The sequence below is a fragment of the Triticum aestivum genome, chromosome 2A (genome assembly GCF_018294505.1).
Source record: "Triticum aestivum cultivar Chinese Spring chromosome 2A, IWGSC CS RefSeq v2.1, whole genome shotgun sequence".
NCBI lineage: Eukaryota > Viridiplantae > Streptophyta > Magnoliopsida > Poales > Poaceae > Triticum > Triticum aestivum.
The window spans coordinates 243,541,720-243,613,808 of record NC_057797.1 but is presented as its reverse complement, the minus strand read 5'-3'; positions in this window follow the sequence as shown (position 1 = coordinate 243,613,808).

Below are 72,089 nucleotides of genomic sequence, written 5' to 3'. Positions count from 1 at the left end.
GGCAGGTAGACACCGTATATAGGTATGTATAGTGGACTCATTTGGAATAACTTTGGGGTTTATGGAGTTGGATGCACAAGCAGTATTCCCTCTTAGTACAGGTGAAGGCTAGCAAAAGACTGGGAAGCGACCAGCTAGAAAGCGACAACAGTCATTAACATGCATTAAAATTAATCAACACTGAATGCAAGCATGAGTAGGATATAATCCACCATGAACATCAATATCGTGAAGGCTATGTTGATTTTGTTTCAACTACATGCGTAAACATGTGCCAAGTCGAGTCACTTAAATCATTCAGAGGAGGATACCACCCTATCATACCATAGCATAACCATTTTAATAGCATGTTGGCACGCAAGGTAAACCATTATAACTCATAGCTAATCAAGCATGGCATAAGTACTATGATCTCTAGTTGTCATTGCAAACATGTTTATTCATGATAGGTTGAATCAGGAACGATGAACTAATCATATTTACAAAAACAAAATAGGTCGAGTTCATACCAACCTTTATCATCTCAGTCAGTCCATCATATATCATCATAATTGCCTTTCACTTGCATGACCGAACGATGTGAATAATAATAATAGTGCGTGTGCATTGGACTAAGCTGGAATCTGCAAGCATTCAATAAACAGGAGAAGACAAGGCAATATGGGCTCTTTTGTCAGATCAACAATAATGCATATAAGAGCCACTTCGACAATTTAATTATGGTCTTCTCCTATCGACCCCCGAAGAAAAGAAAATCAATAAAACTATTTACACGGGAAAGCTCCCAACAAGCAAAAGAAGAACAGGAAATCTTTTTGGGTTTTCTTTTTAATTACTACTACAAGCATGGAAAGTAAACTAATTAAAAGCCACAACTAATTTGTTTTTGGTTTTTCTTAAGGTTTATTAAACACACAAGAAGAAAGCATAAAAAGGAAAATAAACTAGCATGGATGATACAATGAAAAAGTATGAGCACCGACATCTAGCAATGAGTGTGTGAACATGAATATAATGTCGGTGAGAAATACGTACTCCCCCAAGCTTAGGCTTTTGGCCTAAGTTGGTCTATGGCCACGGCTGGCCTGGCGGATATCCATAATAATAGTTGGGGTCGTACTGCGATGCAGCGGCTATCGCCTCCTGAGCTGTAGTGTGCAGACGAGTGGCGTCTGCTCTCCTCTCATACTCATCTGCCTTCTCTCTGGTAATAACTTATCTTCCTTTTGCCTGATAATCAAAGAAGGTAGGAGCAGGGAGAGTAATATGGACAACACCGCGTCTGTCAAAGATTAAATGATACTGGAGAGGGGATTCATTCCTCTCGACAAACTGGTGGTGAACCATAGCATTAAAGTCTAGGTAAGCAGGGGGTAATTCAATATCATCTTCACGTATGCATACACCTAGAAAATTAGCTATGCGGGTTGCATAAATTCCACCAAAGAAATCTCCATTAAATCTACTAAGATGCAACCTACGTGCAACAATGGCTCCCAAATTATAAGATTTGTCTTCCAACACAGCACTCCAAAGAATACTGAGGTCAGGGACACACATGTGGCATGCCTCATCTTTACCATTAATGCATCTACCTATGAAGAGAGCAAAATAATGTATAGCAGGAAAGTGAATGCTCCCTATGGTAGCTTGTGTTATATCTCTAGATTCTCCCACAATTATACTAGCAAGAAAATCTCTAAATTCAGATTTGCGAGGATCCCTTATACTACCTCATTGTGGAAGTTTGCAAGCAGTGGTAAAGTCCTCTAAGTCCATAGTGTAAGAATTATCATAAAGATCAAACAGGACAGTTGGAGAATTACGTGAAGATGAAAATTCAAACCTCCTCACAAAGGAACTAGTGAGATTGTGATATTGGCTGCACTTCTCTTCCTCGAAGCTCACAAGATCAGCATTACGCAAATATGCGTTAAATTCTTCTTTAATTCCCACTCGGTCCATAAAGTTCTCAGAAGGCCATTCACAAGGACGCACTGGAGCGTCTCTTGGTGGCTCATCATCAGCATCACGCATTGCAAACCTGGGTCCTTGCTTCCTTGAGGAACCACCTTGGAACATTTTCCTAAGCATATTTCTTCCTCTGAAAAATTTCTGAAATTTTTAGTAACTTCAAAATAAAAGTAAACCAAACTCAATAATATTGATAGCAACTACTCCTACAAGTGCCTAGAGCCTATATCATGCATCAAAACTACTTTTGACCATATAAATTTGACATGCAAGCTCAAGAACAGGGTCACCTAAGCAGCAAAATTTTGCAATGAATAAAGCACTAGAACAAAAACTAATTGGACCAATGGAGGAGTCACATACGAAGGAACAATCTCCCCAAGCAGTTTTGTGAGAGGTGCTTTGAGCAAGGAGATCAAAAATGGCAGAAAAATGAGCTTGGACTCGTGTTTGAGCTGGTTATTCGTGTTTGGGGGGGGGGGGAAGAAGAAGTGTATGAGTGAAAGGATAAATGGAGGAGGGCCACCATGGGCCCACGAGGCAGGGGGCGCGCCCTCCACCCTCGTGGGTAGGTGGTTGGCCCCCCTGATGTGTTTTTAGTGCCAAATATTCTGTAAAAAATCATATTTAAATTTCAGGGCATTTGGAGAACTTTTATTTTTGGGGTATTTTTATATTGCACGGATAATCAGATAACATACAGAAAAATATTTGTTTTTATTTTATTTAATATAAATAACAGAAAGTAAAAGTGGGGTACAGAAGGTTGTGCCTTCTAGTTTCATCCCTCTCATGATCATCAAAAGGAATCCACTAACAAGGTTGATCAAGTCTTGTTAACGAACTCATTCCGAATAACATGGAATCGGAGAAATTTCGAATAACACTATGTTACCTCAACGGGGATATGCACATCCCCAATAATAAGAATATCATATTTCTTCTTGACAGTAGGAAGAGGAAATTCAAATCCTCCAAATATAATCGATGGAATTTTTCCAATAGAGTTGATACTATGAACTTGAGGTTGTTTCCTCAAAAAGTGTACTGTATGCTCATTACCATTAACATGAAAAGTGGCATTGCCTTTAGCGCAATCAATAACAGCCCCCGCAGTATTCAAAAAGGGTCTTCCAAGAATAATAGACATACTATCGTCCTCGGGAATATCAAGAATAACAAAGTCCGTTAAAATAGTAACATTTGCAACTACAACAGGCACATCCTCACAAATACCGACAGGTATAGCAGTTGATTTATCAGCCATTTGCAAAGATATTTCAGTAGGTGTCAACTTATTCAAATCAAGTCTATGATATAAAGAGAGAGGCATAACACTAACACCAGCTCCAAGATCACATAAATCATTTTTAACATAGTTTCTTTTAATGGAGCATGGTATAGTGGGTACTCCTGGATCTCCAAGTTTCTTTGGTATTCCACCCTTAAAAGTATAATTAGCAAGCATGGTGGAAATTTCAGCTTCTGGTATCTTTCTTTTATTTGTAACATTATCTTTCATGTACTTAGCATAAGGATTGGTTTTGAGCATATCAGTTAATCGCATACGCAAAAAGATAGGTCTAATCATTTCAGCAAAGCGCCCAAAATTCTCATCATCCTTTTTCTTGGATGGTTTGGGAGGAAAAGGCATGGGTTTCTGAACCCAAGGCTCTCTTTCTTTATGTCACACCCTAGTTAGTTCAAGCATTAGAGTGTGCATCATGTTTAAATTCCTTTTAAATTTGAAATGGGGAAGACAGAACCCCCAGCACCCCCCTGGAACAACTAGGGTTTACTAAGAACTTTTCCAATGAACCTGAAATGCCCTTCTAAAAAGCCTACCCTTTTTATTTTAGGTTAAAACCTTTGACAAAAATGGTGCACATTTTTCTAGGACATCAAAGGTCATTGGATTAATCCTTATGGTATTTGAATTTGGGCATTTAAATGCTATAAAATATTTTAAATGCTCAAATAATTAGAAATTAAAATGTTTGCTGTTGGATATATTCTAAGCAGTGGCCATAATTAATTTTATGATTTATGGTAATGCCCTGGCATTATTAATAAATCCCAACAGTTGCAGAAAAATAGAAAAAGAAAACAAATAAGAAAAAGAGAGAGGGAGAAACCCACCTGGGCCTCACCTATGCTGGCCTAGCCCACCTGGCCTGTGCCAGTCGTCACCCACCTCTGCCAGTAGGCAGAGGCGTGTCGCCGGCGCGTGCACCCGCGGCCACCTCCTGCTTCCACCTCCTGCTGCCTCCTCGTCCCCATCCGAGCGCCACGGAGACGCCCAGCACCTCCCTGCACTCCTCCCCTCTCTCCCCCTCGTCTCCCTCACCCTCTCCCGCGATGGCCGAGCGGGATCCTCACCGCCGTTCGCCGTAGTTTTCACCAGAGCCACCCCCTCGCCTCTCCGACAAGCCCATTAGCTCCGCGCTACCGTCCTCGACCTCCTCGTCGACTCACGCGACGTCGGACGCCTCCAAGCAGCTCCCCGACGCCTTCTTCTTCCTCGGTCCGCCGAGATTGCCGGCAACGCCCCGACGACGTCCGACCTCCCCCGAGCCCACTGAGACGCGTTCTGCAACCGCCGTGAGCTCCTCTACGAACCCCTCTCTTCTCTGCTTCGTTTGCTCGCTGTAGACGCCGCCCCCTTGCTCACCGTAGCACGCTGCCGCACGAGCTCGACGCCGGCGTCACTCCGATGACCATTTGGTCAGGCGTGGGTGCTTAACACACTCACCGCACCTAGCAGCGCCTCACTAGCGCGTCCGTTTCCCCGCTAGCTTGCTGCAGCAGCAAAACCACCAACGGCCGAGCTCTGGCCACCGCCCGGCTCGACGCCGTCGTCGTTCCCGGCCACCCCAGCACCAACCAATGCCACCATTGGATGCGCCACACCGCTAGCTACCCGTAGCACCCACCCGCACATCGAACTGTGGCCGGAGCAGCGTTTCTGACACTCTCCGGTGACTCGACACCGGCGGGATTAACCCCACTGACCAGGGGTTTGACCCCAGTTTGACCCCGCCCGAGTCATTGATAGGTGGGGCTGGCTCCTAACTTAATTAGATTAGTTTTAATTAGAGCTAATCACTCTATTAGAGGTTAATGACCTCGTTAACTAACTCTCTCTCACTGACATGTGGGCCCAGGGCCTAACTAACCTAGTTTAGTGCTAACTAATCACTAACTAACTCTGTTAGTTATCTGAGAGACTTACAGATGGGGCCCACTAGTCAGGCTTGACCTGGGCTGGCGCCTTTGACCCGCTGACGTCACAGTGACGCAGTGCTGATGCATTAATTCAATTACTGGATTTATTCTTTAACAGGAAATTCCAGAAAATAGTCAAAACTTCTAAAAATCATAGAAAATCAACCATAGCTCCAAATGCAAAGATTTATATATGAAAAATGATCAGTAAAATTCAATATATCCATCTGTAATGGTTTCATGCATGACAAAACAAGTTAACCTTGCTGTTTAAGCAGAATAAGGTAATGCACTAATAAGGCCATGTTTAATGAGCTAATATTTGAATCTTGATTCAAATGAGTTCATCCCCTTCTGTTTTAACTTGCATTAGGACAAGACACTTTCATCTTGCCATGTCATAGCATGCATCATATTTTTGCATATTGCCATGTGTTGATTATGTTCGGTGTGTCTTTCGTGGTAGGTTCTGCCTCCGAGGATAACCCCGAGTATCCGTCTGAAGGGCAGTACCCTACTACCTCTACAACACGCAAGCAACCCATTGATCATTCCGATACAACCCATGTTCTCGCTTCTGCTCTTGTTTACTGCATTAAAACAACGCGATTCAAACTGCTGTGTGCTACGGTAGTTGAACCCTTATCCTCTGCATGACCTGTCATTGCCACAGTAACTAGATGAAACCCACTAGCATGTGTAGGAGTTGATTGAGCCATGTATGTGATTCCTACCTTGCTTTGCCTGCTATGCTTAGAGTTGTGTCAGGTCTGGTTCATCTGGGTGATGGGCTAGAGTGAAATGCTTATGTCGGTAATGTGAGGGATGTGTTGAACATGTTTTGGTAAAGGTATCAATGAGAGGCCATGTAGGAGTACATGGTGGGTTGTTTCATTGAGGCCGTCCATAAGAACTGAGATCTGTATGTGTGATTTAAGACGCAGCTACTACCGTACATTGGGCCCGAAACCAATGGACCCTCTAGGCTTCTTAAATACCCTAGTACTCTGTCCAGGAGTTGCAAATAGTTTCTGGTGTTTGTAGGTTATGTGTTGGCGGCCGTGTGTAGCGGTGACCCTAGGGGCGGGCTATGTTGCGGTAGATACACCGTGGCCGGGTATGCCGGACGCCCGTTTGGCGTCTCGGGACCCTGTTCACATCGTTCGGGGCCGTATGTGGAAACCTCGGCCGGACTCCCTGCGGATGGAACCTGGATAGGCGATAAACCTGGACTAGAGACTTAAGTGTTTAGGTAGGCCGTGGCCGACACCCTCGTTGGGCTTCCGCTTGAAGGTTGCCGAGTACATGTCGTGTAATGGCGGTAAGTGGTGAAAGCATGTATGAAGAAGTATACCCCTGCAGGGTTAACATCATCTATTTGAATAGCCGCGTCCGTGGTAAAGGACTACTTGGTTGCCTATACAGTTCATAGACAAGTTAATGGATACTACTAAAAGACTCAAGATAAGTGTGAGTGCCGAGGATGGCCCTCTCGTAGTATGACGAGAGAGAATCCTCGGTGGAGTATTGTGTTGGTGAGTAGTGGACTCGTGTGCGAAAACTATTTTACTAGTGGAGTTCCGTAGGATAGCTTAGCCAAGAGTCAAAGCTGGCTTGCTGCAATAACCCCACCACCTTCCTGAGAATGAGCATGTATAGTAGGTTCTGATGTAAGACTTGTTGAGTACCTTTGTACTCATGTTTGCTTAATTACTGTTTTCAGACGACAACACCGCCACCTCCGATGGGTTCTACGTAGACCTTGACGTCGACGAGTGACTAGCCACCCAGGTGGTGATCCTGGCCATGGAGGGCCCTATGTAGATAGACAGGCTTCGAGAAGCCTTCTTTCTTTCTAGTGTCTGTACTCAGACTAGTTGCTTCCGCATGTGCTTGTATGGTTGTATGACTTGAGTGTCGGGTCATGTGACCCCTATCTGTATGAACATGTTATGTATGGCTCTCTGGAGCCTTTAAATAAAGTGTTGAGTTGTAGAGTTTTGTTGTGATGCCATGTTGTATGTACCCATATCGGGCATATTGCATGTATGATTGAAATGCTTGGTATGAGTGGGATCCGACAATCTAGTTGTTTATCCTTGGCAGCCTTTATTATGGGGAAATGTAGTCTAGTGTTCCTCAAGCCATAGTAGTCCGCTATAGCCCGGTTCACCGGAGTCCTGCTAGCCCAGCACTACTGCTCAGGACACCTGACTGGCCGGCATGTGTTTCACGTCGTTCCTATGTCTGTCCCTTCGGGGAAATGTCATACGGTGACATCCGGAGTCCTGCCTAGCCTGCTATAGCCCGGGTTCCCCGGAGTCCTGTTAGCCCAGTGCTACAGCCCGGAATCACTCGCTGATGACCGACATGCTCGATGTGATTCATGTATGCCTGTCTCCATAGGTCTGTGCCGCTTTGGGTTCACGACTAGCCATGTCGGCCCGGGTTCTTTGTCATATGGATGCTAGCGACACTATCATATACGTGAGCCAAAAGGCGCAAACGGCCCCGGGCCATGGTAAGGCGACACCCGTGGGATACCGTGCGTGAGGCCGCAAAGTGATATGAGGTGTTACCGGCTAAATCGATGTGACCTGGAATCGGGGTCCTGACAGCGTTGGCATCAAAGTCGGACTGCCTGTAGGTTCGTTGAGCCAAACTGGTCGATGTCGAGTCTAGAAATGCTTTAGTTATATGTAGGGGAATTGATTGTGGGAGGGAACGTAAGGCTCTTTTACTCCTTTATCTTATGCCATCTGATCTGAGTCATTCTCTTCTCATTCAACGTGGGTTAAGGACTAGGCTCTCTTCTTCTATCAGGTTCACGTGTTACTAATCTGTAGTAGCTTATAGGATTGTTGTTACAAGCCTCAGTACAGTTTCTACTATTTTTAGTATGTTGCCAGTTGAATCAGAACCTTGATATGATGTTGTTGAGTGGTATTGCAAACTATTGTGGATGTCTCAAATCTTTTTCTGAGCATTTACTGCTATTATGTTGTCCAATTTTCCCTAGAAATTCTAATGTCTTTGCATTGTGGTTGTGCTTTCAGATGGCCAACCGTGCTCAAAACCAAGTGGTTCGCCTGACCCGGTGCCTCGACCTGCCCGGTCATACTGCTATGTTAGTCCGGGTAATGATCGAGACGGGTTACTGTTGGTATCCCGAATACACTGTCGAAGAGCAGTTCCGATACTTTGATCAAGGTCAATATTTCTGCACCGTCAGGATATTTCCTTCTTATCCTGGATCTACCGAGCCCCTTCACTATTCCTATGGACTCAGGGTTACTATTGAGATGGCTGTGCAGGATGCTGCCTATTCCATGATGACCATCATGCGAGTCCGGACTGGCCTGCTTCGGAACACTGATTTCCGTTACATGCCAGCTTCACTTCCGGGAGCGCAAGGGTATCTTCAGGCTATCTATGCTGACTCCACTCAAGAGAACTCATTAACTCGTACCACTGCCGAGATGCTCGAAGATAAGGACCGAGAGAATCGGGCCTTGAGGTTGGAGCTTTTCAATACCCGTGCTGATCATTGGGCCACATTGACTCGGTTTGCACCTGCGGTGCAAGCTGGATGTATGGATACAAGGGATCTGTATCCTGTGAGATCTGCTCTGCCAGACATGGTGGATTGGCGTGATGTGGGAGGCATCACCCCACCCCGTGGTCCCCGCAGGCCACCGTTTGTTGGTCCAAGACCTCATCCTAGCCCCTATGGTCCACAGGCTCCTCAGGATCGTCTGTTCCTGGATGATCACGTTGAACTTCCAGGCTATGGAGGTGACTTCTATGAGGACTACTACGGAGCTGTCTGAGTTAGTAGTAGTATCACTAGTATTGTAATAGTTGTATCTCCACTGTCCTGCGTGACTTGAGGAATATGACTTGGTGTGTAATCAATTCCGGAGGTGTAGACAAATAATGTATAGGAGCTTGGAATGCCTCCAATGAGATGTAATGTCTTTAATCATAGTTGTACTGTAGCCTGGGCTTGTACTAAACTATGTATGATGTGTATGACCGTTGGTATACATATGGCAGTTTTATATTACCATGACATACGGATGAACATCTCTGCATTCCGTGTTATCCATTACATTCTGCACTTTGTCGGATTTCGGGTTCCGGCAGACCCTTGAGGTTCGAACACTGGGATGTGCGCGGAGATTTCGCCCCCTACCTACCTACACCCCTCCACCATGCTAGGATCTAAACTAAGGAAAGAACAACACAAGAGACACAGGGTTTATACTGGTTCGGGCCACCGTTGTGGTGTAATACCCTACTCTAGTGTGTGGTGTGGTGGATTGCCTCTTGGGCTGATGATGATGAACAATACAAGGAAGAACAGCCTCGCGAGGGTCTGTTCTTGGCTGGGGCGATGAACTGCTCGGAGGAGTTCAGTCACCTTTTTTTCTCTCTCTCTCTTCTTTCCTCCAACTGAACGACCCTGATTTCGACCCCAGCTTGTTTCTGGGTTGGCTGATTCTCGATCCTCCCTACCCTGAGGGTGGCTAGTCCTATTTATAGAGGCCCTGGTCCTCTCCCCAAATATTGAGCGGGAAGGGAGCTAACAATGGCGGGCTAATTTGAAGGGGGACAGCAAGTATCAGCTATCCTGACAAAAGTAGTCTTCGCCTGTGCAAAGCTCTAGTGATGACGCCGTCTTGGGCTCCACGGTGACCTCCATCTCGTAGTCCTCCTGGTCTTGGTCTCGTTGCACCGAAATGTCAACCTTTGCCTGATGCCTTAGTACTCTGTGGCTGCACTTGCCCCCTTTGCACCAAAGAGGGAAGGAGGACGCTGCGCGGGCTGGCACCCGCCTGGCGCCCTGAATCGTCATGGCTTGCGTCACAGGCACCTCGTGAGGTACCCCGCCTTGATCTCTCCGCCCCCTCGTGAGCCAGCCTGATGAGGTCGTGCCTGAGGAAGCTCCGTGTCGTCCGCCCCGCGAGGCTTGGTCCCTCGCGAGGGTCTTGGGTTTGTGTTGGTGAAGACGGGCCGTGCTAGGCCCCCCTTTGAGCCACGCCGCAGGCCGCAGGTAGGCAAGTCTGGGGACCCCCGTTCCCAGAACGCCGACAGTAGCCCCCGGGCCCAAGGCACGCCCGGACTTGGCCGTGCAGGGAGGCGGAAGGGCAAGAGCGAAGCGCCGCGGGCCCTAACAGCCTGCGGCCTTGGGCGCCGCGTGGCGGTTGACTGGACATGGGCGCCTTAGCAACCGCGCGAGTTGATAAAGGAGTGGCATCCGCCTAGGCCCTGCTTCTTTCTTTCTCCGGTTGTTGCTCAGATCCCCTTTCTTGCGCCTCTCCTTCCTTCCTCCGAGATTTCCAGATCTGCTCTGAGCGCGCGACCTAGGGAGCCATGGCGCCTCGTCAGCCCCCGGCTGCAGCTTGGTACTCGTCTGCCCTGGACTCGCCGAACGTGTCGGAGGCAGGCCTTGCCCGGTTGCGCCAGATGGCGACGGCGTGGGGCATCGACGGGGCGAAGGTGTTTAAGGCCAGCTCCGCCTCCCCTGAGGGTCAAAGGAGCACCTTCTATCCGCTCTTTGTAAGTGCCATCGTTGCTGACCTGGTGCCTCCCTTCTCCGAGTTCTTCTTCTCTGTCCTCCGCCATTACAAGCTACAGGCTCTGCATCTCCATCCCAACTCCGTCCTTCTCCTGGCAATCTTTGCTTATTATTGCGAAGCACATGTTGGGGTGCAGCCCTAAGTGGCCTTACTGCGCCACTACTTCTACCTCCGGACCTCTTGTGGGACTGCTTCCGCGTGCGCAAGCTTCGTCGCGTACGGCGGCGCCATTGCCATCTCGAACTCTGGGAAGTGGATTGAGGGCTTCAGGAGCAAGTGGATCTTGGTGGACGCTGGGCGCATCCACCCTCGGCTGATCCTGCCCACGGAGCAGCCCACGAGCTCCAGCGACTGGGGTCGAGCGAAGCTCGCGGATCCCCGCGCGAAGATGGTGTTGGAGAAGATGGACGCGGATCTGAGGCCGACCGACATGGTGGCGGCGAAGCTGACCGGCGCGTCGCTGCTGAGGGAGTTCCTGGAGCACCAGCTGGCTCTGCTTCGGCAGTACCCGCTTCCAATGTAGAGGCCCCATCCGAGCCCCGCGGCCTTGGCCGATGGAGACCTGGCTGCGGTTCTCCAATCTCTGGTCGGGGGCAATGTGGTGAGGCTGGAGGGCGCTCCTACGCCCTTGTTCCTTCGCAACGACTGGGAGCGGGTGGTGAAGTCCATGCCCGTCTTCAACGGGGATGGGCCAGTGCCCCTGGAAAGCTCCCGAGGAACCGGTGGACGTGCCCTCCGGCGACTCCAGTGAAGAGGAAGAAGGAGGGGAGCGAGGAAAAGGGCCTGACTCCGAGGCGACTGACGGAGAGTCGAGGGCTCCCCTCCCCCGGTGCAGGTCCCGTGTTCTCCGCCTCTCTCCGAATGATGACGACGAGGATGACGACGAAGACGACGACGAGCAGGACAGCGGGAGCTCGCCCCCGATCCCGAAGAAGGACAGGACCGGGTTGATCTCCCGCGGGTCTCCCCCGGCCCCGGGGCGAACCGCAGATGCACCTTCTGCCTCCAAGCTTCCTAAGGTTGACCCTTCTAGCCGGCTTTCAGGCTTCAAATTTGGCCGGAGGCCGCTTGAGCTCACTGGCAATGACCCGTAAACATTCGATTCTTGTCTTCATCTCTTGCTCTGCTTCTGAGGCTTGACGTCCGCATCTTTGGATAGGTTGGCGCCCGCAGCAAAGAAGCCGAAGGGGGCTCCCGAGGTTCCATCCGTGGCGGCGCTTCTACCCGTGAAGGAGAGTGACTGCGACGCACAGGCTTCTCCTTCCCGGTCGTCCTCGCGAGGTTTAGCTGAGCCGGCTGGGGCGAGCTCAGCCCCCATGGCCCAAGTGGCTCCCGAGGTGCTCTTGCCTGCCGCCGCCACTACAGTTGTCGGGGCACGGCAGACTCTGCCTCAGGATGCTGCGGCTGCGCTGCCGCCTTCTCCTCCTACTCCACTGGCCGTTGTCTCTCCTACTCCTTCTGCCATTCTGGATCATGTTGTTGCTGAGCTGGACCGACTGCGGCAGGATCTTCTTGGCGCCGACCCCCGCTTGATGGCCGGGCGTTTGGAGCTGGCTTCTGGATGGGTTCACTCCGACGCCTCGATTCGGGCGGCGCTGGTCCAGGCCTCGACGGCATGCGACGAGGAGAAGCAGGCCGTCCTGGAGGCGAAGGCTGCTCATGATGTAGCCCTGGGGGAGGTGGTCGATGTCCGCGGTCGCTGCAAGGCGCTGGAGGACGAGCTGCAAGGCCTGCAGGATCAGCTCGCGAAAGAGGTCCGCCTTCGCCAAGAGCAGGAAGAAGGCGGGAAGGCTCGCGAGGTAGCCATCGAGGGCCGGAAGACCAAGCTCAGGAAGCGTCGTGACCGCCTAGGCGCGCTGGAGCAGGAGTTGGGGGCGAGGAAGGCCGAGCTGGACGGCAAGGCCCTGGTTCTTGCCGAGGACCGCGCGGCCTTCACGGAGTTGGAGGCGAAGGCTCGCTCCTCGCTGAGGACGATTTACGACAGCGGCCTGGAGAGCCCGCTGGCTGGCGCCGAGGATGGCCCTGCCAAGCTGCTTCCCTTCCTGGTTCACGCTCTTGAAGATGTCGCCCTTGGCCTTGGCCCCACGGCCGAGGCCGAGGCGCGTGTCCTGTCTTCTGCAGCACTGACGCGGGTCCTCACCCACATCTACCTTCGCGATCCCGGTGTCGACCTCGACAGCCTGCTGGAGCCAGTGAGTGGTGAGCGTGCCGCTGCCGCTGCCGAGGCCGTGAAGGGTCGCGCGGAGGCTCTGCTGGGGAAGTTCCGGGCCTTCAGCACCAAGCCGGAGCAAGGCGCTGCCGACCCCGCTGCTCCGTGAGGCGAACCCGCTCTGCGCTGCTCCCCCACCGCCAAGTGACTCCGTCGTGGCTCATGTCCTGCTTTTAATTCCTGCACACGTATCATGCCTCGGGGAGGCATTTAAACTTGCGTTTGGCATTGAAATAACAGTGTGGACTGTAATATTTGCTTTTGAATTCCTTGAAATTAGCGCTTTTCCTTCCTACTTGCTTATGTTCTACGCCGGCAGAGCCCGGCCCCGCGCTTACCTCACCCAGCAATAGTCCTGACCAGAAACCAGGACGGGACCAAGGAGTGAGGGGCTACGTGACAAGTTAGGCTCCTGAGTCGCGATGCTCAGGAGTCCCCATTGGCGCATGAATAGCAAGTAGGGAGGTGTGATGCGGGTGGATCTACCGTTCTACGTCTGCAGAGCCCGGCCGCGCGCGTGCCTCACCCAGCGATGGTCCCGACCGGAAACCAGGACGGGGCCACGGAGTGAGGGGCTACGTGACCAGTTAGGCTCCTGAGTCACGATGCTCAGGAGTCCCCCTTGACGCACGAACTGCAAGTAGGGAGGTATGATGTGGGTGGATCCACCGTTCTACGTCTGCAGAGCCCGGCCCCGTGCGTACCTCACCCAGCAATGGTCCCGACCGGAAACCAGGACGGGGCCACGGAGTGAGGGGCTACGTGACCAGTTAGGCTCCTGAGTCGCGATGCTCAGGAGTCCCCCTTGACGCTCAAACGGCCTTCGTACCTTGGCTCCGCTCGGGGAGAGACGCGCGACGAACCAGGCCCGGGGGGACCTGGCTGGGCGGCGTGCGTCTGGGTGTGACCCAGGCGCAGCCCCCGTGCCCAGCCCCCTCGCGCGGCACTCCCGAGGGGAGGCGTTACGATGAGGCTAGACACTGAGCTCTGGGCTCCCTGAGGTTGATGCGGCCCGGGGGCCACCCTCAGTTGTTTATCACCAGCGCGGAGCATAGTGCTACCGTATGTGTACGGGCATAGCCGCTCCTCGGCAGTGTCGTCAGCCAGCACGGAGCATGGTGCTTCCACTGATATGTGGGAGGGGGGCCCCTCCGGGAGGAGCCCCCGGGGCGTGTACAGCCCCGCCCTGACACGTGGCTGGCACGGTAGGGCCTGGCGAGGTGTATCTGGGCACCCGTGAGCCAGCGCGGGACTCACGGGGCCCTACCTCTAGGCGGGTTGCGCCTGGCACTGGGCCTTATCTTGTGATGTGTCCCTGCAAATTTGGTTAGATGTCGGCACTCTACGTCCTCGGGTCCCAGCCCTCGAGCTGGTCTCAGCCGTCGCTGGTATGCCAGGTCGCGATGCCATGGACAAGGCCAGAGGGTGAGGGCTGGAGAGCCAGTAAGAGCCCTGAGTCGCAATGCTCAGGTGCCCCCCCTTTAACGTACAAGTGGTCGGCATGAAGGAGAAGAGGTGCCGTGGACCGGCATCAAATAATCAAGCATGGTGGGTCTAACGCATAATCGGAAATAAACGCAAATGGGATACATGCCACTGGGCCTGGCCCGAGCGGCTTGGGGATCATGCAGCCTGAGGGGTGCCCCCAACAAGGTAAGCTAACAACATGGAATAAAGGGATACACGCCGCAGGGACGGACCCACGCGGCCTGGGAATAATGCAGCCCTAGGGGCGCTCCCAGCTGGAAGTCGAAAGATGTCACCTGATGATGTTAAGGATGAAGGAGTGTTGGTGTAGCAGGCTTGGTGGGCTGCGGGAGCCGATCCTCACGAGCCCCCACGCCCAGGGGCCTCGGGAGGCTCCAGAGGCGCTGGCGGCTCCTCGTGGGCCATCTCCATCTCTGCCAGGGCTGCGGAATGCCTGGCCTCTCGTGCCTCGTGATGCCCCTCATGAGACGCTGATACGCGTCAGCTGCGTTCGGCAAGCCGTAAGGCATGCGAACGTAGCTGTGGGGTGGACCTCTGCAGCGCCCCACTCGCGAGGGCCAGAGGCGCTCCAGAGAGGCGACTCGGTTGAGCCCTGGTATGTCGATGCAGACGCGCAGCCCACCATCCTCGCCTGGATGGGGGGCCACTGCTGGCAAGCGGCGGCCGCCTTTCATGACTCTTGACTCCTGTAGCTCCTGAATGGCCTTGCTGACGAACTCCTGAGGATCTGGATCTCCTTGCCTTGCTCCTTCTCGAGGGAAACATGCTTCAAAACACGCCTCCATGTGGTGCCCAAGCGCCTCCCTCGTGACCCTAGCCAGGTCGGTGGCCCTCCAGGGGAGAGCCCCCGAGCCCTGCCTGAGGAGGGCGCCAGGCGCGCTTTCCTATGCGATGGAGGGAGGCTCCCCCTGGGCAGGCGCGGGCCCAGAGGGGCCTGCCTCCTGAGTGGTCGGGCCGGACGATGTCTTCTTCTTCTTGGGGGTGGTCTCGGGAGGCCTCCTGCTTCCACGATCCGGGTCTTCCAGTGACGCGGCCTGAAAGGCTCGTTCCAGGGAACACACCGCGTCCTTCTCTTCACAGGGCACCGTGATGACTCCGCCGCTTCCTGGCATCTTGAGGACGTTGTAGCCGTGGTGAGTTACGGCCATGAACTTGGCCAGCGCTGGGTACCCAAGGATGGCGTTGTACGGCAGGCGAATGTGAGCGACGTCGAAGTCGATGAGCTCGGTGCGGTAGTTGTCGCGTGCCCCGAAGGTGACAGGGAGGCGGACCTGCCCAATCGGGACCGTGGAGCCGTCAGTGATACCGGAGAAGGGCTTGGTTGGCTGAAGCTGGCTGTAGGGCACTTGGAGGTTGTTGAACGTCTCCACGGACAGGACGTTGAGCCCTGCCCCTCCATCGATGAGGGTCTTGGTGACCACCACGTTGCTGATGATTGGGGAACAAAGCATCGGGAGGACTCCGGCTGTAGCCGCACACTTGAGCTGATCTGCTGAGCTGAACGTGATGGCGCACGCCGACCACCTGAGGGGGCGCGTGGCTTCGAGCCTGGGGAGGACTGCATTCACCTCGCGGGCGAACTGCTTGAAGATGCGCTGAGAGGCTGGGGCTTGTGCTCCGCCCAAGATGCAGGCGATCGCGCGCGGCTCCTGGAAGCCCCCAGCCTCCTCGTCCTGGTGGCGGTCCTCGTTTCTCCTTGGCTGCGGCGGCAGCGGTGGGAGGCCTGCGTTGCCTTGCGGGCGATCCTCGCGAGGCTGATCCCTCCAGTCTCCCTCGCGAGGCTGATCCCTCCATCCTCTCTCGCGAGGCGGGTCTTGCCAGCGATCCTCGCGAGGTTGGTCGCGCCACCCTTGGCGCGGCCCACGGTCTTCCCAGCGTCCTGCGTTTCTTCCTCCTCCTCGGCCGTAGCCCCGGTCACTGCGGTCGGGGCGACGGCCGATCCTTCCTTCTCGCACGGCTCGGAGTTCTTGACATTCGTTGGTGTTGTGGGTGTGGAGGTCGTGGTACACACAGTACCGGCTGCCCTTGGAGGGTTCGGGCTGATCTCTGCCCCGCTTGGTGTCTGGTTCTGCCGCGAGCACGGCAGCCCCCTTGCGCTTCACGTCCTTGGCCTTGGGCTTCTTCTCTTCTGGGTCCGCGGCAGGCAGCTCGAGGAGGGAGAGACGCCCTTCCTCAGCCCTGGCGCACTTGTTTGCCAAGTTGAACAGCTCCAAGGAAGTGCACAGGTCTTCATGCATCGCCAGCTCCTCCTTCATCTTGACGTCGCGCACGCCGTCGGAGAAGGCCGAGATGATGGCCTCCTCAGTCACCTTGGGAATCTTGAGGCGTGCGTTGTTGAAGCGCTGGATGTACTTCTGCAGGGTTCCCCCGGGCTGTTGCTTGATGCGGCGCATGTCGCTCACGACGGGTGGCCGGTCGCGAGTGCCTTGGAAGTTGGCGATGAAGCGGGTGCGCATCTCCTCCCAGGAGGAGATTGTGCCTGGAGCCAGGTTCAGGAGCCAGGTGCGGGCCCCGTCCTTGAGTGCCATGGAGAACCAGTTCGCCATGACCTTCTCGTCTCCGTTGGCAGCTTCGATGCCTAGCTCGTAGAGCTGGAGGAACTCTGCAGGGTCAGTCGTGCCATCGTAGCGAGGAGGCAGGTCTGGCTTGAACTTGCCGGGCCATGCTACGCTGCGTAGTTCGATGGTGAAGACGCGGCAGCCTACTATGGCCACGGGAGGCCTTGGGTGATGGAGAGCCTGGTCTTTCATGTCCCCACGCGCTGCAGCTGGGAGCAGCGCGGGGTCTTGACGCGCGGGAGCAGGAGCATGGTCGCGACGTGCTGGAGCAGGGAGCGCCCGGGCAGCTTCTTGCGGGCGAGGGACTTCCTGGCAGCTCTGCTCTTGCCGCGCTGGCGCCTGACGGAGCGGGTTCCGCCCAGGGGCCACGCGCCTTGGGGCCATGGCGTCTTCTTGAGGAGGAGGCGGCCGAGGCACCGCCGAAGCCTTGTCGCCCGCGCGGGGCGTGGTGCGGTGCAGTGGAACGGACGGCGCAGGAGAGCCCCCTGCGGCGCGAACGAGCTCGGCAACGCGGTCGAGCCATTCTTCGTAGACGTCGTTGACGGGACGGTAGCGCAGGAGCTCGTTTGCCGCGATGAGGGTAGCTCGAGCCTCCATGGGTGCGCGGAGCGCGCGGGACGAAGAATTAGCTGGGGTGAGCGAGGGAGTTGCGGTGCGGCCGTCTTGCCGCACGGACGGATGCTGGGACGATGCTTGCCGCTCGTCCCCCGCCGGGCCGGTGGCGGCGTTGACGGTAGGTGACGGGGAACAGCGTGGATGCCCGCCGACAGGGGCCGTCTGGGCGACGCGGGAAGCGAGTGCGGCCCGGCGCTCGGCGCGGTCCTGAAAAGCGTCAGACATGGGCGTGACGGTCGAAGGAGAACGGGGCGGTGGAAGACGAATTCCGGCGCACCCCTACCTGGCGCGCCAAATGTCGGATTTCAGGTTCCGGCAGACCCTTGAGATTCGAACACTGGGGTGCGTGCGGAGATTTCGCCCCCTACCTACCTGCACCCCTCTGCCATGTAGGATCTAAACTAAGGAAAGAACAACACAAGAGACACAGGGTTTATACTGGTTCGGGCCACCGTTGTGGTGTAATACCCTACTCCAGTGTGTGGTGTGGTGGATTGCCTCTTGGGCTGATGATGATGAACAATACAAGGAAGAACAGCCTCGCGAGGGTCTGTTCCTGGCTGGGGCGATGAACTGCTCGGAGGAGTTCAATCACTTTTTTCTCTCTCTCTCTCTTCTTTCCTCCAACTGACCGACCCTTATTTCGACCCCAGCTTGTTTCTGGGTTGGCTGATTCTCGATCCTCCCTACCCTGGGGGTGGCTAGTCCTATTTATAGAGGCCCTGGTCCTCTCCCCAAATATTGAGCGGGAAGGGAGCCAACAATGGCGGGCTAATTTGAAGGGGGACAGCAAGTATCAGCTATCCTGACAAAAGTAGTCTTCGCCTATGCAAAGCTCTGGTGATGATGCCGTCTTGGGCTCCACGGTGACCTCCGTCTCGTAGTCCTCCAGGTCTTGGTCTCGTTGCACCGAAATGGCAACCTTTGCATGATGCCTCAGTACTCCGCGGCTGCGCTTGCCCCCTTTGCACCAAAGAGGGAAGGAGGACGCTGCGCGGGCTGGCACCCGCCTAGCGCCCTGAATCGTCATGGCTTGCATCACGGGCACCTCGTGAGGTACCCCGCCTTGATCTCTCCGCCCCCTCGTGAGCCAGCCTGATGAGGCCATGCCTGAGGAAGCTCCGCGTCGTCCGCCCCGCGAGGCTTGGCCCCTCGCGAGGGTCTTGGGTTTGTGTTGGTGAAGACGGGCCGTGCTAGGCCCCCCTTTGAGCCACGCCGCAGGCCGCAGGCAGGCAAGTCTAGGGACCCCCGTTCCAAGAACGCCGACACACTTCCTTGCTAAGTTTGAGCCATCCTTATCTAAACCATTGTCTTGTTTTCTCATAGGATGGTCAACACCCGCAGCAACCTTGCTGCCCCGGAGCAGGGGGGAGCCAGTGCAGCCAGGGGTGAAAATCTGCCTCACCCGCCTTCCCTGGCCGAAGGTGATGCTGGAGGCGGAAAGAAACAAGCGTGAGACTAACCGCCTGCTGGAGCGGATTGAGCAGAACACTGCACGCCATCAGCATAATGACTTGGTGTCAATCAATGACTTTATCAAGTTGTACCCACCAAAGTTTAACCATTCCGTCGAGCTCCTCGATGCGGATGACTGGCTTCGCAGCATCACCCACAAGCTACATTCTGCCAACGTAGCCAAAGCTGATAAAGTTACTTACAGTGCCTACCATCTTGAAGGCCCTGCTAGCCTCTGGTGGGAAAACTTCGAAGCTATGCGCCCGGTCGGCCAAATTACTACTTGGGCTGAATTCAGTGAGGCTCTCCGTTATGCCCCTGAAGGTCTCATAGATCGCAAGAGGGAGGAGTTCTGCAATTTCACCCAAGGAAGATTGACTGTGGATGCATATAGTCGTGAATTTGGGAATCTGGCACGTTATGCCCCTGAAGAGGTATCTACTAACGCTAAGAAGCAGGCAAGGTTCCGCAAGGGACTTAGCCCTGAGCTTCGCCGTGATCTTCTTCTGCATGAGTGCACCTCCTTCCAGAAGTTGGTCAATAAAGCCATCAGTGCTGAGACAGGCCAGACTGATTATGACGCTTCATGCAAGCACTCCCGTGATTTTGGCTCTTCATCTGGCTCTGGAGCTCAGAAGCGCCAAGTGTGGATCCCAAGCACGGCACTGCCACCCAGGTTCATCCCGAGGCCATCCTTTGAGGCGCCTCGTCCCAACCAGCAATTTGCACCGCCCAAGCCCTATGGTGGCCCCGCTACTAATGCTGCTCCACGCCCCAATGTGGTGACATGTTTAAGTGTGGATAGTCGGGTCACTATAGCCGAGAGTGTCCCCAGAACAACCCCAATCAGACTGGAAAGTCTGTTGGCCGTGGTAAGCCAGCGGGAAAGACATTCTACGCCAAGCCAGTCACTACACGTGGCCATGTCAACTATGTTTCAGCCGAGGAGGCTCATGAGGATCCTAACGTCGTCCTTGGTACGCTCCTTGTTAATTGCCATCCGACATCTATTCTTTTCGATACTTGAGCATCTCATTCATTCATATCTGAGAGCTATGCTCGATTGCATAACACGACATTCTGTGACATGCCCTCTACCATGGAAATTCAAACCCCTGGCTCTAGATGGCAAACCTCTAGAGTAAGCCATGGGAACGAAATTCTTGCCGATAGATTTGTCTTCCTTGCATCCTTAATAGCTCTCAAGTCCTCGGACATAAACATCATCTTGGGTATGGACTGGATGTCAGCTCATTATGCTAAGATTGATTGTGCCACTAGAACCGTTCAACTTAGTCATCCATCGGGAAAGACAGCCAATGTCTTAACTCGCGTGACCAAGCGCCAACTTTACTCCCTAAATGCCAACCCCCTTCCAGACCTTGAGGATGTTCCGGTAGTCCGAGACTTTCCGGATGTCTTTCCAGAAGAACTGCCAGGTGTTCCACCTGACAGGGATGTCGAGTTTGTGATAGACCTTGTTCCAGGAACCGTTCCAATTTCTAGAAGACCCTACAAGATGGCACCCTTAGAACTAGCCGAGCTTAAAAACCAACTCGATGAGTCCTTGAAAAAGGGTTTCATCCATCCTAGTTCCTCTCCTTGGGCTTGCCCCGTCCTCTTCGTCAAGAAGAAGGATGGAACGGATCGAATGGTTGTAGATTACTGACCTGTCAACCTGGTCACCATCAAGAACAAGTATCCACTTCCTAGAATCAACGATCTGTATGATCAGCTCGCTGGATCCTCAGTCTTTTCCAAGATGGATTTGAGGTTAGGCTACCATCAGATCAAAATCAGAAATGGGGACATTCCCAAAATGGCCTTTGTTACTCGGTATGGCCAATACGAGTACACCGTTATGTCCTTCGAGTTAACCAATGCCCCAGCTACCTTCTCTCGGTTAATGAACTCGGTCCTCATGGAGTATTTGGATAAATTCATCGTAGTATACCTCGATGACATACTCATCTACTCCAAGAATGAAGAGGAACATGCCGAACATCTAAGGCTGGTATTAATGAAACTTCGAGAGCATCGTCTTTATGCCAAATTCTCCAAGTGTGAATTTTGGTTGCCAGAAGTGACCTATCTAGGCCATGTAATCTCTGGTAAGGGTATTGCTGTCAATCCCGAGCGGGTTCAAGCCGTCCTTGATTGGACTCCACCTGAGACGGTCAAGCAAGTTCGGAGCTTCCTTGGCTTAGCAAGCTATTGCCATCGCTTCATCAAGAATTTCTCCAAGGTTCCTAAACCTCTAACTGAACTCCTCGAGAAAGATAAAAAGTTCGAGTGGACTCCACAATGCGAGTTCAGCTTCCAGGAACTGAAAAGACGCCTGACATCTGCTCCCATACTGGTACCACCAGATTTCTCCAAGGACTTTGTTATCTATTGCGACGCCTCGCGACAAGGACTAGGTTGCATACTCATGCAGGATCATTAGGTAATTGCCTATGCTTCATGGCAATTACAACCACATGAGGAAAATTATCCCACACAGGATCTAGAGCTTGCAGATGTAGTCCATGCACTTAAAACTTGGCGACATTACCTCCTCGGTAATCGTTGCGATATCTTCAACGATCACCAAAGTTTGAAATATATCTTCACCCAACTAGATTTGAATCTCAGGCAAAGACGTTGGGTCGAGTTGATCTCGGATTACGACTTAGGAATAACTTACACCCCGGGCAAAGCCAATGTCATGGCTGATGCACTGAGTCGTAAGTCCTATTGTAACAACCTGATGTTACAACAAAGTCAACCACTTCTCCATGAGGAATTTCGTAAGCTTAATATTCACATTGTTCCTCGAGGATTCCTATCCACCCTGGTGGCGAAACCTACCCTTACGGATCAGATCATCAAGGCACAGAAGGTAGATCCGGGAATCTCACGTATTAAGAGAAGCATTAAGAAAGGAGTCGCAAATTGTTTCTCCATTGATGATCAAGGTGTTGTATACTTTGGTAATCGTCTAGTGGTTCCAAAGGCACGAAACTTGAGGCGGCTGATCCTTAAGGAAGCTCATGAATCCCCTCTCACCATTCATCCCGGTAGTACTAAAATGTATCAAGACCTACGCCAGAGGTTTTGGTGGACTAGGATGAAGAGAGAAATCGCTCAATACATTGGTAATTGCGATGTTTGTCGTCGTGTTAAGGCAGAGCATCAACGGCCTGCTGGCACCCTTCAACCTTTGGCTATTCCTGAGTGGAAATGGGATAAAATCAGTATGGATTTCATTACTGGGTTTCCAAGGACCAAGAGAGGGAATAATGCCATCTTCGTCGTGATCGACCATCTTTCCAAGGTAGCCCATTTCCTACCTGTTCGTGATAGTATCACCGCTAGCCAGCTAGATAACTTGTACATCTCCCGAATAGTGTCTCTTCATGGTGTTCCATTGGAAATTAACTCAGACCATGGGAGTCTCTTCACCTCTTGATTTTGGGAAAATTTCCAAAATGCTATGGGAACTTGTCTCTCTTTTAGCACCACCTTCCACCCTCAATCAAGTGGTCAAGTAGAACGAGTCAATCAAATTCTGGAAGATATGCTCCGAGCCTCTATCTTCTCGTTCGGAATGGGTTGGGAGAAGTGCCTTCCATTCGCGGAGTTTGCTTACAACAATAGTTATCAAGCTAGTTTGGTCAAGGCTCCTTTCGAAGTTCTCTACGGACGAAAATGTCGAACACCTCTTAACTGGTCAGAAACCGGGGAAAGACAACTCTTTGGCCCAGATATGATTCAGGAAGCAGAAGAACAGGTTCGCGTTATTCGTGAGAAATTGAAAACAGCCCAATCTCGTCAAAAGAGTCAATATGATCGTAAACATAAGCCTATGACTTATGAAGTCGGCGAGAAGGCCTACCTTCGGGTTACTCCGTTAAAGGGAACCCATCGTTTCGGTATCAAAGGCAAATTGGATCCTCGTTACATTGGACCTTTTTGCATTCTTGCCAAACGAGGAGAAGTTGCCTACCAATTGGAACTACCTTCGCATCTTTCCAGAGTTCATGATGTCTTCCACGTTTCTCAACTCAGGCATTGCTTCGCGGATCCTATTCGTGGAGTGGACCACGAGACGCTTGATCTACAAGATAACCTCTCATATCGGGATATCCCGTTCGTATCCTTGATCAAGCCGAGCGTACCACTCGACGTCATAATATCAAGTTTCTCAAGGTTCAATGGTCACACCATTCCGAGAAAGAAGCCACTTGGGAAAGGGAGGATCATCTTCGACTCGAGTACCCCACCTTCTTTCCGGAGGATCCTAAATCTCGGGACGAGATTCTTTTGAGTGGGGGTGAGTTGTCACACCCTAGTTAGTTCAAGCATTAGAGTGTGCATCATGTTTAAATTCCTTTTAAATTTGAAATGGGGAAGACAGAACCCCCAGCACCCCCCTGGAACAACTAGGGTTTACTAAAAACTTTTCCAATGAACCTGAAATGCCCTTGTAAAAAGCCTACCCCTTTTTTTTGGTTAAAACCTTTGACAAAAATGGTGCACATTTTTCTAGGACATCAAAGGTCATTGGATTAATCCTTATGGTATTTGAATTTGGGCATTTAAATGCTATAAAATATTTTAAATGCTCAAATAATCAGAAACTAAAATGTTTGCTGTTGGATATATTCTAAGTAGTGGCCATAATTAATTTTATGATTTATGGTAATGCCCTGGTATTTTTAATAAAGCCCAACAGTTGCAGAAAAATAGAAAAAGAAAACAAATAAGAAAAAGAGAGAGGGAGAAACCCACCTGGGCCTCACCTGTGCTGGCCCAGCCCACCTGGCCTGTGCCAGTCGTCACCCACCTCTGCCAGTAGGCAGAGGCGTGTCGCCGGCGCGTGCACCCGCGGCCACCTCCTGCTTCCACCTCCTGCTGCCTCCTCGTCCCCATCCGAGCGCCACGGAGACGCCCAGCACCTCCCTGCACTCCTCCCCTCTCTCCCCCTCGTCTCCCTCACCCTCTCCCGCGATGGCCAAGCGCGATCCTCACTGCCGTTCGCCGTAGTTGTCACCAGAGCCACCCCCTCGCCTCTCCGACAAGCCCATTAGCTCCGTGCTGCCGTCCTCGACCTCCTCGTCGACTGACGCGACGCCGGACGCCTCCGAGCACCTCCCCGACGCCTTCTTCTTCCTCGGTCTGTCGAGATCGCCGGCAACGCCCCGACGACGTCCGACCTCCCCCGAGCCCGCTGAGACGCGTTCTGCAACTGCCGTGAGCTCCTCTACCGAACCCCCCTCTTCTCTGCTTCGTTTGCTCGCCGTAGACGTCGCCTCCTTGCTCACCGTAGCACGCCGCCTCGCAGTCACCGCACCTCGCAGCGCCTCGCTAGCGCGTCCGTTTCCCCACTAGCTCGCTGCAACAGCAAAACCACCAACGGCCGAGCTCCGGCCGCCGTCCGGCTCGACGCCGTTGTCGTTCCCGGCCACCCCAGCACCAACCAATGCCACCATTGGATGCGCCACACCGCTAGCTACCCGTAGCACCCACCCGCACGTCAAACCGTGGCCGGAGCAGCGTTTCCGACGCTCTCCGCCATCTCGGCCTCGCCGGCGACTCAACGCCGGCGGGATTAACCCCGCTAACCAGGGGTTTAACCCCAGTTTGACCCCGCCCGAGTCACTGATAGGTGGGGCTGGCTCCTAACTTAATTAGATTAGTTTTAATTAGAGCTAATCACTCTGTTAGAGGTTAACGACCTCGCTAACTAACTCTCTCTCACTGACATGTGGGCCCAGGGCCTAACTAACCTAGTTTAGTGCTAACTAAACACTAACTAACTCTGTTAGTTATCTGAGAGACTGACAGATGGGGCCCACCAGTCAGGTTTGACCTGGGCTAGCGCCTTTGACCCGCTGTTGTCACAGTGACGCAGTGCTGACACATTAATTCAATTATCGGATTTATTCTTTAATAGGAAATTCCAGAAAATAGTCAAAACTTCTAAAAATCATAGAAAATAAACCATAGCTCCAAATGCAAAGATTTATATATGAAAAATGATCAGAAAAATTCAATCTATCCATCTGTAATGGTTTCATGCATGACAAAACAAGTTAACCTTGCTGTTTAAGCAGAATAAGTTAATGCACTAATAAGGCCATGTTTAATGAGCTAATATTTGAATCTTGATTCAAATGAGTTCATCCCCTTCTGTTTTAGCTTGCATTAGGCCAAGACACTTTCATATTGCCATGTCATAGCATGCATCATATTGTTGCATATTGCCATGTGTTGATTATGTTTGGTGTGTCTTTCGTGGTAGGTTCTGCCTCCGAGGATAACCCCGAGTATCCGTCTGAAGGGCAGTACCCTACTACCTCTACAATAGGCAAGCAAACCATCGATCATTCTGATACAACCCATGTTCTCGCTTCTTCTCTTGTTTACTGCATTAAGACAATGCGATTCAAACTGCTGTGTGCTACGGTAGTTGAACCGTTATCCTCTGCATGACCTGTCATTGCCATAGTAACTAGATGAAACCCACTAGCATGTGTAGGAGTTGATTGAGCCATGTATGTGATTCCTAACTTGCTATGCCTGCTATGCTTAGAGTTGTGTCAGGTCTGGTTCATCTGGGTGATGGGCTAGAGTGAAATGCTTATGTCGGTAATGTGAGGGATGTGTTGAACATGTTTTGGTAAAGGTGTCGATGAGAGGCCATGTAGGAGTACATGGTGGGTTGTTTCATTGATACCGTCCATAAGAACTGAGATATGTATGTGTGATTTAAGACGCAGCTACTACCGTACATTGGTCCCGAAACCAATGGACCCTCTCGGCTTCTTAAATACCCTAGTACTCTGTCCAGGAGTTGCAAATAGTTTCTGGTGTTTGTAGGTTATGTGTTGGCAGCCGTGCGTAGCGCTGACCCTAGGGGTGGGCTATGTTGCGGTAGATACACCGTGGCCGGGTATGCCGGGCACCCGTTTGGCGTCTCAGGACCCTGTTCACAATGTTTGGGGCCGTATGTGGAAACCTCGGCAGGACTCCCTGCGGATGGAACCTAGATAGGCGATAAACCTGGACTAGAGACTTAAGTGTTTAGGTAGCCCGTGGCCGACACCCTCGCTGGGCTTCCGCTTGAAGGTTGCCGAGTACATGTCGTGTAAACCGCGGTAAGTGGTGAAAGCGTGTATGAAGAAGTATACCCCTGCAGGGTTAACATCATCTATTCAAATAGTCGTGTCCGCGGTAAAGGACTACTTGGTTGCCTATACAGTTCATAGAAAAGTTAATGGATACTACTAAAAGACTCAAGATAAGTGTGAGTACCGAGGATGGCCCTCTTGTAGGATGACGAGAGAGAATCCCCGGTGGAGTATTGTGTTGGTGAGTAGTGGACTCGTGTGCGAAAACTATTTTACTAGTGGAGTTCCGTAGGATAGCTTAGCCAAGAGTCAAAGCTGGCTTGCTGCAATAACCCCACCACCTTCTTGAGAATGAGCATGTATAGTAGGTTCTGATGTAAGACTTGCTGAGTACCTTTGTACTCATGTTTGCTTAATTACTGTTTTCAGACGACAACACCGCCCCCTCCGATGGGTTCTATGTAGACCTTGACGTCAACGAGTGACTAGCCACCCAGGTGGTGATCCTGGCCATGGAGGGCCCTATGTAGACAGACAGGCTTTGAGAAGCCTTCTTTCTTTCTAGTGTCTGTACTCAGACTAGTTGCTTCCGCATGTGCTTGTATGATTGTATGACTTGAGTGTCGGGTCACGTGACCCCTATCTGTATGAACATGTTATGTATGGCTCTCTGGAGCCTTTAAATAAAGTACTTGAGCTATAGAGTTTTGGTGTGATGCCATGTTGTATGTACTCATATCGGGCATATTGCATGTATGATTGAAATGCTTGGTATGAGTGGGATCCGACAATCTAGTTGTTTATCCTTGGCAACCTTTCTTATGGGGAAATGTAGTCTAGTGTTCCTCGAGCCATAGTAGTCCACTATAGCCCAGTTCACCAGAGTCCTGCTAGCCCAGCACTACTGCTCAGGACACCTGACTGGCCGACATGTGTTTCACGTCGTTCCTATGTTTGTCCCTTCGTGGAAATGTCACGCGGTGACATCCGGAGTCCTGCCTAGCCTCCTACAGCCCGGGTTCCCCGGAGTCCTGTTAGCCCAGTGCTACAGCCCGGAATCACTCGCTGATGACCGACATGCTCGATGTGATTCATGTATGCCTGTCTCCATAGGTCTGTGCCCCTTTGGGTTCACGACTAGCCATGTCGGCCCGGGTTCTCTGTCATATGGATGCTAGCGACACTATCATATACGTGAGCCAAAAGGCGCAAACGGCCCCGGGCCATGGTAAGGCGACACCCGTGGGATACCGTGCGTGAGGCCGCAAAGTGATATGAGGTGTTACCGGCTAGATTGATGTGACTTGGAATCGGGGTCCTAACACTTTACCATGTTCCTAGCAACAAAGTCTTTCTTGTCATAACGTTGATTCTTTAATTGTGGGTTATCAAGATCAACAACAGGTTCAATTTCTATATCATTATCATTACTAGGTGAGCATCATCATGAACATTATTATTAACATTATCACTAGTTTCAGGTTCATTACCAGATTCTGTTTCAGCATCAGAAATAGAAATATCATTTGGATTCTCAGGTGTTTCAACAATAGGATCACTAGAAGCATGCAAAGTCATATCATTGTTCTTTTTCTTCTTTTTAGAAGAACTAGGTGCATCTATATTATTTCTCTGAGAATCTTGCTCAATTCTTTTAGGATTGCCTTCAGGATACAAAGGTTCCTGAGTCATTCTACCACCTCTAGTCATAACTCTAACAGCATTATCATTATCCTTACTATTGAATTCATTGAGAAAATCATTTTGAGCTTTAAGTACTTGTTCTACTTGAGTGGTAACCATAGAATCATGTTTACTAATAAGTTTAAGTTCCCCTTTGACATTAGCCATATAATCACCCAAGTGTTCAAGCATATTTGAATTGTATTTTAATTGTCTACCAAAATAAGCATTAAAATCTTCTTCCTTAGCCATAAATTTATCAAACTCATCTAAGCATGGGCTGGCAAACTTAGTAAATGGGATTTTAGCTTTATCATATCTATAGAGAGAATTTACCTTTACTACCTGTGTTGGGTTATCAAGACCATGAGTTTCTTCAATAGGTAAAGGATTAATATCATATGTTTCTTCAACAGGTGGTAAATTAAGACCATGTATTTCTTCAATAGGAGGTAAATTCTTAACATCTTCAGCTTTAATACCTTCTTCTTTCATAGATTTCTTTGCCTCTTGCATATCTTCAGGACTGAGAAATAGAATACCCCTCTTCTTCGGAGTTGGTTTAGGAATAGGCTCAGGAACTGGCTCCGGAGGTGTCCAATTATTTTCATTTGTCAACATATTATTCAATAGAATTTTAGCTTCATCCGGTGTTCTTTCCCTGAAAACAGAACCGGCACAACTATCCAGGTAATCTCTGGAGGCATCGATTAGTCCATTATAAAAGATGTCAAGTATTTCATTTTTCTTAAGAGGATGATCAAGCAAAGCATTAAGTAATTGGAGAAGCCTCCCCCAAGCTTGTGGGAGACTCTCTTCTTCAATTTGCACAAAATTATATATATCCCTTAAATTAGCTTGTTTATTATGAGCAGGGAAATATTTAGCAGAGAAGTAATAAATCATATCCTGGGGACTACGCACACAACCAAGATCAAGAGAATTAAACCATATCTTAGCATCACCCTTTAATGAGAACGGAAATATTTTAAGGATATAAAAGTAACGAGTTCTCTCATCTTTAGTGAACAGGGTGGCTATATTATTTAGTTTAGTAAGATGCGCCACAACAGTTTCAGATTCATAACCATGAAAAGGATCAGATTCAACCAAAGTAATTATATCAGGATCAATAGAGAATTCATAATCCTTATCAGTAACACAAATAGGTGAAGTAGCAAAAGGAGGGTCAGGTTTCATTCTAGCATTTAGATATTGCTTATTCAATTTAGCTAATAACCTTTTGAGTTCATATCTATATTTGCAAGCTAAAATAGCTAAAGAAGCTTCTTGATCAAAAACATAACCCTTAGGAATAACAAGTGATTCTTCATCATCACTTTCATCAGTATTATCAGATTCAATATTTTCAATCTCTCTAGCTCTAGCAATTTGTTCATCAAGAAATTCACCAAGTGGCAAAGTAGTATCAAGCATAGAAGTAGTTTCATCATAAGTATCATGTATAGCAGAAGTGGCATCATCAATAACATGCGACATATCAGAACGAATAGCAGAAGCAGGTTTAGGTGTCGCAAGCTTCCTCAAAACATAAGGTGAATCAAGTGCAGAGCTAGATGGAAGTTCCTTACCTCCCCTCGTAGTTGAGGGATAGATCTTGGTTTTTGGATCTCTCAAGTTCTTCATAATGATATGCAGATATATATCCCAAGTGACTCAAAGAATAGAGCTATGCTCCCCAGCAACGGCGCCAGAAAATAGTCTTGATAACCCACAAGTATAGGGGATCGCAACAGTTTTCAAGGGTAGAGTATTCAACCCAAATTTATTGATTCGACACAAGGGGAGCCAAAGAATATTCTCAAGTATTAGCAACTGAGTTGTCAATTCAACCACACCTGGAAACTTAATATCTGCAGCAAAGTGTTTGGTAGCAAGGTAATATGATAGTAGTGGTAACGGTAGCAAAAGGTAACAATAGTAAAAGTAATGTTTTTGGTATTTTGTAGTGATGAGAGCAATAGCAACGGAAAAGTAAATAAGCGAAGAACAATATATGGAAAGCTCGTAGGCAATGGATCGGTGATAGAGAATTATGCCGGATGCGGTTCATCATGTAACAGTCATAACCTAGGGTGACACAGAACTAGCTCCAGTTCATTAATGTAATGTAGGCATGTATTCCGAATATAGTCATACATGCTTATGGAAAAGAACTTGCATGACATCTTTTGTCCTACCCTCCCGTGGCAGCGGGGTCCTTACGGAAACTATGGGATATTAAGGCCTCCTTTTAATAGAGTACCGGAACAAAGCATTAACACATAGTGAATACATGAACTCCTCAAACTACGGTCATCACCGGTAAGTATCCCGATTATTGTCACTTCGGGGTTAACGGATCATAACACATAATAGGTGACTATAGACTTGCAAGATAGGATCAAGAACTCTCATATATTGATGAAAACATAATAGGTTCAGATCTGAAATCCTGGCACTCGAGCCCTAGTGACAAGAATTAAGCATAGAAAAAGTCATAGCAACATCAATCTCAGAACATAGTGGATACTAGGGATCAAACCCTAACAAAACTAACTCGGTTACATGATAAATCTCATCCAACCCATCACCGTCCAGCAAGCCTACAATGGAATTACTCACGCACAGTGGTGAGCATCATGAAATTGGTGATGGAGGATGGTTGATGATGACGATGGCGACGGATTCCCCTCTCTGGGCCCCGAACGGACTCCAGATCAGCCCTCCCGAGAGGTTTTAGGGCTTGGCGGCGGCTTCGTATCGTAAAACGCGATGAATTCTTCTCTCTGATTTTTTCCCCGAAACACAATATATAGAGTTCGAGTTGGAGTCAGAGAGGCACCAGGGGGCCCACGAGGTAGGGGGGAGTGCCCCCCACCCTCGTGGACAGGTGGTGGGCCCCCTGGCCTTCATCTTTTGCAGGTATTTTTTATATTTTCCAAAAAGTTGCTTTGTGAAGTTTCAGGTCTTTCCGAGAAAGTTTGTTTCTGCATATAAATAACACCATGGTAATTCTGATGATAACAGCATCAGTCCGGGTTAGTTCCATTCAAATCATGCAAGTTAGAGTCCAAAACAAGGGCAAAAGTGTTTGTAAAAGTAGATACGACGGAGACGTATCATGGACCAAAGTTGGATGCACAAACTGCTGAAGCGGTGCCAAATAATTTTCTAATGGCACCGCTGATGAGATGGCAACAATTTAAGATACTAGCTACAAACTATGACACTGTCTTAGGATGCGTTTGGTTGAAGGTGTGGTATGAATGGGTTGGGACCATGACAGTGTCTGAATCACATCTAACAAATGATTTGTAACAACAAAAGAGGGTCTAACCTTCTCTACACATGCCAGAAACTTCCTCCCACTGTCCACAGAATCAAACGCAACTAGCTTCACGCATGGAGATTGATGGTGACAATGAGCAGATAGATCTTCCGCCACCCCGCTCCATTCGTTGCCACTGATGGTCCTAGGGAGATACAAGAGGAAGAAATGACTCAAATCGACCGCCGGGTAAAAATCATTCATTCCAAGTCATGGCCCGAGAGAGAGAGAGAGAGAGAGAAGAGGGGCATACCCGGGTGGTGAAGGAGTCGCCGCCGGAGGAGGAACCACTGGAGAGGTCTTTGAAGAAGACCATGGCGACCCTGGTGGTAGGATGTGAGACGGCGAGAGCGAGGAAGCGACTATAGCTTAGCAAGGAAGGAAGGAAGGAGGAAACAGGGGAAATGTGACTTGTGGTCGGGTAGAAAAGGGGGTGGGGAAGGGGGCGGGGTAGATATTTTGGCGGTAGGCCAAAATTTTGGAAATGTGGAGGGAAACTTTGCGCGCGGTGCGGCCGGACCTTTCACTTTGAAAGATTGTGTGCATTGCAAACGATTCTTCTGCTTTACGCGCATGGGATGAGTTTGATAATTCAAATTTTGGTGGAAATTTCCCCGGGTACGTCATTGCATAATTTAAGATCGCTTGCTAATTTGGGCACACAAAAGAGAATATAGCAGACAGACCACACTTACTGAATCGAGCAATTTTAGTAATTAAACAGAGCCGGTTAACCTAAACATTGCTCTAACAAAAGGCCAGCATTAAAAACAAAGCCTAAGTACGCAAAATTTTAACAAATCAGCCGCCGCGCCGGCCTATGCATCTCCGGTGTGAGACGAGACGTCGATGACTTGTCCTAGCGACATGCCGCCGTTGGTGGACTCCGCGTCCCCCCTGCTGAAGTCGACCGCGTCCTCATCCTCGTCCTTGTCCTCGGTGCCGCCCTCAAGGTTGTAGTACTCATAGTGATGGCTGCGCCAGAGCTAGCATTGGTCCTCCACCATCGATTCCTCGACGGATAGACTCTTCTCTACCTCGACCTCGGCCACGCGTAACTCCTCCTCCCGGCGCTCCTCGATCTCTGCCGCCTCCTACATCTCCAGCTCCTGCTCGGCTCCAGTGGATGAAAATGTACATGTAATGCCTATTTTGGAAAAACATCACACACAGTTGTTTTCTCCTTTGGATGTTGTAGATATTTTTTATTAGTTGTGAAAGACGAATTTGGACTACAGTGGCAACAGATGGTGTTTTAAATGTACGAGAAATTTTATAGTACTAATACAACTATCAAGTCAAATTTTGGAAAAATTCAGGGGTCATTTTACATTTTGAGACATTTAAGTGATTTTCTAGCCATTTAATGACCGTAATTGAAATTTGAACTACATGTACATGCAACAGCTAACCATAACGGTCTAAAAACTCATATTTTCTGTACTTGTGTGCGATTGAATTCCATGTGCAGTAAATTGGAAGGAATTTTCAAACATATGGGTCTAACGGCTATGACACAATTAATCATGGATTGCCATGGCATTTTAATTCCAAAAAATTAAAAAATCAGAAACACATGAAACCTAGGTTGATGTAATGTCATGCCACCAAGATGATATGGAAAAAAATTTGGCATGTTTGACGAAAGTTTGGACACACACCCCTCACAAACCGGAGCTACTCACTAGAAGTCTCGTGGTTCCGAGAGGGAACAATGCATGTTTGATGACGAACGGAGATAGCTTCCTCTTACGGCCTTCAATTTTTTTCTATGTTTAACGTGCACTACTACAACTGTAATGTGAAATTTTGGAAAATTCTAGGGGTCGTTTGACCTTTTAAAGACATTTAAGTGATTTTCTAGCCATTTAATTCAAATTTGAACTACATCTACATGTAATGCCTAACCATAACGGTTTGACAAATCATATTTGTGTACTTGTGTGCGAGTTAATTCCATGTGCAGTAAATTAGAAGGAATTTTCAAACATATTGTCTCACGACATGGACACATGCATATGTATGCATGGAGTGACATGGCATTTTAATTCTAAAAAAATAAAAAAATTAGAAACACATGAAACCTTGATTGATGTAATGTCATGCCACCAAGATGATGTGGTAAAAAAATTGGCAAGTTTGATGAAAGTTTGGACACACACCCCTCACAACCCAGAGCAACTCAGTAGAAGGCTCGTGGTTCCGAGAGGGAACAATGCATGTTTGATGACGAACGGGAGATAGCTTCCTCTTATGGCCTTCAATTTTTTTTCTACGTCTAACGTGCACTACTACAACTGTAATGTGAAATTTTTGAAAATTCTAGGGGTCATTTGACCTTTTAAAGACATTCAAGTGATTTTCTAGCCATTTAATGACCGTAATTCAAATTTGAACTACATCTACATGCAACGACTAACCAAAATGGTTTGAAAAATCATTTCTATGTACTTGTGTGCGAGTTAATTCCATGTGCAGTAAATTAGAAGGAATTTTCAAACATATTGGTCTCACGACATGGACACATGCATACGTATGCATGGAGTGACATGGCATTTTAATTCCAAAAAATAAAAAATGATCAAAAAAATATGAAACCTTGGTTGATGTAATGCCATGCCACCAAGATGATGTGGTAAAGAAATTGGAATGTTTGACGAAAGTTTGGACACACACACCTCACAAACCGGAGCAACTCACTAGAAGGCTCGCGATTCCGAGAGGGAACAATGCATGTTTGATGACGAACGGGAGATAGCTTCCTCTTACGGCCTTCAATCTTTTTTCTACGTCTAACGTGCACTACTACAACTGTAATGTGAAATTTTTGAAAATTCTAGGGGTCATTTGACCTTTTAAAAACATTTAAGTGATTTTCTAGTCATTTAATGACTGTAATTCAAATTTGAACTACATCCACATGCAACGCCTAACCAAAATGGTTTGAAAAATCATATCTGTGTACTTGTGTGCAAGTTAATTCCATGTGCAGTAAATTAGAAGGAATTTTCAAACATATTGGTCTCACGACATGGACACATGCATACGTATGCATGGAGTGACATGGCATTTTAATTCCAAAAAATGATCAGAAAAACATGAAACCTTGGTTGATTTAATGTCATGCCACCAAGATGATGTGGTAAAAATATTGGCCTGTTTGACGAAAGTTTGGACACACACCCCTCACAAACCGGAGCAACTCACTAGAAGGTTCATGGTTCCGAGAGGGAACAATGCATGTTTGCTGACGAATGGGAGATAGCTTCCTCTTACGGCCTTCAATTTTTTCTACGTCTAACATGCACTAATACAACTGTCATGTGAAATTTTTGAAAATTTCAGGGGTCATTTGACCTTTTAAAGACATTTAAGTGATTTTCTAGCCATTTAATGACCTTAATTTCAGGGATGCATTTGTTTTTATGATGATTGTGTAGAAACCTTTGAAACACTTAAGAAAGCCTTGATTTCAGCGCCTATTGTTCAACCACCTGATTGGAACTTACCTTTTGAAATTATGTGTGATGTTAGTGACTATGCTGTTGGTGCTATTCTAGGGCAAAGAGTTGATAAGAAATTAAATGTTATTCATTATTCTAGTAAAACTCTAGAGAGTGCTTGACGAAACTATGCTACTACTGAAAAAGAATTCTTAGTAGTGGTCATTGCTTGTGATAAATTCAGATCTTACATTGTTGATTCTGAAGTAACTGTTCACACCGAACATGCTGTTATAAAATACCTTATGGAAAAGAAAGATGCTAAACCTAGACTCATTAGGTGGGTTCTTTTGCTACAATAATTTGACTTACATATCATTGATAGAAAGGGAGCTTAGAACCCCGTGGCTGATAACTTGTCTAGGTTAGAGAATATTCTTGATGACCCACAACCTATTAATGATAGTTTTCCTGATGAACAATTAGCTGCAATAAATGTTTCTCATAACACTCCTTGGTATGCTGACTATGCTAATTATATTGTTGCTAAATATATACCACCTAGCTTCACATACCAACAAAAGAAAAAATTCTTCTATGATTTAAGGCATTACTTTTGGGATGACCCACATCTTTATAAAGGAGTAGATGGTATTATTAGACGTTGTGTACCTAAGCATGAACAGGGACAAATCCTACGGAAATGTCACTCCGAAGCTTATGGAGGGCATCATGCGGGAGATAGAACTACTCACAAGGTATTGCAATCTGGTTTTTATTGGCCTACTCTCTTCAAGGATGCCTGTAAGTTTGTTTTATCTTGTGATGAATGTCAAAGAATTGGTAATATTGGTAAGCGTCAGGAAATGCCTATGAATTATTCTCTTGCTATTGAACCACTTGACGTTTGGGGATTTTATTATATGGAACCTTTTCCTTCCTCTAATGGGTACACACATATTTTGGTTGTTGTTGATTATGTTACTAAGTAGGTAGAAGCTATTCCAACTAGTAGTGTTGATCACAACACCTCTATTAAAATGCTTAAGGAAGTTATTTTTCCAACGTTTGGAGTCCCTAGGTATTTAATGACTGATGGTGTTTCACATTTTATTCACGGTGTTTTCTTCAAAATGCTTGCTAAGTATGATGTTAACCAAAGAATTGCATCACCTTATCATCCTCAGTCTAGTGGACAAGTTGAACTTAGAAATAGAGAAATAAAATTAATTTTACAAAAGACTGCCAATAGGTCCCGGAAGAATTGGTCTAAGAAATTAGATGATGCACTTTGGGCCTATAGAACTGCTTATAAAAATCCATGGGTATGTCTCCTTATAAAATTGTTTATGGAAAACCTTGTCATTTGCCTCTTGAGTTAGAACATAAAGCATATTGGGTAATTAAAGAACTCAACTATGATTTCAAACTTGTCGGTGAAAAGCGGTTATTGATATTAGCTCACTAGATGAATGGAGAACCCAAGCTAATGAAAATGCTAAGTTATTTAAAGAAAAAGTTAAAAGATGGCATGATAAAAGAATACAAAAGTGTGAGTTCAAAGTTTGAGAATATGTTCTTTTGTACAACTCTCATTTCAGATTCTCTGCAGGAAAGCCCCTCTCCAAATGGGAAGGACCCTATGTTATCGAGGGGGTTTATCGATCTGGAGCCATTAAAATAAATAATGCCAACGGTACTAACCCGAAGGTTGTCAATGGGCAAAGAATAAACATTATATCTCAGGTACACCCATTAATGTTGAAATTAATATTATCAAAACTACGACACCGGAAGAACACATAAAGGAAATCTTCCGGAACACCCCAGAATCTTAAAAAAAGAGGAGGTACGTGATACGGTAAGTAAACAGACTCCAAAAAATCCGCAAAAATATTTTTTGTCGGTTTTGGAATATTTAAAAAATTAGGAAAAGAAGACACTACCAGGAAGGTGACCCTGGTGGGCACAAGATGCTAGGGCACGCCTGGCTTGCCAGGCATGCCCACCTCGGGTACCTTCCGAACTCCGTTTTTCTTCCGTTTGCTTGTTTCCCAAGATAAAAATCTCTATATACCGCCCGAACCTTTTGATCACCGTATCGGGGAGAAATATTCTGTTTCTTTTCTTGATGTTTTCTTGACAGATCTGAAAATATGTCATCCCAAGACTTGGAGGGTGAGAGCTATGTTGCTGATTATATCACAAACCCCAAGACCTATGGGGATGTGGAGCACTATAGCTGGACTTCAGAGGAAGAGGAAGACTATGATCCTAAAGGGGAGGAAGAGACGAGCTCAAACGAGGATGAAGTCCCATTGCCTCGACCTGGGGACATGCATGTGGAATTCAAGAAGTCAAGTCGCCCCGACAAAGAAAAAAAGCCTATGGTCCAGTTTATCCCCTTTCGTCTTTTGCAGGAAAACAAGCAAGATTTATGCAAAAAGGTATTGGATCTTGAGTAGAAGATCGATGAATTGAAGGAGGAAAATTCCATCCTCAACCATAAGCTAAGGAAGAAGGACAAACCCTCTACATCATCACCACCACCTCCTTCTTCATCACTATCGTGGAGTTGTCACGGCAGGTGTCCTCGTGAAAGGACTTAGTCGTGGAGCCATCGCTACGAGTTATCTTAAAGGGGTTAAACCGGACAAGGGACACGAGGGGTTTTTATACTAATTCGGCCCCTTCGATGAAGGTAAAAGCGTACGTCTAGTTGTGTTGGTATTGCTAGGGTTTCGATGACCAGGGAGCGGATCCGCTTTGCCTGGTTCTCGATTTGTTGTCTGTTGTCCCTCAACCGCTGCCGGGTTGTCCCTTTATATACATAGGTTGACGCCCGCTGGTTTACAGAGTCCCGAGGCCGGATCATAAACGTGTCCGGCTCGGTCTCTATCCTTCCTATCTTACAATGCAAGTTACATGAGAAAGTCGGTTTACATCTACGCGCCTTAATTCACCTTTGGGCCTCGGGCCTTCATAAAGCGCCACCATCCTTACGCCTTCATGGGCTTCTAATCTTCTCCGAGTTAATCCGGCTACTCCTGGCCGGTTTACGTCCAGTAGTAATATCCCCAACATTAGGCTCCAGATTGATTTGAACTTGTTCATGTCAATCTTCAACACTTAGAAAAATTCTTCTCTTGCACCTTCACCTTGGTCTTGTGAACCGCCGTGATGTCATACTCCAGGATTATGTTAAATCACCATGACGTCATTATTATTAATGAACCTCTGACAATCAAGGCGACCGCTCCTTTTAGGTATCCAACATTCCGACCCCTTGATTCTCGTGCCTGTTACCTCCCCCTTTACCTTATAAATAGGGCCACGGGTCATTTCCTTTTTCCCCTCCGTCTCTTCGCTTCTTCGTCCTAGCGACGCTGATGTTTCTGAGCTTCACTTCCGCCTCTCCGTTGGTCGCTGCATCGACCTGGTTGCACCAGAGAACCGCGACGTACCTCTGCTGCTACCACAGCCGCTGTAAGTCTTTCCCTTTCCTCCTCTATAGATCTATCTAGGGTTTCATTGTTCATCGAAGCTCCGGCACTGTTCTTCCCTGTTCCTCCTTACTCCATGGAAAAACCCTCAAGCTTGATGTATTCCTTATCCTTTGCTATCACAACAAACCCTTATGTGCATAAAAACTGATCTGGACCTTTGTGAACTGCTTCGGGTTCAACCTTTTTAGGTCTAAATCTTTTTACTTTTCCTGTCTTACAGTAGATCCAAAATTTCTATGTAATCTTGTGAACCCTGTTTTACCTTACTTAGTCGTTCCTGCCTTAGATCTGTATCCTCTTCATTACATAGGCGGTTTACTTTGTAGAAAACAATCAATCACATACCATTAGTCCCCTTGTAAACCGGCAATCCCTTTATCTCCGTTACCGTACTCCGGTTTAGCAGTATGTATATATCTTTGTTCCGTTTATTGCTTTGGCATTCATCATTGTATCATCCTCCGGTTTACAAAATTTACATACTTGGATTTCTTTATCCCGTTGCACCTTATACACTATCATGAATGAATCGTAAACCGATATTTCTTTTCAGCTTCTCACTTGCAATGGCCAAGCAGTTTTAGTCCTACAACTGGGCTTCCTCCCGGGTTACCGAGGAGCAACTGAATGGTATGGTTAAAATCGACACCTTACCAAAGAAGAACGAGATCCATTGGCGAGTTCCTGGGCCGGAAAATCCTCCCACTCCTAAGCAAGGGGAAGTAGTGGTGTTTGTTGCTCACATAGGCCATGGCTTCAAACCGCCCAAGTCAAAGTTTTTCTAGGATGTGCTTGCTAGCTTCCAACTCCATCCTCAAGATATTGGACCCAACTCGGTATCCAATATATGCAACTTTCAAGTGTTCTGTGAAGTGTACCTACAAGAAGAGCCAACTGTGGAGCTGTTCCGGGATTTCTTCCATCTGAACCGGCGCACTGAATTTGTAGACGGACCCAATACTGAACTCGGCGGCGTCTCCATTCAAAAAAGAAAAGAGGTTGAATTTCCTCATGCCAAGCTGCACAATCACCCCAAAGAGTGGAATCAAACTTGGTTCTACTGTAAAAACACCTCTCCTGAAGATGAGAATCCTCTGCTGGGTTACCATGCCCACCGGCTTGCTAATACTCATCCGCTTCCACAATGCCTAAGTGCCCAGGAACGGGCCCCATATGCACCTCAACTCGCCAAGCTGAGAGCCTTCTCGGCCAACGCTTTAACAGGTGTAGACTTTGTCTGTTGTTGGATATCGTGGAGCATCTTGTCGTTAAGTCGCCGCTCCGGCTTAATGTGCGAGTATACTGGTGAAGTAGAAGACCCCAACGTCATATCAATATTCGGCTAATATATGAGGAGGTCACTGAGGCCGTCAAGAAAATATTGAATGAATCGGAAGCTGTCTCTCACCAAACCAGTTTAGACCCTTTTTACACGAAAAAAATCCCCCTGCTGTAAGTATTGTTCCTCCGCTTTACACTTGATATCCTTAAACTGTACAATCCGCGAATACCCTTCTTTTTTATCTTTAAACAGGGTGATGATCCATTTTGGAAGAAGAAACCTCAAGAGAAAGCAGCAAAAACTGCCCGCCCTAAAACAAAAGCCGTCAAGAAAACAACAAAGGGGAAAGCACCTGAATCAGTATGGAACTGGACGACGACCCGGATGAACCAGAAGTTGAGGTAGAACTTGACTCACTTGGTTCCCTTTTCATGCATCTCATTGACAATGATACTTATCAGGAGGACGTGGAGGGCAGCCAAGCTGACGATGTAGAGGTAATTATCCTTTCCTCCGGTTCAGACTCTATGCCAACACAAAAAATCCGTCAAGCGGTCCGAAAAGTAAGATTTTCTCATCCTCTTGCTCACTTGGATCCAACATTTATTTTGAAGACGCAGCAATATGAGGCTGGCCGCACAACTCGGCACAGCGGCCAAAAGGTCACTTCGGCCGATTTACCTGACACCCCGGTTTGAAAGCACCGATCTGAGGTCTCACCCACTTCTGACAATTCTTATCCCAAGGTAGGTTATTTCTGACAACCTCTTAATCCGTCTGATTCGAATTATCAGGTGACACCTCCCTCATCCTCTGGCAAGTCAACAGCGACCCAACTTCCTCCTCTCAAAACTGTAGCTGGGTAAGTACTTCAACCCCTTCTTTCGATGTTTTCATACTTTATACATTATGCTTAACTTTCACATATTTTTCTGTTTTAGAGCCAAAGCCTGACCCAGCAAAAAGGCTCGGGTGAACAATCCACCCGAAGACCAAGTGCTTCTTGAACTGGAGCAAACGGTTGAACCGGAGGGTCCAAATCCTGAGGCTACTTTGATGAACCACCCCCTCAAGATCACAATATCGATGAACAACCAGAAGTTGACACTGCTGTGCCTGATGATGAACCGGCAGATCCAAACCGGGCTGATGACAGGTCTTCTAGTCCGATGAGAGCTACTGGCACTCCATCAACTCCAGCAAAGACTGCTGGAGACAAAGAAGGCGATGTTATCATTACCGGTATGAGCCACAACTCTCTTGGCCATCCTATTATATTGGCGAAACATAGTGCCAAGGAAGAGCGTGCTGCCATGGAAACCGTGATTATGAAGCCAGTTTGGTGAACCTGATGAAGGAACGCTATGAGGTATTTTCGTCACTTTTCCTTTCTTAAATCCAAAGTACAAGTATCATCCAAAGTGGCCCCCAAGGGCCGGCTTATGACGGCAATCATAAACCGGGACTTTGTAATTTTAATCCTTGCATGCTGATCCTCCATATGTCAATTGATCTTTGGAAATAAACCGGTATTTTATCATTGTATTCATGTAGCTTTCATTGATGTAGCCCCCAATGGACGGTTTATCTTTGCAAGGTCAACTGAGTCTTGAATCAATGCGTCAACTTTGAACAGATGTACATTAGCCCCCAAGTGTTAAGGATAATGCTTGCGTTGTACTTGAGACTTCTGAAAAATATATGGATGGTAGAGTAAATAGGCATTAGCCCCCAAGTACAAAGTGCATAACTTGTTATACGCTTGGTACTTCATAACCTGTCTTTATGATATATCTCACCTTTGTAGGCTAAGATGAATAAGAACGATGCTCAAACCACGGACCTTCAAGAGAATGTTAAATCTCAACAAGTAGAGGCTTCCAAAGACAAAGAAGAGCTTACCAATGCCTTAGCAGCTATGGGCAAGCTGAAAGAAACCTTTGACAAAGAGCGTGCAGACTGGGAGATGGAAAAGGCCGTTTTAATCAAGAAGGCCGAGGACGCAGAGGCAGCCCTGAAGCCGGTGGTTGACAAACTGACCGGCTTGAAGCGGCAGATAAACGCCATGACTTCTGCTGTGTTTGGTAAGTACCTTCTCGTGCAGTTTGTCTAATTCATAAGATCTTAGCAATGACCGGTTTACTGACGCTAAATCATGACAGGGACCCACATTGCTCATCTGGGCTCTGACATGTGTATGAAACTTAAAGCGGCCTACACCTTGATAGAACAGTTGTTCTCTGGATCCCAGCAAGCCATTTGCACTGCATCTTATAACAACCCTCCGCCATCGCTGATAAAGGAAACTATTGAAAAGCTGGCCATGCTACCTGCTTGGATCAACAAACTGAAGAGATCAGCCGCAAGATCAGGAGCATTGACCGCGCTAATCCGGGCCAAGGCATGGATTCCGGATCTTGAACCGGCAGATATCATCAAAGGGTATCCTGGCATGAAATAAGACGGCTCAAACTTCAATAACGACGATCTTCGAATGCTGACAAAGGAGATGCGACCAATAGCAAGCAAACTGACGGATGACACAGATTTATCTCATTTTCAACCGGTTTATGATGCTGAGGGAAAAAGATAGCCCGCGTTGATCCATAATGTTGAAGATCTTGTGCCACCAATCCGTAAGCATACGTACGCTCCTGACATTGACCCCTCCAATCTTATCCATGAAAAGGCCGTTTTTCAAGCCTTAACCGGAATCGATTGGTCAACGGTTGATTTCCAGCGTCTGGGGAGGGGTGAAGAGAATGTGACCGCGCAAGATGACCCTCAATCGTCAAGCCGTCCAGATGAAGAATCCTAAACCGGTGGTTGGTTTACCAGTTGCAATCTTCCACTCTTTGAAAACAATTATTCAATTTGGGCTGTTTAAAGCGCCTTGTAATAGGATAGCATGAACACCTTTATCTGCCATGCCATCTAGCATGTTTGTTTTGCTTGATACCTGAAAACTTGTTCCGCCTTTGGGATCTATTTATGTATAGTCCATTATGATTTGTGTTCCTGCATATAAAAACTTGAAAGTGTCCTAGTGGTTTACCACTGGACGGGTCATGATGCCCAAAAATATATACATAACTTGGATGGATAACCAAGATTTGTATTAACCAGATAAAATAGATGATATTTGTGACATACCTCATTGGCTGACCAACTTCTTGTATAGTAAGAGTGAAAAACACCAATCCGGAGTGTTGATGACTCCTTGCCCTCTTACCGGTTCATATAAAAACCATACCGGGCTATAATAGCTGCTGAGTTGTTCGTATAATGCTGGTGACATCTAGTCAAAACTAGACCGGAGCAACGTACTACCGATTTAAAACTGATCATGTACTGACAACTAAGCGTTGAAAGTCATGCTGGGTTGTAATGAACACCGGTTTATCAAAAAATATTCATAAATCCCTTATCAAAAGATATAAAAATAGAAAATCAGAAAGAAATACACAAGGCTTTTCATGGGCTGCCAGGCCCTAAATCGAGGCTTTTCATGGGCTGCCAGGCCGCTGAGTTAAACCATTTTGCAAAGCCTTTTCAGATGGACCTCAATCTTTAACCAATCACCGTTTTAACTTTGACAAGTTCAGGGTCCATGGGATTGACTTGTCAAATGTTCGATGGGTCATACCAGGTTTACCTGGACGAAGTGGCTTACTTAAAGAGGCAGGATAACCCGGGGTTTTAGGTGAATACACCTGGCTTCCAAGCCTGGCTTGATTGCCTATTACAAGGGTGCAAGATCGTTGTTCTTTGAGAAGCAAGGAGCCCCTAGGTAATATTTGAGCTGTGCTTAGTGGTTACCTATGATTGAGTTGTGCTTGATGCAACAGACTCTCTTTGGTTCCACATAATTTCCTTTTGGCTTTAAGCCTATCAAGAGGTGTAGCTATGGTATGAAGACAACCAAACCCCCTAGTGATATCCCTTTTTGGTTTTAAACCGATCAAGAGGTGTAGCTATGGTGTGAAGACAACCAAGCCCCCTAGTGACTTCCTTTATATCTGTGTGGCCTTATGGGCCGGGTTAATAAAACTCCGCTTTGTCAGTAGAAGCTCCTGTGGAACCACACATGATGTAAAAAGAATAGAGACCTCGCTTTAGCAGAGGCTCCGGTTTATGATATAATATATATATTGTCACAAGTATGTACATAAGAAGAGCATGTGGCTCAAGTATAGTAAGGCCGAAGAAGGGCTATATTCCACGGCTGCTTTGTGTCTTCCTCCGATTTACGTGAGTCTTTGTGCTCTCGAACATCAATGAGGTAGTATGACCCGTTGCGCTGATTTTTGCTGACCATAAAAGGTCCTTCCCAAGGTGGGGATAACTTGTGCATATCAGTCTGATCTTGGATGAGTCGGAGCACCAGATCGCATTCTTGAAAAGTTCTGGTCTTAACCCGGTGGTTGTGATAACGTCGGAGATCTTGTTGATAAATCGCCGAACGTGCTGCCGCTAAATCACGCTCCTCATCTAACAGGTCCAGTGAGTCCTGGCGTGCTTTCTCATTCTCAGCTTCAACATAAGCCGTCACACGAGGTGAGTCGTGACGGATGTCACTAGGGAGAACCACCTCTGCTCCGTAAACCATGAAGAAAGGCGTGTAACCCATAGATCTGTTAGGTGTGGTGTTGATACTCCATAACACAGAAGGTAACTCCTCCACCCAACAACCCGGTGTCCGCTTTAAAGGAACCATAAGACAGGGTTTAATACCTCTCAAAATTTCTTGATGTGCCCTCTCTGGTTGACCATTAGACTGGGGGTGAGCCACTGATGCTACATCAAGCCGGATGTTCTCACATTGAGAAAATACCTCCATCTCACCCTTTGACAGATTAGTACCATTAACAGTTATATACTGTGTGGGAAACCAAACCGGAATATCACCTTTTTGATGAATTGAACCGTCGTGGTTGCATCACACTTACTGACTTGCTCTGCTTCTACCCATTTGGTAAACTTGTCAACTGCCACCAACAGGTGGGTCTTTTTGTCCTTGGATCTCTTAAAGGGTCCAACCATATCGAGCCCCCAAGTTGCAAACGGCCAAGTGATTGGAATCATTCTCAACTCCTGAGCTGGAACACGAGCGCGCCGTGCAAATTTTTGACAATCGTCACACCTTTTCACTAAATCCTCAGCATCAGCATGAGCTGTCAACCAATAGAAGCCCTGACGGAAAGCCTTAGCCACCAAGGATTTTGAACCGGCGTGATGACCACAATCTCCTTTGTGTTTTCTCGCAAAATCTCACAACCCTCTTGAGGAGACACACAACGTTGAATTGCTCCTGTAACGATGTAACTCCCCATTGATAATGGTCATTGACTTGGATTGCCGGATTATCTGTCGGGCCAAGGTTTCTTCCTCCGGTAACTCGGCCCAGTTCATGTAAGCCAAGTACGGGACTGTCCAATCCGGTATAACATGCAAAGCTGCCACCAATTGGGCCTCCGGGTCAGGAATAGCCAACTCCTCCTCTGTGGGTATCTTGACCAACGGATTATGCAGTATGTCGAGGAAGACATTAGGTGGCACCGGTTTACGCTGAGAGCCTAGGCAACTTAAAGCGTCCGCCACTTCATTCTTTCGCCAGTCTATATGGTCAACTTGATAACCCTTGAAATGACCAGCCACTATGTCCACCTCTCGTCAATATGCAGCTATGAGTGGGTCCTTAGAGTCCCAAGTGCCAGATACCTGTTGAGCCACTAGGTCCGAGTCACCTAAGCACTTAACCCGGCTTAAGTTCATCTCCTTAGCCATTCGAAGACCGTGGAGTAAGACCTCGTACTCAGCTGCATTGTTAGTACAAGGGAACATTAAGCGAAGAACATAACAAAACTTGTCACCTCATGGGGAAGTTAATATGACTCCAGCCCACGAGCCCTCCAATTGCCTGGACCCATCAAAGTCAATAGTCCAATAAGTGTTATCTGGCTTTTCCTCTGGTGCCTGCAACTCTGTCCAATCATTGATGAAGTCCACGAGTGCTTGAGATTTGATCGTTGTACGAGGTGTATACTTGAGCCTGTGAGGTCCAAGCTCAATAGCCCACTTGGCAATCCGGCCAGTTGCTTCTCTGTTTTGAATGATATCTCCCAGAGGGGCTGAACTCACCACTGTGATAGGATGACCCTGAAAATAATGCTTGAGCTTCCGGCTTGCCATAAACACCCCATACACCAACTTTTGCCAATGCGGATACCTTTGCTTTGATTCGATAAGCACCCCACTAATATAATAAACCGGCTGTTGAACTGGATACTCCTTTCCAGCCTCCTTGCGTTCCACAACAATAGTCGCACTGACAGCTCGGGCATTAGCAGCCACATATAGCAGTAAAGGCTCTTTATCGACCGGAGCCGCAAGGATAGGCGGTTCAGCTAACTTCCTCTTCAAATCCTCGAACGCTTTATCAGCCGCATCACTCCAGACAAAGTCATCCGTTTTCTTTAGCATCTGACATAAAGGATAGCTTTCTCCCCGAGACGACTGATAAACCGGCTCAAAGCCGCAATCCGGCCGGCTAAACGTTGAACGTCATTGATACACGCCGGTTTAGCCAGGGACGTGATTGCTGAATTTTTTTCCAGATTAGCCTCAATGCCACTGTTTGACACCAGAAAACCCAGGAGCTTTCCTGCTGGAACACCAAAGACACATTTGTCCGGATTAAGCATCATCTTATAAACCCGGAGGTTGTCAAAAGTCTCCCTCAAGTCATCTATCAATGTTTCCTCCTTCCTGGATTTCACCACAATCTGTTTATGAAGACAATTCTGAACACAGTGTTGATAAGTCGCCTGGGGACTCTTGAGCCCAAAGGGCATGGAGACATAGCAGAAGGCTCCAAAGGGAGTTGTAAAAGTTGTCTTCTCCTGGTCCTTAACTGCCATTTTGATCTGATGATAACCAGAGTAAGCATCCAGAAAACACAAACGGTCACAACCCGTCGTAGCATCAATAATCTGATCAATGCGAGGGAGGGCAAAGGGATTTGCTGGACAAGCTTTGTTCAAATCTGTGTAGTCCACACACATACGCCAAGTGCCTTTTTCTTAAGAACCAGCACCGGATTAGCTAACCATTCAGGGTGAAAAACCTCCACGATAAACCCTGCAGCCAACAGCCGAGCTACCTCCTCACCAATAGCCTTACGCCTTTCTTCGTTGAAGTGGCGGAGGAACTGCCTGACAGGTTTAAACTTAGGATCTATATTAAGTGTGTGCTCAGCGAGTTCCCTCGGTACACCTGGCATGTTAGAAGGCTTCCATGCAAAGATGTCCCGATTCTCACGGATGAGCTCGATGAGCGTGCTTTCCTATTTGGGATCCAGGTTAGCGCTGATGATGAACTGCTTGGATGAATCGCCAGGAACAAAATCAACCATCTTAGTGTCTGTGGCCGATTTAAACTTCAACGATGGATCGTGCTCCGTAGTTGGCTTTTTCAAAGAATTCATGTCTGCCGGATCAACCTTGTCTTTATAAAACTTCAGCTCTTCTGTGGCACAAACCGACTCAGCGTAAGCCGCATCACCTTCCTCACATTCCAAAGCAATCTTCCTGCTCCCATGTATTGTAATGGTCCCCTTATGACATGGCATCTTAAGCTGCATATAAACATAACATAGCCTCGCCATGAACTTGGCATAAGCCGGTCGCCCAAACAGGGTGTGATACAGACTCTTGATTTTCACCACCTCAAATGTCAATGTTTCTGACCTTGAATCATGATCATCTCCAAAGGCCACCTCTAGGGCTATCTTGCCCACTGGATACGCAGACTTACCGGGTACCACACCATGGAAAACGGTGTTCGATAGTTTAAGATTCTTATCTGTCAACCCCATATGGCGGAAGGTATCATAGTAAAGAATATTGATACTGCTTCCCCCATCCATAAGCACCTTGGTGAACTTATACCCCCCAACTTGAGGTGCCACCACTAAGGCTAGATGACCCGGATTATCAACCCGGGGTGGGTGATCCACTCTACTCCATACAATGGGCTGCTCAGACCAGCGCAGATACTGAGCCACCGTCGGTTCAACAGAGTTTATTGCCCTCTTGTGAAGCTTCTGACCACGTTTACACAAGCTAGTGGTAAAGACATGATACTACCCACTATTCAACTGCTTCAGATTGCTCTGATAACCCGACTGCTGCTGCTGCTGATTCCCCTGATGGTTATAACCTCCTTGATTACCCTGGTTCCCTTGATGGCCATGTCCGGTTTGATTGCCTGGGAATCCTGAACCGGAGCTGCCACCTCCGTAACCCGGCCCATGAAAACCGCCTCCTGAACCGCCGGGTCGGCCATTGTCATATTGAAACATATTGGAATTCTTAAACTCCCGCATAATGAAACAATCCTTCCAAATATGTGAAGCTGGCCTTTCCTTCGATCTGTGCTTCTGACAAGGTTGATTTAACAAGCGCTCCAGATTGGGGCCTGAACCTCTGCCCCTCTGAGGTTGTTTACCCTTACGACGCTGACCATTGTCCTGAGCGTTGGTGTTAGCCACAAAGTCCAAACTATTGTCTGCCTTGCGCTTGCCATTATTCCCATGACCTGCCAGATTGTGCTGCTGCCCCTTGGTATTGTCGTTCTTTTTCCCTTTCCCCGGTTTGTCATACTCAGACTCAGGGTCTTTGGTACTATCTGAATCAGCGTATTTCACCAAAGCAGCCATAAGAGTTGACATGTCATTTCCTAGTTTCAATTTTAATGGCATAAACCGGCAGTTGCCCTCTAACGTCAAAACTGTTGTATCTGCATTAATGCGGTCTGATGAATGCAAAATAGCCGAGACTCGCTTCACCCAATGCGTAGCAGACTCCCCCTCCTCTTGAACACAAGTGGCTAGGTCCACAATTGACATAGGCTACTTACATGTATCTTTGAAATTCTGGATAAACCGATGCTTTAGCTCAGCCCATGACCCGACAAAGTTAGCTGGTAAGCTCTTTAACCAGGTTCGAGTTGTCCCCTCCAACATCATGGTGAAGTATTTAGCACACACCGCTTCATCCACGTCCAGCATCTCCATTGCCATCTCATAACTCTCCACCCATGACTCCGGTTGTAAATCGGCGGTGTAATTGGGCACCTTACGGGGGCCTTTAAAGTCCTTGGGCAGTTATACATTATGCAAAGCGGGGGTAAGACACGGCACCCCTAAAGAACTGAAGACTACGCCAGGCTCCACCGAGGTGGTAGGGCGAATCGGAGTAGGTTGACGAGCGGCGTTCAGAGCTGCTAACTCGGCTTCTCAACGTGCACGGCCATGATCCACCACATCCTGCGCATTAGCATCATCACCTATCGGGTTGTGTCCTCACGGCGAGTTACGGAGACGTGTACTGCTTGACACGGCCAGTTCATCCTCAACGTGCCTGCTGTAGCTCCGACTCGGATGGGGGGTGGAATGAATCCTCTCGCGACTATGCGAATAAGCCTGCTGCTGGTTTAAAGCTGTTTGAAGGAGCTCTCTGGCCCGTCGTGTCTCAATCGCCACAGGTGACTCGCCGTCAGTTGGGAGGGCGGCCAATTGTGAAGCGGCGGCCACAATGTTATCCAACGGGTTGGAGTGGTGCCCCGGGGGCATCGGAACATACTGCGGCACAACGTTGTTCTGACGAGGCGGGTTCATCAGGCGCGGCTGAACCGGCGCTCCTGTTCCCGGTGCCTCCGCCCGGTTTACCACTGGCTGGTTACTGGTTCCGGCTCCTCGTGTGTCGAAGATATTTCTTGGCTCATAACCCGGCGGGAGGTGCGACCGGTATCTCCTCCTCATGACCTCATGTGAGGCATTCTGGTCCAACCTAAGCAAGTAGGCCTGAGCTTCCAACTCGGCCCGTTCTGTAGCCATCCTGGCGTTTTCTGCTGCCAGGTCCGCTTTAGCCTGAGTTATTTGATCCTTCACCTTTGCAATCTCCGCGTTGTGCTGATCTCGGGCTACAGCGTCCACCTCCGCAGCCATCAATGTTGCCAAGGCGTCGAACAAATCAGATAAAACCTGAGCGGGAGGCGGCGCGGAGCCCCCTGCTCCTACTGGTGTTGTTGTTGCTGAACCGGAGAACATCGCCGCGGTGGTAGAAGAATGTTGCGCTGGTTGTGTACCGGCCATGAAGACCGCGACCCGGCTTGGCAGATCGAGGAGGTCTGGAATATTGTTGCCATCGGACCCTCCGCTAATCCAGCCATCCTGCAGCTGATATAGCGACTCGGTTTCTCCGGTTGAAGACTCGTCATCAGAACGAATGAGGGGTTCTCCATCAGATGCTGGTCCATCCTCATACTCCGCTCCATGGATGACACCTACGAAAACATGCCTCTTGCTGCGGGCTTAACTGGGGCAGGGCTTGTGCGCTAAGTCGTCTCGATGATGTCGGTGTAGGTGTCTAGCTTAGGGCCCGGTCTGCCGATTTTGCCGATGAAGACGTGAATTCCACCAAAGGGGACCCGGTACCCGTATTCGATCGAACCGGCCTCGGGACCCCACCCTGCGTCGTCGATGTAGAGCTTGCCATGACGACTCTTCGTCATCCGGACCACAGTGTATCCCTTGAGTCCTTCGAAGCTGCCCTTCAAGAACTCAAAACCATTGTGCGATAGCCCCACGGTGGGCACCAACTGTCGTGGAGTTGTCACGGCAGATGTCCTCGTGAAAGGACTTAGTCGTGGAGCCATCACTACGGGTTAGCTTAAAGGGGTTAAACCAGACAAGGGATACGAGGGGGTTTTATACTAGTTCAGCCCCTTCGATGAAGGTAAAAGCCTACATCTAGTTGTGTTGGTATTGCTAGGGTTTCGATGACCAGGGAGCGAATCCGCTTTGCCTGGTTCTCGATTTGTTGTCTGTTGTCCCTCAACCGCTGCCGGGTCGTCCCTTTATATACATAGGTTGACGCCCGCCGGTTTACAGAGTTCCGAAGCCGGATCATAAACGTGTCCGGCTCGGTCTCTATCCTTCCTATCTTACAATGCAAGTTACATGAGAAAGTCGGTTTACATCTACGGGCCTTAATTCACCTTTGGGCCTCGGGCCTTCGTAAAGCGCCACCATCCACATGGGCTTCTGATCTTCTCCGAGTTAATCCGGCTACTCCTGGCCAGTTTACGTCCAGTAGTAATATCCCCAACAATCACCAAAAGAAAATTGAGTATCGGGTATGGGCACTCCCCTTGGCTTGTGCCTAGCTTGGGGGAGGTGCCCCGGTATCGTATCACCTCCACTATCTTTTGCCTTTACTTATCTTAGTTTGATCCATAGTTATCTTTTGATTTAGTTGAATAAAAGTTTAGTTCGATCCTTTCTTTTTGAATGTTTGGCAAGTGATCTATCTTTGTAATCTTGTGCGAGATATATAATAAAGTTTAGTTTGAGTTTTGCTTTCTTTACTTTCATGTTTCAATAAAAAGAAAGGAAATAAATTAAAAAGATCATATGCTAACCTTATGATAAGTAATGACATCACATAAGGAAGAGTATAAGTAGAGGATTTATTGGAAATTTACAAACATAGCATTCATCAATGATGCAATTCATGAAAGAATTAATAAGGGAAAGAAGATTCACATGCAAATACACTATCCTGGACATCTTTTATGATTGTGAGCCCCCATCAAATTATTATACGTCGAAATTGTTGATGTTGGAGAAGGAAGACAACGTAACGATTTATGTTTGTTCATATTCACATAGAAGTTATATTGTCATAGATCCTTTAACATATGGTGCTTGCCCCTATCTTTGCTAGCCAAAAATTCCGCACTAAGTAGAGATACTACTTGTGCATCCAAAAACCACTAAACACAAATCTTATTTTGAGAGTCCACCATACCTACCTATGGATTGAGTAAGATCCTTCAAGTAAGTTGTCATCGGTGCAATAAGGCAATAAAAATTGCCTCTAAAAGTGTTAGATCATTTAGTGTAAGAGAAAATTGAGTGTTGTACGAACTTGTGATGGCAAAGAATAAAAGTGATAGACTGCATAATAAAGTTTGCTATCACAAGGGGCAATATAATGTGATGTTCTTTTGCACTAAGAGATTGAGCATACAAACAAAAAATGCATGGCAACCTCTGCTTCCCTCTGCGAAGGGACTATATTTTACTTTTATGTATTTAATTTTATGCAAGAGTCAAGGTTCTTCACTCTATTCCTTTTTATTTACTATTTTGGCAAGCATCATGTGGTAAGGAAATATCTAGGCACATATATCCAAATGGATGTGGGTAGCATGAATTATTATTGCTGACATCACCCTTGAGGTGAATACGTTGGGAAGCGAAATTATAAGCCCCTATCTTTCTATGTGTCCCGTTGAAACGCTTTGCTCATGTGTACGCGGTGAGTGTTCGCAATCATAGAAGACTATATGATGGTTGAGTATGTGGACTTGCCTAAAGGCTCCGATACGTGATCCTTCCTAAAAAGATGATGAATTGTAGTTCCAAAGTTGACTGAGAACATAGTTTCTTGATTTTCAATAGAGTTTATGCTTTATACTTCGATGTTGTGATGAATTGTTACTTATTCATGAGAAGTCTATGATAAAAGTTCTATGATAAAGTTTTATGTTAAAGTTTGTTGTTGTTATAATAATGTACATGATGATTCTATGTCTGTATTTTGTTTTTATCGACACCTCTCCCTCTCTCTCTAAGCATGTGGACATGATTTTCGATTTCGGTTTTCGCTTGAGGACAAGCAAGGTCTAAGCTTGGGGGAGTTGATATGTCCATTTTGCATCATGTTTACCTACTGTTATTTATATTGTTTGTATGTATAATAATGCTTTTTGGAGTATTTCTAATGCCTCTTGTCTCATAATATGCATGATACACACAAAGGGGAAGAATTCCGGTAGCTGGAAATCTGGACTGGAAAATGCTACGTCAGGCTACCTAGTCTGCACAACTCCATATGAGCTAAAACTTTATGCAGAATTTTTATGGAATATATAAGAAATATTGGAGCCAATAAGTACTAGAGGGGGCCCACCAGGTGGGCACAACCCACCTGGGCGCGCTAGGGAGCCCAGGCGTGCCCTGGTGGGTTGTTCCCTCCTCGGCCCACCTCTGGTGCCCCTCTTCTGGTATATAAGTCATTTTGACCTAGAAAAAAATAAGAGAGGTCTTTCGGGATGAAGCGCCGCCGTCTCGAGGCGGAACTTGGGCAGGTGCATTTTTGCCCTCTGACGGAGCAATTCCGCTGGGGGAACTTCCCTCCCGGAGGGGGAAATCATCGTCATCATCATCACCAACTACTCTACCATCTTGGGGAGGGCAATCTCCATCAACATCTTCAATATCACCATCTCCTCTCAAACCCTAGTTCATCTCTTGTGTTCAATCTTCGTACTAGAACTATAGATTGGCACTTTTGGGTGACTAATAGTGTTGATTACATCTTGTAGTTGATTACTATATGGTTTATTTGGTGGAATATTATATGTTCAGATCCAATATGCTATTTAATACCCCTCTGATCTTGAGCATGATTATCATTTGTGAGTAGATACTTTTGTTCTTGAGGTCACGGGAGAAATCTTGTTGCAAGTAATCATGTGAATTTATATTCGATATTTTGATGGTATGTATGTTGTGATTCCCTTAGTGGTGTCATGTGAACGTCGACTACATGACACTTCACCATATTTGGGCCTAATGCAATGCATTGTGGAGTAGTTATTAGATGATGGGTTGCAAGCGTGATGTTTGCTTGAACTACGTCGGTATTTCCCCAAAGAGGAAGGGATGTTTGGTTGAACTACGTCGGTATTTCCCTCAGTGATGAGATCAAGGTTATTGAACCAGTAGGAGAACCACGCAGCACCACGTAAACAGCTCCTGCACACAAAGAACAAATACTTGCAACCCGACGTAAGAGAGGGGTTGTCAATCCCTCACTGGTAAAAAGATATGTAAAATTGTAGTAGATTGGATAAATAGATCTCGCGGGAATGCAAGATAAAATAAATAAAAATAAATTTCAGCGAGGTATTTTTGCATTTTTGGTTTAATAGATCTGAAAATAAAAGAAAATAAAAATGGATTGCGAAGACAAATATAATAAAGAAGAGACCCGGGAGCCGTAGATTTCAATAGTGGCTTCTCTCGAGAAAAATTGCAAACGGTGGGTGAACAAATTACTGTTGGGCAATTAATAGAACTTCAAATAATCATGAAGATATCCAGGCAATGATCATTATATATGCATCACGTCCAAGATTAGTAGACCGACTCCTTCCTGCATCTACTACTATTACTCCACACATTGACCGCTATCCAGCATGCATCTAGTGTATTAAGTTCATGGAGAGACGGAGTAATGCAAAAAGAATGATGACATGATGCAGACAAGATCTATTTATGTAGAAATAGAACCCATCTTGTTATCCTTAATAGCAATGATACATATGTGTTGGTTCCGCTTCTGTCACTGGGATCAAGCACCGTAAGATTGAACCCATCACAAAGCACCTCTTCCCATTGCAAGATAAATAGATCAAGTTGGCCAAACAAAACCCAAATATCAGAGAAGAAATACGAGGCTATAAGCAATCATGCATATAAGAGATCAAAGAAGACTCAAATAACTTTCATGGATAAAAACATAGATCTGATCATAAACTCAAAGTTCATCGGATCCCAACAAACACACCGCAAAAAAGAGTTACATCATATGGATCTCCAAGATACCATTGTATTGAGAATCAAAAGAGAGAGAGGAAGTCATCTAGCTACTAACTACGGACTCGAAGGTCTACAATGAACTACCGACACATCATCGGAGAGGCACCAATGGGCATGATGAACCCCTCCGTGAAGGTGTCTAGATTTGATCTAGTGGTTCTGCAACTTGCGGCGGCTGGAATTGATTTTCTTTGACTCCCCTACGGTTTCGGGAATATTGGGGTATTTATAGAGCAAAGAGGTGGTGCGGGATACCACCTAGGTGGGCACGACCCACCTTGGCGCGCTCGGGGGCCCAGGCGTGCCCTGGTGGGTTGTGCCCCCCTCGGGGCACCCCTAGGTGCTTCTCCGGCCCACTGGGTGTCTTCTGGTCCATAAAAATTCCACAAAAAGTTTCGTTCCATTTGGACTCCATTTGATATTGATTTCCCGCGATGTAAAAAACAAGCAGAAAATAGCAACTGACACTGGGCACTATGTCAATAGGTTAGTCCCAAAAAATGATATAAAATGATTGTAAAACATCCAAGAATGATAATATAACAGCATGGAACAATCAAAAAATATAGATACGTTGGAGATGTATCAATATCCCCAAGCTTAATTCCTGTTCGTCCTCGAGTAGGTAAATGATAAAAACAGAATTTTTGATGTGGAATGCTGCCTAACATGTTCATCACATTTTCTTTTCTTTGTAGCATGGACATTTGGACTTTTATATGGTTCAAAGAAATAGTCTATTTTTTATATGAGGACTTTAATACTCAAGCATATCAACAAGCAACCATGTCTTTCAAAATATCAACGCTAAAGCAAGTTATCCCTAGCCCATTATGCTCAATCATTGATCCATTCATAACACACTCGCATATTAGCTATACCCAATGCTCAAGTACGATCATAGTGCCCCTTAGTTGGTGCTTTATAAGAGAAGATGGAGACTCGAATGAAAATAAAAATTGCATAAAGTAAAATAAGGGACCTTCGCGGAGGGAAGTAGGGATTTATAGAGGTGCCAAAGCTCGAAGCGAAAAAGATAGAGATAAAAACATTTTGGGAGGCATGCTTTTCCTATCAATGAAAACGACCAAGTAGTTCCCAATACTTTCCATGCTAGCAATATCACAAGCAGTTCCCAAACAGAAAATAAAGTTTATTCCTTTTTCAACCATACTTTCACTTTCCATGGCTAGCCGTATTCACGGGTGCCTTCCATACCAACACTTTCCAAGGAATTTATTATTTGACAACATAAATCAAATTCATTTTTCATTTCGGGACTGGGCATCCCTAATACCTTTGTTGTACTCTCGTACAATGACAAGTGAATAAACATGCATCTTGAGAATAACACATCTAGCATGCAAATATATTAGCCACCCCCAACCGTTTCATGAGCGGTATGAGCACACAAAAGAGAAGTTTATTTTGAAAATTAGAGATGGCACATACAAATTTGCTTAGAATGGCAAAAGAATACCGCATATAGGTAGGTATGGTGGACTCATATGGCAAAACTGGTTTAAAGGATTTTGGATGCATAGGTAGTGATCATACTTAGTGCAAATGAAGGCTAGCAAAAAGATTGCGAAGCGACCAACCAAGAAACAAAAAATCTCATAAGCGAGCATTAAGCATAATTAACACCGAATAATGCCCCACAAGTAGGGTGTAATTTCATTGCATAACTATTGAATTTCGTGCTTGCATAGGGAATCACAAACCTTAACACCAATATTCTTACTAAAGCATAATTACTCATCAACATGACTCAGATATCATATCATCATATCTCAAAACTATTACAAAGAATCAAGTTTATTTTGTCCAATGATCTCAATGAAAGTTTTTATTATGTCTTCCTTGGATATCCATCACTTTGGGACTAGTTTCATATGTTGCTTTTGATAAGCTCAAACAAACATAAGTGAAGATCATGAGCATCATATTTCTTTCTCTCAAATTAATTTAAGTGAAGCAAGAGAGAATTTCTTAAGAATTTTACTAACTATCAAATAAATATAAGTGAAGCATGAGAGCATTTCTTCAAAAATAACAAAGCACACCATGCTCAAATATATATAAGTGAAGCACTAGAGCACTCATAAAGATTTAAGTGAAGCATAGAGAGCAATTCTAACAAGTCATGTCATAATTTTGGTTGTCTCAAATAGGTGTTTCCAGCAAGGATTTATGACTTAAAACAAAAATAAAAACAAGCAAAGACTCATATCATACAAGACACTCCAAACAAAACTCATAATATGTGACGAATAAAAATATAGCTCCAAGTAAAATACCGATGGTTGTTAGAAGAAAGAGGGGATGTCACTCGGGCATCCCCAAGCTTAGTTGCTTGCTTCTCTTTGGATAATATCTTGGGATGCCATGGGCATCCCCAAGTGAGGGAGTCCTAGATTAGGGGGTCTCTGAACAGCAAGACTATATCCTTTGGCCGGACTGTTGGACTATGAAGATACAAGATTGAAGACTTTGTCTCGTGTCCGGATGGGACTCTACTTGGCGTAGAAGGCAAGCTAGGCAATATGGATATGTATATCTCCTCCTTTGTAACCGACCTTGTGTAACCCTAGCCCCTTCTGGTGTCTATATAAACTGGAGGGTTTTAGTCCATAGGACAACATACAATCATACCATAGGCTAGCTTCTAGGGTTTAGCCTCTCCGATCTCGTGGTAGATCAACTCTTGTAATACCCATATCATCAATATTAATCAAGCAGGACATAGGGTTTACCTCCATCAAGAGGGCCCGAACCTGGGTAAAACATCGTGTCCCCTGCCTCCTGTTACCATCAGCCTTAGACGCACAGTTCGGGACCCCCTACCCGAGATCCACCGGTTTTGACACCGACATTGGTGATTTCATTGAGAGTTCCTCTGTGTCGTCACCATCGGGCTTGATGGCTCCTTTGATCATCGTTAGCGATGCAGTCTAGGGTGAGACTTTTCTCCCCGGACAGATTTTTGTATTCGGTGGCATTGCACTGCGGGCCAATTCGCTTGGACATCTGGAGCAGATTGAAAGCTATGCCCCTGGCCATCAGGTCAGGTTTGGAAGCTTAAACTACACGTCCGATATCCGCGGAGACTTGATCTTCGATGGATTCGAGCCTCTGCCTTGTGCGTCATGTGGTCAAGATGAGTACGATTTAGCTCTACCATCAGACAGTGTTCAGGAGATCGCACCGGCAGCCGCTCCAACCCTCAATTCGGAGCCAGTTGCGCCGTCCATGGACGGGTGGATGGACCCCGCCACGGAGGCCTTACCCTCAGCGGCGATTGAGCCGAACATCGACCTTACCCTGCATGAGAGCCGTGTTGTCAAACTGCCGGATCTTTCTTCGGCCACGGACTCCGAACCATCTGCGCCCGTTCCTAGTGAATCTGATTGGGAGCCGATCATGGAGTTTACCTCCGCGGATATTTTTCAACACTCGCCCTTTGGCGACATACTGAACTTGTTAAGGTCTCTCTCCTTGTTAGGAGGATCCTGGCCGAACAATGTCCGGCAGGATTGGGATGCGGACAACGAAGAAATTCGCGGCCCACCCACCACCCACTTAGTAGCCACTGTCGATGACTTAACCGACATGCTTGACTTCGACTCCGAAGACATCGACGGTATGGACGACGATGCAGGAGATGAAGAGGAACCATTGCCCATAGGGCACTGGACAGCCACCTCATCATACGATATATACATGGTGGACACACCCAAAGAAGGCAATGGCGCCGCTCTAAGTCCCGCCAAAGCAAAAGTGGTGATACCGGCACAGGAGATAATAACACTCAAGATAGTGCCGAAGACAACAACAATCCCCTCCAGCAGGATTTAGAGCAGGAGGATGGAGGAGCCAGCCCTCCTGAGAAAGCGGCAGTAGGAGAGGCGGAGGATGATAATTACATGCCCCCCTTCAAGCGCCGGCTTATAGCCACGACAAATAGCCTTAAGAAAAAGCCGCAGCAGCTTCAAGCTGATCAAGATCTGCTAGCTGACAGATGGACTGAAGTCCTGGCGGCCGAGGAATATAAACTCGAACGCCCCTCCAAGAGTTACCCAAAATGCAGGTTGCTACCCCGACTGGAGGAAGAAGCGTATGACGCGGCTGATCGGCCACCCCGTGGCCGCGACAGAGAGGCATTCCAGCCAAAAGCTCAGCCGCACCCTGACGGCATGGGGAAATACGCCAGACCTGCGAGACGTATTGGAGGACAAAGCAAAACATGCAAGATCGATCTACGGATCACAAGGGCGCGCCACTATGCAAGACGATAAACGTCATGCCGGATACAGTAAAAGTAAGTCCGGTCGGGCCGACCACAGCAGACACGACTCATTCGAGCTACGTCGCGACATAGCCCAGTACAGAGGCGCCGCACACCCCCTATGCTTCACAGGCGAAGTAATGGATCATCAAATCCCAGAGGGTTTCAAACCCGTAAATATTGAATCATACGACGGCACAACAGATCCTGTGGTATGGATCGAGGATTTCCTCCTCCACATCCACATGGCCCACAGTGATGACTTACACGCCATCAAATACCTCCCACTAAAGCTCAAAGGACCAGCGTGGCATTGGCTTAACAGCTTGCCAGCAGAGTCCGTTAGCTGTTGGGAAGATCTGGAGGCTGCATTCCTCCACAACTTTCATGGCACTTATGTGCGACCACCATATGCCGATGACTTGAGCCACATAATTCAGCAGCCAGAAAATCGGCCAGGCAATTCTGGACTCGGTTCCTAACAAAGAAAAATCGAATCGTCGACTGTGCGGATGCAGAGTCCCTAGCAGCTTTCAAACACAACATCCGCGACGAGTGGCTAGCCCGGCAGCTTGTTCGGGAAAAGCCGAAATCTATGGCAGCCCTCACGACACTCATGACCCGCTTTTGTGCGGGAGAAGACAGCTGGCTGGCTCGCAGTAATAACATATCAAAGAACCATGGTACTTCGGACACCATGGATGGTAATAGCAGGTCACGTCGCAACAAACATAAGCGCCGCATTAATAGCGACAATACCGAGGATATGGCAGTCAATGCGGGATTCAAAGGCTCTAAACCCGGTCAGCGGAAAAAGCCATTTAAAAAAAGCACTCCGGGCCCGTCCAGTTTGGGAAAAGCCATTCAATGCAGTCGATCGCTCGTGTCAAATACACGGCACCCCCAACAAGCCATCCAACCACACCAATAGGGATTGTTGGGTGTTCAAGCAGGCCGGCAAGTTAATTGCCGAAAACAAATATAAGGGGCCACATAGCGATGACGAGGAAGAGCCCCGGCAGCCGAACACCGGAGGACAGAAGAGTTTCCCCCCACAAGTGCGGATGGTGAACATGATATACGCAACCCACATTCCCAAGAGGGAGCGGAAGCGTGCGCTCAGGGACGTATATGCGTTGGAGCCAGTCGCCCCAAAGTTCAACCCATGGTCCTCCTGTCCGATCACCTTCGATCGCAGGGACCACCCCACTAGTATCCGTCATGGCGGATTCGCCGCATTGGTCCTAGACCCAATCATCGATGGATTTCACCTCACTCGAGTCCTTATGGATGGCGGTAGCAGCCTCAACCTACTTTACCAGGACACAGTGCGCAAAATGGGTATAGACCCCTCAAGGATCAAACCCACAAAAACGACCTTTAAAGGTGTCATTCCAGGTGTAGAGGCCCATTGCACAAGCTCAATTACACTGGAAGTGGTCTTCGGATCCCCGGATAACTTCCGAAGCGAAGAATTAATCTTCGATATAGTCCCGTTCTGCAGTGGCTATCATGCACTGCTCGGGCGAACCGCATTTGCGAGATTCAATGCAGTACCGCATTATGCATACCTCAAGCTCAAGATGCCAGGACCTCGGGGGGTCATCACAGTTAATGGAAACACAGAGCGCTCTCTCCGCATGAAGGAGCACACTGCGGCCCTCGCAGCAGAAGCGCAAAGCAGCCTCCCAAGGCAACCCACCAGTTCAACATTTCAAGACCCGGACACCTTCAAGCACGCTCGGAGTAATCGGCAACTGGACCGCCTGGCACGATCTGAGCTCACGTAGCAATGCGGCCCCCACCCCAGTCCAAGCCAAACGGCGAAATCCGTGCTACGCGTACATAATTACGCATTAAAAATACTATGGGAACAGGCGGGGAGGGGGGCACAACTACGGCACGCCCCAATACGCGGCTTAAACCACACTAGGGGCTTCCCGTTTTGTTATTTTTTTTCCTTTCAGGACTTTAATCTCTGGAAACCCTGTCCGGCAGCATGATTGCCGAACACATGATGCAGCAACCAAGGAGGAAGAAAGCTACGTCACACCACGGAACTCCCAGGTGGATTACGATAACGAGCGAAATATTTGCTTTAAATTATTCCTTAGCTTGCCCTTGGAAGGGACATAGTTCTACTTTTTGCTTATCGCACTATATGTATTATTCTGCATTAACGCACCTTTTTGAATAAACAATGCATAACATTACGACTATTATTGCATTCTTCTTTATATATGTGTGTTCATTAATGATGCCTTGCAACAGTACACTTTGGTACGGCCAATACACCATGGGCTTAAGTACCCCACAATATGGTGTGAGAAGTCCAAACACTTTCACAAGTGCGGCACCCCGAACTTATATCATTATATGCATCAGCTCTGAATCATGTCTTTGGTCAAATGTTCTGTTTGCCCGGCTCCTATGTTTTGGTACCTTACGTTCCACTCTATCGGCTAAGGTAGCACTAGGAGAACTACTGTGATTGTGCCCTGGTTCTGCTGGGCTAAGCACCTCAGTACAGAAAGCTAAAACTGACTGTCATGATAAGGCGAGAGACTGGTAGCTGTTCGGCGAGGTTTCGATTCCCTAAAGACTTATGCTGCTTAGAGAAAGGAGCCGGTCCTGTCCGGCTTAAAGGCATGTATCGCGCCCGAATTCAGCCTTCTGAATACCAGGGGCTTCGCCGAAATTTAAAATTATAGAATTCTATGGCTAAGTGAGAGTGATAAAGCATTATTAGTCTGGTTGCCTTGTTCGCTGTGCTGAGCACCTCCCTCGAAGGACCCAAAAATGGGAACAAGAGTGCTCAGGTTTATCCCGAACACCCCAGCACCCGTGGCATGAGGGCAAAAGCCGACGACTAGCCATCTCTCAGATTGGATAAATAGCCAAACAGAAGGTAATATTTTAAATTCAAACAAGTGTTGCATAGCGCATATGAAACAAGTTTTCACCATACAGGATCACACGAGCAAGTTTACTCAAATATTACATCCTTGGAACATTCGTCTGCAACAAGACGGGCACCCTTCAGGACACCCTCATAATAATTTTTGGGGGTGCGATGCTCCTTTCCCTGCGGCGGTCCTTCCTTGATCAGCTTCACGGCGTCTAGCTTGGCCCATTGCACCTTCACACGGGCAAAAGCCCGGCGTGCACCTTCGATGCAGACGGACCGCTTGATGACTTCCAGCCGTGGGCAGGCATCCACAAGCCGCCTCACCAAGCCGAAGTAGCTGTTCGGAAGGGCATCGCCAGGCCACAGCCGGACTATAAAGCCCTTCATGGCATGTTCGACTGCCTTGTGTAGCTCAACCAGCTGCTTCAGCTGGTCGTTCATAGGCACCGGGTGTTCGGTCCCAATATACTGAGACCAGAACAGCTTCTCCGTTGAGCTTCCCTCCTCGACCTGGTAAAACTGTGCGGCATCCGACACGCTGCGGGGAAAATCTGCGAATGCTCCTGGAGAGCTTCGGATTTGGGTAAGTAACAGGTAATTTACTTTCACATGCTTGCTTTGCATATAGAATGCCTTACCCGCCGCTATTTTCTTCATCGCGTCAATCTCCTGGAGGGCCTTTTGGGCTTCGGCCTTGGCACTCTTTGCGCTCTCGAGGGCCGCGGCAAGCTCAGACTCTCGCGTCTTCGAGTCAAGCTCCAACGCCTCGTGCTTCGTCGTGAGAGCCTGGAGCTCTTGCTGCACCTCACCCACCCGAGCCTCCCGCCTTTCCCGCTCAGTGCACTCCTTGGCCGCTTTATCTTCGGCATCGGACAGCGCTTGCTTTAGGGTCGCCTCTTCAGTCGTGGCCCCTGGCAAATTCATGATGATCCTGTCATTTTGCAATTGCATTCTTTTTATACATATCCATAGACTAGGTACTACTTAGCTTTGTTCTCCTCGAGCTGCCTCTTGGCAAGGCCGAGCTCGTCCTTGGACCCTTTAAGGTCCTGCTTTAGTGCGGCGACCTCCGCAGTCAGTGCGGCAGACGCCAGCAGCGAAGCCTGCATACGCATATTGACAAACTTATATTAGACTCCTACGATATTGTTTGATCCTCTGTTCAGCTTTTCTTTGTGAACACCGAACAGAGCATTAGGGGCTACTGTCTATGCGGTAATATTTTTCCTATATTTTAAACACTTACCTCAAAGCCTGTTAGAAGGCTGGCACAGGCTTCAGTCAATCCGCTCTTGGCGGACTGAACCTTCTGGACCACCGCACTCTTAATAGTGCGGTGCTCCTCGTTGATGGAAGCACTGCGAAGCGCTCCCAGCAAATTGTCTGGCACCTCTGGATGGACAGAGGTCACCGGCACAGGCGTCTCGCCCCTCTTGGAAGGAGGCCGCATGCCCGAGTCGGAACCACTAGAGGTTCCGGCGCGGTGTTCGGCTGAGGGCCGAACTCGGAGCCCTTAGGGGCTTTGTTCCCTCTGCTCTCGGAGTCCGGAAGGTCGCCTTGAGGTGCCTCCGGGACCGCCTCCCCTCGACCCAGTGCCTCTTGAGACAATACCTCGGCGTCGTCCGCAGGGCAAGGGGAGGTGGCGGTCGGAAGTGGATTGCTATGCATATCCGACGAGCCTAGGGAGCCGTCCTACGATACATCGATATGGGCTCGTGGCGGCCTGCATAATCATATTCGGCGTTAGGGGAAGCAGTGCGACAAAGGAATGCTATGAGTTACTCTGGTATCCGAATACTTATGACCTCCCCAGGGGCTTGGCCCTGGGCAACCACTCGTCTTCGCCTTCGGCAGCGGTGGTGGAACTGTTCGGAAGGAGAGTCCTTCCCTTCTTGGACCCTTTGGCCCCCTCAGTTGGGGCAACCTTCCTCTTCTTGTCTCCCCCAACTGAAGGGGGAGCATCTTCTTCTTCCTCCTCGTCTTCGGGGGAGGAGTGTGTCGCAGAGTTACCGGACGATGAGTCCGCTGATGCCTAGCGTCCGGAACTCTTTCGGGTTCCCTTGGCCTTCTTCGTCTTCTCTGGCACCTTGTAAGGAGCCAGAGTCAACATCTTCGTCAGGAGAGCGTATGCTGGACCTTCGGGCAAAGGAGCAGGACAGTCGATCTGTCCGGCCGTCTCCTGCCAGTCCTGTCAAAGGTACGGGAGCTTAGATCCCACATAGAGTCAAACTATGAGAAACAAGTATCCTGTGAGAGGTAAAACATCTTACCGTGCTGGCTTGGCGCTTCACACAGAAACCGCGATCCTCGGTAGTGGGAGGGGGAACCTCGGCACCCTTGAATAGCACCTTCTAGGCATCCTCGTGAGTTGTGTCGAAGAGCCGGTTCAGAGTTCGATGCTGGGCCGGGTCGAACTCCCACAAGTTGAAAGCCCGTTGTTGGCATGGGAGGATCCGACGGATGAGCATGACCTGGACTATGTTGACGAGTTTGAGCTTCTTGTTCACCATGTTTTGAATACATGTTTGGAGTCCGGTCAGCTCTCCCGAACTACCCCAGGACAGGCCCTTCTCTTGCCAGGAGGTGAGGCGCGTGGGGATGCCAGATCGGAACTCAGGGGCCACTGCCCATTTAGGGTCACGCGGCTCGGTGATGTAGAACCACCCCGATTGCCACCCCTTTATGGTCTCCATGAAGGAGCCCTCGAGCCATGTGACATTGGGCATCTTGCCCACCATGGCGCCTCCACACTCCGCCTGGCGGCCACTCACTACCTTCGGCTTGACGTTGAAGGTCTTCAGCCACAAGCCGAAGTGGGGCTTGATGCGGAGGAAGGCCTCGCACACAACGATAAACGCCAAGATGATGAGGATGAAGTTCGGGGCCAGATCGTGGAAGTCCAGGCCATAGTAGAACATGAGCCCCTGGACGAATGGGTGGAGAGGGAATCCTAGTCCGCGGAGGAAATGGGTAAGGAACACTACCGTCTCATGGGGCCTGGGGGTGGGGATGAGCTGCCCCTCATCTGGGAGCCGGTGCGCGATGTCGTCGGGTAGGTATCTGGCTCTCCTCAGCTTCTTGATGTGTCCCTCCGTGACGGAGGAGACCATCCACCTGCCTCCCGCTCCGGACATGGTTGGAGAAGGTCAAGGTGGGAAATGCGGACTTGGGCGCTAGAGCTTGAGTGTGCAAAAATGGATGAGCAAAGGAGGAAGAAGGCATGGATGAAAAGGTGAATCCTTATCCCTTTATAAGGGCGGCCAAAACTATGCGCCCCCACTAGCCTCGTAAAACTCACTTATCCCCCAAGCACCGTAATCGATGGCGCGGTTGGGTTACCCATGCCCGTATTGATGAGAATCCCGTAATAAGGGGAACACGATCTCTGCTTTGACAAGACGTGTCAAAAAACTGCCTCGCGTTATGTGTGGGGCTAGTTAAAGGAAACGGTTCGAATAATTACCGGGCCATGGCATAATGTCGTGTTGCCAAAACGTGTCAGCAGATTAGATTTGTGGAAATATTATTCTCTCTACGGTGGTATGTGGAACTTATTTTGCAGGGTCGGACACTATCCTTGTATTCAAATTCTTCCGTGGTGTATTCGGAGGAGGAACCCGCCTTGCAATGCCGAAGACAATACTGCGCGCCGGACTCATCGTCATTGAAGCCTGGTTTAGGGGCTACTGAGGGAGTCCTGGATTAGGGGGTCTCCGGACAGCCGGACTATATCCTTTGGCCGGACTATTGGACTATGAAGATACAAGATTGAAGACTTCGTCTCGTGTCCAGATGGGACTCTACTTAGCGTGGAAGGCAAGCTAGGCAATACGGATATGTATATCTCCTCCTTTGTAACCGACCTTGTGTAACCCTAGCCCCCTCCGATGTCTATATAAACCGGAGGGTTTTAGTCCGTAGGACAACATACAATCATACTATAGGCTAGCTTCTAGGGTTTAGCCTCTCTGATCTCGTGGTAGATCAACTCTTGTAATACCCATATCATCAATATTAATCAAGCAGGACGTAGGGTTTTACCTCCATCAAGAGGGCCCGAACCTGGGTAAAACATCGTGTCCCCTGCCTCCTGTTACCATCAGCCTTAGATGCACAGTTCGGGACCCCCTACCCGAGATCCGTCGGTTTTGACACCGACACCAAGCTTATGCTCTTCTTACTCCTTATTCTTCCATCCATCGTAATATCACCCAAAACTTGAAAACTTCAATCACACAAAACTCAACAAAACTTCCGTGAGGTCTATTAGTATAAGAAAGAAAATCACAACTATAAGTACTGTTGAAAACCCATTCCTATTTTATTCTTGAATTATATCTACTGTATTCCAACTTTTCTATGGCAAAAAAATCTTCAAATAAAACCATAGAATCATCAAAACAAGCACACAACGCAAAGAAAACAGAATCTGTCAAAAACAGAAAAGTCTGAAGCAATCTGGATATTTCTAATACTTCTGTAACTATAAAAATTCTGAAAAATTAGGACCACTTCAGCAAATCGTATACTAATCTTACGAAAAAGGAATTGGTATTTTATCACGCTTCTGTTAAAAATGAGAATTATTTTTGTGAGTGCAAAAGTTTCTGTTTTTCAGCAAGATCAAATCAACTAGCACCCAACATGATCCCAAAGGCTTTGCTTGGCACAAACACTAATTAAAACACGAAAAACACAATCATAACAGTATCATAATTGTGCAAACACTCAAGAATAAAAATCAAAAGAAAACATAAATTTTATTCATTAGGTTGCCTCCCAACAAGCACTATCATTTTACGCCCTTAGCTAGGCATAAAGCGAAGGATCTAAGTATTGTCATCTTTGTTTCTAGATCCATATGATGCCCTCATGATTGATTCATATGGTGGCCTAATTCTTGTTCTAGGGAAGTGTTACATACCCTTCCTTAGTGGAAATTGAAATTTAATATTGCCTTCTTTCATATCAATCACAGCACCAATAGTACGTAAAAACGGTCTACCAAGAATAATTGGACAACGGATTGCAATCAATATCAAGAACAATAAAATCTATGTGCACATAATTCCAATTTGCAAGAATAAGAACATCATTCATTCTTACCATAGGCTTTTTAATAGTGGAATCCACTAAGTGCAAATTAAGAGAACATTTTTCAATATTGGTAAGACCAAGCACATCACATAAAGATTTTGGAATTGTAGAAACACTAGCACCCAAGTCACATGAAGCTAAACACTCATAATTTTTAATCTTTAATTTGATAGTAGGTTCCCATTCATCATGTAATTTTCTAGGAATTGAAACTTCTAATTCCAACTTTTCTTCCAAAGCTTCCATCATAGCATCAACGATGTGTTTAGTCAAAGCTTTATTTTGTTCATAAGCATGGCGTGGATTTATCATGGATTGCAACAAAGAAATACAATCAATCAAAGAGAAACTATCATAATTAAAGTCTTTATAATCCAAAAGAGTGGGCACATCACTAGTTAAAGTTTTGACCTCTTCAAACCCACTTTTATCAATTTTCTCAACAAGATTTTGACCCTCCGAATTATCGGGATGCCTTCTAGCTAAAGTTGACTCTTCTTCAGTCCATTTTTCATAAATCTTAATTTTACTAAACAAAGAAGCAATAGGAGAAACACCAATCATTTTAAGATCTTCATCACTTTTATGAAAGCAATCACTAAAAAACGCTTTTTCTAAAAAATCTCTTCTAGCTCTAAGCATAGCGGTTCTTTTCTTAATTTCATCCATAGAAACATAAAGAGATTTAATTGATTCTTATACCTTAGTCACAAAAAAATTCATCTTGAGATTTTCTACATCATGAGATACTTCTAGACAAATCATCAATCTTATTCAGCTTTTCTTCTATCGTAGCATTGAAAACTTTTGGAGTATTGATAAATTCTTTAATATTACTCTCAAGATCAGAGGTGTTCCTATTATTATTATAATAGGGATTACCATAGGAATTACCATAATTATTAGAGGAATTAGTAGGAAAAGGCCTAGGATTAAAATTTCCTCTATAAGCATTGTTATTGAAATTGTTTCGCGAGACAAAATTCACATCTATGGCATCACTATTTTGCTCAATAAAAGTAGACAAAGGCACGTCATGAAAATCAATAGGAGCACTTTTATTAGCAACCAATTTCATAAGCGCATCAACTTTTTCACTCAAATAAGAAATTTCTTCAACCGAATTAACTTTTTTACTAGTAGGAGCTCTTTCGGTATGCCATTGTGAATAATTTGACATAATGTTATCAAGCAATTTGCTGGCTTCACCCAAAGTTATTTCCATAAAAGTACCACCTGCGGCGGAGTGCAAAAGATTACGAGAAACAAATTCAACCCCACATAATAAAATTGTATGATCATCCAAAGATTTAAACAATGAGTTGGGCAATTCCTTGGCATCAATTTCATCCTTTCCCAAGATTGCGCCACATGCTCATGTTCAACTTGCTTGAAATTCATGATCTGGGTTCTAAGGGAAATAATTTTGTGGGAGGAAAATACTTAGTAATGAAAGCATCTTTGCGCTTATCCCAAGAATCGATACTATTGTGAGGCAAAGAAGAAAACCAAAATTTTGCATGATCTTGCAAAGAAAACAGAAATAATTTCAACTTCACAACATCACTGTCCACATCTTTTTTTCTTTTGCATATCGCATAATTCCACGAATGTGTTAAGATGGGACGCGGCATCCGCATTACGAGTACCAGAAAATTGACCTTTCGTAACAAGATTCAGCAAAGTGGTATTAATATCACAAGACTCTGCACTAGTGGCGGGAGGAGCAATCGGAGTGCTAACAAAATCATTGTTGTTGGTATTGGAGAAATCACAAAACCTAGTATTCTCTTGAGTCATTGTGACTACACAATAGGATTGCACTCAAAAAAACAGATCTAACGAGAAAACGGCTAACGAAAAAGAGGGCAAATGAAACAGCACATTTTTGTGAAGTGGGGGCGAGGAAAATGAGAGGAAAATGGAAAATAATGTAAATTCCAACGAAATGAGATTTATGATTAGGAACCTGGTAGATGTTGATGATGTCTCCCCGGCAACAGCGCCAGAAATTCCTTTTGATGTTTGCTTAACTACGTCGGTATTTCCCTAAAGAGGAAGGGGTGATGCAGCACATCAACGGTAGGTATTTCCCTCAGTGATGAGAAAAAGGTTATCAAACCAGTAGGAGAACCATGCAGCACCATGTAAACAGCCCCTACACACAAAGAACAAATACTTGCAACCCGACGTAAGAGAGGGGTTGTCAATCCCTAACGGGTAAAAAGATATGTAAAATTGTAGTAGATTGGATAAGTAGAACTCGCGGGAACGCGAGAGAGAATAAATAAGAATAAATTTCAACAAGGTATTTTTGGTTTAATAGATCTAAAAATAAAATAAAATAAAAATAGACCGCGAAGGCAAATATAGTAAAGAAGAGACACGGGGACCGTAGGTTTCACTAGTGGCTTCTCTCGAGAAAAATAGCAAATGGTGGGTGAACAAACTACTGTTGGCCAATTGATAGAACTTCAAATAATCATGACGATATCTAGGCAATGATAATTATATAGGCATCATGTCCAAGATTAGTAGACCGACTCCTACCTGCATCTACTACTATTACTCCACACATCGACCACTATCCAGCATGCATCTACTGTATTAAGCTCATGGAGAAATGAAGTAATGCAATAAGAACGGTGACATGATGTAGACAAGATCTATTTATGTAGAAATAGACCCCATCTTGTTATCCTTAATAGCAACGATACATACGTGTCTTTTCCCCTTCTGTCACTGGGATCAAGCATCGTAAGATTGAACCCATCACAAAGCACCTCTTCCCATTGCAAGATAAATAGATCAAGTTGGCCAAACATAACCCAAATATTAGAGAAGAAATATGAGGCTATAAGCAATCATGCATATAAGAGATCAAAGAAGGCTCAAATAACTTTCATGGATAAAAACATAGATCTGATCATAAACTCAAAGTTCATCGGATCCCAACAAACACACCACAAAATAGATTTACATCATATGGATCTCCAAGAGACGATTTATTGAGAAACAAAAGAGAGAGATGAAGCCATCTAGCTACTAACTACGGACCCGTAGGTGTACAATGAACTACTCACGCATCATCGGAGAGGCACCAATGCACATGATGACCCCCCCCCCCCCGTGATGGTGTCTAGATTGGATCTGGTGGTTCTGGAACTTGCGGCGACTGGAATTGATTTTGGTCAACTCCCCTAGGGTTTCTGGAATATTGGGGTATTTATAGAGCAAAGAGGAAGTGCGGAGGCTACCTAGGTGGGCACAACCCACCTGGCCACGCCTGGGGGCCCAGGCACGCCCTGGTGGGTTGTGCCCCCCTCGGGGCACCCCCTAGGTGCTTCTCGGGACCACTAGGTGTCTTCTGGTCCATAAAATTCTACAAAAAGTTTCTTTGCATTTGGACTCCATTTGATATTGATTTCCTGCGATGTAAAAAACAAGCAGAAAACAGCAACTAGCACTGGGCACTATGTTAATAGGTTAGTACCAAAAAATGATATAAAATGGTTGTAAAACATCCAAGAATGATAATATAACAGCATGGAATAATCAAAAATTATAAATACGTTGGAGACGTATTAGAGAGTGATAGAAGGTTAAACCCTAGTTTATGCGCTATTCCGTAAGGGACTTATTTGGATCCGAAAGTTTAATGCTATGTTTAGAATTTATTCTTAATACTTTTCTCGTAGTCACGGATGCTTGCGAGGGGGTTAATCATAAGTAGGAGGTTTGTTCAAGTAAGAACATCACCTAAGCACCGATCCACCCACATATCAAATTATCAAAGTAGCAAACACAAATCAAACCAACATGATGAAAGTGGCTAGATGAAATTCCCGTGTACCCTCAAGAACGCTTTGCTTATCATAAGAGACTGTTTTGGCTTGTCCTTTGCCTCAAAGGGATTGGGCTACCTTGCTGCACTTTTGTTACTATTATCATCACTTGCTCGTTAGAAATTATCTTGCTATCAAACTACTTGTTACTTATAATTTCAGTGCTTGTAGAGAATACCTTGCTGAAAACCACTTGTCATTTCCTTCTGCTCCTCGTTGGGTTCGGCACTCTTACTTATCAAAAGTACTACGATTGATCCCCTATACTTGTGGGTCATCAATGCTCAAGGCTCGTATCGACTCCCAGGAATGACCATCGGGCCTCGGGTCAAGCCCGTCCCACAAAGGAGACAACTCCATGGAAGCTCAGTCTCGCGGCTGAGCAGGTTGCAGGCCTTTTCTACCAAGTGGCTCGTGGTGGCACCCCCTCTCCTTGGGCGACGACAACACGTTGCACGCTCTCACCACAACTCGGCACCTGTCATGATGTGTGGCATGATGATAATAATAATAATAATAATAATAATAATAATAATAATAATAATAATAATAAGTAGGTAGGATCATGAATCGACAATGGGACATGCGTTCATTCCCGGACTTGCCTTAGAAGGACACCTGTAAGTGCATCAAGTGCCCCCTTAGTGGTTTTGGAGTATTGAATTCAAATAGGTTGAGGATCTAATGTGTTTGTGAGTATACACAGGAAATAGAGTTCCTGAAGATTTGGTTTAACACATGGAAGACGGCCCCTAAAAATGGATTTCTTCAAGTGAAGAATTTTGTGATGAAACTGGTACGGCCTTTGAAGAAATTGATGTGAAGACTTTCAAGCTTCAAGACTTTTGTTTTCATAGTTTCTTTTCTTCTTCTTTGAGTCACAGGAAAAACCGTAGTGTTAAAGGGGGTCTAGGTGAAACATATTTCACATTTCCAAATATGCTCATACTTACTCAAAACCTATACTACACTAGCCACTTCGAGTGAAGCCTTTGGAAATCTCCAGAACAACTGACACATTTGCTAGAGACAGTGATGAAGTTCATCTGGTCACTGACGAATTTAGTCAGGCTGAGGAGTTAGGAGTTCGCCAGTGCGATCTTCCTAAAAGTGAGAAAATTGAGTGCCCCAATGAATTTGAGAGTTCAAAGTCCGACCGTTGCTGCGCCACGGGCCAACTGTCGAGTGGATCCTTATCCTAGCAATGATAGAATCAGAGAAGGGCATTTATGATCATTCATGTCGGGTATCCCCCTGGCTATAAATAGATGCCCCCCCACAACCACTTGTTGGTTGCTTGCTTCGAGATAACTAAACACTTGTTGATGTCTACTACCCAACTTTACTCTTGTAGACTCGTGTTGGGCCTCCAAGCGCAGAATTTTGTAGGATAGTAGCAATTTCGCCTCAAGTGGATGACCTAAGGTTTATCAATCCATGGGAGGCATAGGATGAAGATGGTCTCTCTCAAAAAAACCTGCAACCAAAAACAAGAAATCCCTTGTGCGCCCAACACACCCAATACAATGGCAAATTGTATAGGTGCACTAATTCGGCGAAGAGATGGTGATACAAGTGTACTGCAGATAGTAGATATAGGTTTTTGTAATCTGAAATTATAAAAACAGCAAGGTAGCGATTGATAAAAAGAAGCACAAACGGTATTGCAATGCTTGAAAATAAGGTCTAGTGTACATACTTTCACTAGTGCAATCTCTCAACAGTGCTAACATAATTAAATCATATGGTCA